Source organism: Callospermophilus lateralis, chromosome 5, assembly GCF_048772815.1.
Source record: "Callospermophilus lateralis isolate mCalLat2 chromosome 5, mCalLat2.hap1, whole genome shotgun sequence".
Lineage (NCBI taxonomy): Eukaryota > Metazoa > Chordata > Mammalia > Rodentia > Sciuridae > Callospermophilus > Callospermophilus lateralis.
Genome location: NC_135309.1, coordinates 165316963 through 165387406, shown reverse-complemented (window position 1 = coordinate 165387406; position 70444 = coordinate 165316963). Strand labels below are relative to the sequence as shown.

At 47.2% G+C, this 70444-nt stretch overlaps 3 protein-coding genes across 4 annotated transcripts; 2 read left to right on the top strand and 1 right to left on the bottom strand.

The window, feature by feature from the left end:
• Window positions 1-25246: 25246 nt before the first annotated feature.
• Window positions 25247-29036, top strand: Lrrc14b (leucine rich repeat containing 14B). The gene is made up of 2 exons (XM_077109416.1): window positions 25247-26177; window positions 27592-29036. The coding sequence occupies exons 1-2, from the start codon at window positions 25291-25293 to the stop codon at window positions 28235-28237; spliced, it is 1533 nt and encodes a 510-aa protein (XP_076965531.1). The 5' UTR covers window positions 25247-25290; the 3' UTR covers window positions 28238-29036.
• Window positions 29037-32910: 3874 nt separating this feature from the next.
• Window positions 32911-42291, bottom strand: Ccdc127 (coiled-coil domain containing 127). 2 transcript variants are annotated; one of them, XM_077109507.1, is made up of 4 exons: window positions 42208-42291; window positions 39885-39947; window positions 39507-39637; window positions 32911-33932 (listed from the first exon to the last, which is right to left on the bottom strand). In XM_077109507.1, the coding sequence occupies exons 3-4, from the start codon at window positions 39625-39627 to the stop codon at window positions 33271-33273; spliced, it is 783 nt and encodes a 260-aa protein (XP_076965622.1). In that variant the 5' UTR covers window positions 39628-39637; window positions 39885-39947; window positions 42208-42291; the 3' UTR covers window positions 32911-33270. The 2 variants fall into 2 exon arrangements, with proteins under 2 accessions (XP_076965622.1, XP_076965623.1); XM_077109508.1 differs by lacking the exon at window positions 39885-39947.
• Window positions 42292-42388: 97 nt separating this feature from the next.
• Sdha (succinate dehydrogenase complex flavoprotein subunit A) lies at window positions 42389-66038 on the top strand. The gene is made up of 15 exons (XM_077109506.1): window positions 42389-42510; window positions 47912-47998; window positions 49085-49246; window positions 51565-51708; window positions 51926-52090; window positions 53188-53336; window positions 54900-55024; window positions 56684-56852; window positions 57905-58100; window positions 58796-58967; window positions 60306-60424; window positions 62253-62364; window positions 62558-62688; window positions 64065-64178; window positions 65204-66038. Exons 1-15 carry the CDS (start codon window positions 42448-42450, stop codon window positions 65288-65290), a joined length of 1995 nt encoding a protein of 664 aa, XP_076965621.1. The 5' UTR covers window positions 42389-42447; the 3' UTR covers window positions 65291-66038.
• Window positions 66039-70444: the final 4406 nt, after the last annotated feature.

Below are 70444 nucleotides of genomic sequence, written 5' to 3'. Positions count from 1 at the left end.
ATCTGAGGCATATGGCATTGTGATGTTCTCTCCAAAGGGCTTGTGCTGCTGTGCTCTATGGCTTTGCTGGTTGCAACCCACAAGCCTCTCTCAGCTTATCTCTGTTAGATTCCCACAGCCTTCCTTGGCAGGCTTTCCATGGTTTTGGCATCTCTGAATCTCAGGGGTCTCCACTGTAGCTGCAGCTTCCTTCTTACTTCTTCATGCATCAACATCTCAGGGGCTGCCCACAGGGATTCCAATACCTTGCCTGGCCTCCTAGGTTTTCCTTTGAAATCTCAGTGGAAGTCTCCATGACCCTCTAACTCCAGAATCCTGCAATCCTAGAGAACCAGCATCATGTGGTTGATGCGAAGGCTGCTACCAATTTAAGCCAAGATCAAGGCTGCAGTATCCTCTGTGTGTCTGAGCAGATGAGTGAAACAACTTCTTAACTCCCCTTTTGCAAGCAGGGTGCACAAATGGCCTCTTCTCAAAGGAATTTTTACTTTTACAACCTTGAGCCTGAGATGGATGTGGTCTTGCCAATTCCTAAAATGCCCTCAAGCCATCTTTCCTATTGTCTCCTGGTAAAGTATTTAACATCTCTTTAGTGGTTGTAGTGGTCTTTAACAACCACAACAACCACAACTTCCTTAGCCCCAGTTTTATATTTTTCTTGCCAAATTGGAAATTGTTCAAATATATCTGCTCTGCTTTCTGATCCTTATTATCACAGTAAACTTGACTAAAAGCTTCCAGAAATATTCATGTCACTGTCCAAATACTGTGTTGCCTTGAAATTTTCTCTGCCAGATTAATTAGTCCATTACTTTTAAATTCAACCTCACAGAGTATCTCAGGACACAGGCAAAATGTAGCCAACTGCATAGCCAGAATGTAACATGAATGGCCTCTAGCCCAATTTCAATAGTCCTCTGCTCTGAAACTCTACAAGCCCAGTCTTTGCTTTCTACAATCCTATTGGTGTTCTGGTCTTCTGGGGTCCCAACAGAATCACCCATTAAGTACCAAATACAACATCTGTAAACATTTTAACCCCCGCCACCCCACCCCTGCCCCAGGAAACCAGTTCCAAAGACTTCTGAAACACATAGTCAGACTAGTCATAGCAAAAAACCCACTCTCAGTACCATCATCAGCTTTTTAAACACTGTGACTAAAAGACCAGATAAGAACAATTTTAGAGGAGAAAAAGCTTATTTGGTGCACATGGTTTCAGAGGTCTCATTCCAAAGACAGACAACTCAATTACTCTTGGTCCAAGATGAAGCAGAATATCATGGCCAAAAGGTATAGAAGAGAAAAGTAACAAGAAGCAAAAACATGGCAAACAAGAAGAAAAGAGAGAGCCCCTCTCACCAGGGACAAAATATTAACCCCAAAGAAATGCCCCCATTTACACGCCTCCCCCAGTTGCATACTATAGTTACCACCCAGTTAAGCCCTGTCAGTGGATTAATGCACTATTGGGTTAATGCTCTCATGACCCAGTCATTACACATCTAAATTTTCTCTCAGGGTCTCACATATGAATTTTTTGGAGACGACTCATATCAAACCATATTAGGTATGGATACCACAAGAACATGAAAGGACACAGGCAGTTATTATATTAGCATTACACACTACATTATGGATATAATGTTAGTATCAAAGGCCACAGGGAGATACTAGATTTGTTTTAGATGTTACAGTATGTAAATTATACTTGCATTATATTAGTTTTATAATTAATAAAAACGAATAATATAATAAACTAATATTATATTAGTTTTAGATATATAGAGTGGATACATTATTAACATTAAAGGTCACAGAGCAGGTGTCATACCAATTTTAAATGCTATAGTAAGGATATCAGATTAGTATTAATTGTCCCAGGGCAACCATTGTACTTGCTTTAGATGTTATAGAATGCATATTATTTTAGTATTAAAGACCAAAGATCAGCTATTATATTAGTTTTATATTATGTATTATAAATATTATATTGCTATTAAATGCTACAGGGCAGCTATTATGTTAAGTTTTGATGGTATACTATGGAAATTATATTAATACCAAAGTCTATGGGGCAGACATTAGATTAGTCTTAGATGCTACAATATATATTCCACTAATGAGTATGAATAGTAACATGAGAGGCCACAGGCAGCTACTATATAGTTTCAGATGTTATGTTGTGAATATTATCTTAGGATTAGAGGCCACAATGTGAATATTATCTTAGGATTAAAGGCCATATGGCCGCTGTTGCATTAGTGTTCAAGCTCACTCTATGCATACTGGACTAGTATCAGAGGCCACATGGGGACACATTAGCATCAAAGGTCACTATGGACAATTCATTTGCACTAGAGATCACACACGGATGACACCTTAGCATTATCACACTGCCATATCAGTAAAGTATTACCACCTGGTCCTGGAAGGTGGGTGTGCCCTCTAGTGGCCACTGGGACCCAGTGCAGGATCAGCCTTGCACACTTGCCCCTTCCTGGCATTCCTGAGAAATGACAAAATTCAGTACTGTATCCAAATTATTCAAAGCCATGATTTTGGAAATTCAAACTGAAAGGAAATCCATTATCCATGATTTTTAGAAAATAGTGATTGAACAAGTTTTTGAAAATTACATTGAGTGAAATGAATGTAGATACAAACCAAAACTCCTACAAAAATTACTTCATAGTTGTCCATAAATAAATGTGAGAAAACTAAAAAAATTCTAGAAGGAAACAGAAGAAAATCTATGTAATCTTAGACTTAATGATGAGGGTGTGTGTGTGTGTGTGTGTGTGTGTGTGTGCGCGCGCTCTCTGGTAATGGTATCAAATTCAGTTCTGCATACATGCTGGACAAGCTCTTTAATACTGAGTGACTTCCACAGCCCTTGGTGATGAGTTTTAACTCACAATCCCAATAGCCAATTGATTCAAGAAAAATACTGATAATGTGGACTTTATAAAACCAAACTTTTGCCAAGTGTAGTATTATATGCCTACAATTCCAATCACTGAAAAATTGGCAGGAGAATTGCAAATTTGAGGCCAGCCTGGGAAATTTTTAAAAAGGATAGGAAATAGCTCAGTGGTAGAGCACTTGCCTAGTTTTTGTGAGACCCTGACTTCAATCCCTAGCACTACACACACAAAAAATAAATTTTCTATTCTGTGAAAGAGAGAACGAAAAGACAAGCCACAGATTGGTATATTTACAAACACATTTCTGAAAAGAAAGTTTTATTCAAAATACACAAAGAATTCTTAAGAATTCTTAAAAACCAACAACTAAAAACCCAGTTAAAATGAGTAAATATCTGAACAGACAAAATGATGCTCAGCATCACATATCATTAGGTAATTGCATATTAAAACAATACTGAGATAGCATGGCACTGCTATTAGAAATGTTAAACTCTTAAGAAATGGCAGTGCACCAACAGCAGCAAGATGTGGGACACCAACACTCTCAGGAGAATATGTGACATAGCCACTTTGGAAGACAGTTCTTCTCAAAGCAAAACAAGTCTAATCTATAACCCAATAGGCTACCTATAAATTATCTCCATTTAGACAAGTGCTTTGAAAAAACATAAAAAAACAAGTGCTTTGTCAAAATAAAATCAGCAGGAATTATGCACAGCAGCTCTACCGATGCCAATCAGATCATAAGTTAGAATGCACTTCCATAGCTGAATTCACAACCAACACAAAATAGAAGGGAATGAACTATCCATCTATGCAAAGACACAGATGCATCCTACCTGGTGTGCTGCTAAGTGAAACAAGCCAGGCTGAAGAGGCTACATGATGTACGGCTCACCTTTTATGACATTCTAGAAAAGACAAAATTTCAGTAAGATTAGGAGATGCACAGGTTGAGGCCCAGGAGGGAGCCCAGTGCAGGACTCTGTCCACATGGAGTCCCTATGCATGAATGTATTCAGCAACTGGGAAACTTCTAGATCACTTCTCTAAGAGACTTCTGTCGGGACTTAATCATGTAGGCATGATGGATTGTTAGCTCAATCTCCAGCTCCTTTCCCAGGAGGATGTGGTGGGCACTGAAAATTCCAAGCTTTTAGTCATTGCTTGGGCTTCCCCATGACTTCCATCCTGAAGCTGGCCTAGAGCCAACCAAGTGTCCTTATTAGAGCAAAACACCCTCATACCACCCAGGAGATCAAGCAGGATTTAGGAGCTCTGTGCAAGGAACCAAGGTCAAAGGACCAATGTTAGAACAAAAGATGCTCTTAATAGCTCCTGACACCACTATCATTCAGGAAATATGAGGATTTGGGGATCTCTGTGCCAGGATCTTAGGGCAGAGGACAAATGTGTGTTTCTTATGTCACAATCTATAATTTGGAACAATGATTAATTCACTGCTCATAATAGAACAATTAATTAATTACATGGCAGAAACTAGGAGCTAGATTTCCCACTAATGAAGAACAATCTAAAAAATACCTGACAGGTCCTCCTCAACATTGTCAAGGTCATCAGGATAAGGAAGGTCAGAGAAACTGTCACCCCCAGAGGAGTCTATGGAGACATGATGAATGGCATGTAGAATTCTGGATGAGGTCCTAGATGGGGCCCTAGAACAGGAAGAGGCAGAACTGAGAATCCAAAGGAGATACAACTTAGTTATAGCATACCTGTATTTTTTCTTCATGACAACTGGTCTAAAATGTTAACACATCCAAGATAGTGCACATAAGTCATAACAAAGGGAAAAACCAGGTTAGGGTTACCTGGAAAATCTCTGCACTTTCTTTGCAATTTCTGTATAAAGATAAAAACTACTCTAAAATAAATCTTTAAGATATGGTTTTTATTTTTTCATACATCTGCTTATTTATTTATACAGTTGATTACTGGTAATTGACACTCAGCTATTTCTATAGTTTATTATTAACACAAAAATTTATTATGGGCTGGGGATGTGGCTCAGGCGGTAGCGCGCTCGCCTGGCATGCGTGCGGCCCGGGTTCGATCCTCAACACCACATACAAACAAAGATGTTGTGTCTGCCGAAAACTAAAAAATAAAGTATTAAAATTTCTCTCTCCTCTCTCTCTCTCTCTCTCTCTCTCTCTCTCTCTCTCTCTTTAAAAAAAAACTATTATAACAAAATTTAAATAATTCAATCTAATATTTAACTCAAAATAAGTGCTTCTTTTACAGGTTTTTATGTGGAAGTAATAACATATATGTAAACTTATTGTATTTCTATGCTGTCACTAAGTGTGCCTTCTAAAAACCTGATCACTTTAGTCTAGAGAAAAAATAACATTTTTGAGACTATTTCAATTCACAAAAGAGTGACTTTGTTAAAAGAAAAAAAGTGTGTGTGTGTGTGTGTGTGTGTGTGTCCCAACGGCAAATTGACTCATCAACTGGATCACTTATTCCAAAGAATCTTTGTCTTTATTTTGTTTCTATGCATACCCTTTAGCAGTAATAGAATAAAATATTTGCCACAAATAGTCAAAGACATGAAAAAGATAAACAGGATTGGCAGACACAATGAGTGATGCCTTCTGAGCAGAAGATTTTTTAAAAGGACACCAGCATCTATCTCCTCCATGACACAATGCAGGAAGTGGTGAAAATAGGGTAACACAAGGGGTGCCACAGTCCACAGGAGACTTAGATGCTTTGTTATGGAAAACAAAAGCATGCAGGAGGCTCTGGGTTCAATCCTCAGCACCATAGAAGGAAAAAAAAAACAGAATTTGTGTCTTAATTGTGTAACCAAATAGAAAATGAATAATCACTGCTCCTAGGAAAACACATTGGACCTGAAACACAGTTGAGACTATCAGAATAAAAGTGTTGCATAACTAGGCTCTCATGAACAGCAGTGTCACATAAAGCATGCAAAAAAAAAAAAAAAAACTTTATTGAGTCTTGAGAAGTGGGAAAATGGACATAGTATAGCTTAGGAAATTATTATACATTGGAAACATATGATATTGACATCCAAATCCTCCAGAACACACCAGGCACTTTGACACATGTCTGTCATCCCAACTATTTGGGAGGCTAAGGCAGGTAGATCACCTGGGAAAATTAGCAAGAACCTGTCTCAAAATAATATTTATAAATGGCTGGGGGTATAGGTGGCTCAGTGCTTGCCTAGCACATGTGAGGCTTTGGGTTCAAACTCCATTGTCAAAAAATTCTCCAGGCCAGATGTCTCATCATAGACAACCATAGCAAGAGTAGAACAGAACAGACCATTATGTCAACCTCCTACAAATGATTAAACTAAACCTACACTTTGTTCAGCTCACGATACTAACATATCTAACCTCTGCTCCTAGTAATTTAAATATGACAACCCTTGAAATATGATAAAAAGTGTATGTATTTTCCTAAGGAATCCAACAGATATGAGAGAGATATATTCAACTCTGCTCTCTACAGGAATACCAACATTAGGATAAAATGTAATCATGGCATTTCCCACATGAAATTCATTAAGTACTAATAAATACATAATCTCAAAAAAAAGAAATTCAAATTCATGAAATCAAAAGCACAATGCTACTTTTTTTTACTCATAGATTAACACAATACCTATATTTTATATATTTATTTGTATGTGGTGCTGAGGTTCAAACCCAGTGCTTCACAGGTGCTAGGCAAGCACTCTAACACACCTCACAGGTGCTAGCCACAGCTCAGCCTACAATGGTACAGTTTTAAATGATTTTTTTAAAGAGAGAGAGAATTTTTTTAATATTTATTTTTCAGTTTTCGGTGGACGCAACATCTTTATTTTATTTTTATGTGGTGCTGAGGATCGAACCCAGTGCTCCGCTCATGCCAGATGAGCATGCTACCTGTTGAGCCACATCCCCAGCCCATTACATGATATTTTGAACAGAAACACTTCATAGAGTTCTCCAACAATAATTATTGACAATATATGAAGTATCATGCTCATTAGAAGGCCCATACTATTGTTTGCAAGGAATAAGAAAAATTAACTTTCTGATGAATGTACAACTTTAATAAGACATGCAGATACTTTCTAAATTTAAAAAGTAAAGAAGAAAATGTCTGGGTTTTTTTAAAGTTTATTTTTAGTAAATGTGTTGAACTACAAAAAGCAACTATTGACTTGTCTCTTACATATTATAATGATTTGAGTCCTGAGGAAATTTTATCTATAGAGGTTTTAAGCATCATGCATACCAATAGTTGGCACTGAAAATATCACCGTCTTGCTTTTATCTTCTAAAACTATTTGAAATTTCTGCTTAAAATAATTTCACTCAAATTTGGAAGTGGTCATTTGGTATATGTGTGTATGACTAAATACATAATCTTTTTAAATAATAGGTACCTCTGGATACCTCTGATGCATAAGTCCTGTCAAAAACATGTTCCATGTTGGGGTGGGAGGGTGCTGGCATCCAACCCAGGGCCTCTCACATGTTAGGCAAGCGCTCTGCCACCAAGCTGAACATCCAGACCCCAAAGACATCTTAATAAACGGAAATTAATTAGAATTATTTAAGATTATCACAAGAAAATTTTCAAACAAGACAATTCTCTCAAAAACAAAGTAAGCTAAAAGTATATTCTTTACATATTGCTGATGAAAACTAGTGGAAGTTCATAGGATTAAGAATTCTGTAGAAAATTGGAATAAGAAGAAATTAAAAGTTGAATAGGAGAAAGCTACATCACAGAACTGGAAACTTGGAGAACATGGGGGATTTCCTAGTAAATACAGATAGTACAACATGACCCTAAAATAAGGAAACTGTAAATTGATCAAATAGCATAGGAAAGTTGGTCTGGTGCTAAGAGATCTCCCACTGGAAAAGAACCAGGATCATGGGGCTCACAGCAGAGTATTACCTGACCTTTAACAAATTCTAATTTTATTTAAAATGTTCACAATCTAGAGAAAAGAAAAGAGAGAGAGATAACTTTTTAAATTTATTTTATGGTATATCAAAGACTGATATGGTCAAGATATTTTATCCAATGCAGGATGTCAATGTTTACACAACTGACACCATTCTGTGCACCATTAAGCACATACTGCCAATTGGTGAACTGAGGCACAGATTAGGTTAGCTGCTTGACCTAGCCCAATGGGGGCAGAACCTGGAATAGGGGTGGGGACAGGAGGATGGATGGGGTGAGAAGGGTGGGGTCAGAATGGGGGGCAGGGTCTGGAGGAGCGGTGTCTGAAGGAGGGTCAAAGGGACCACAGGTGGTGAGGAGCAGCAACCTTAGTGGTCACTAGCTCAGAGCCCCTAAAACTCCAGGCTTCCACCCACACATCCCACCGAGGCTGGAGCTGCCTAACCCACCACCCGCCAGCACACTAAGCACCAGGAGCCACCCTGAATCCTGGGGCGGTAGTCCCTGGGCCACCCACCACCACTACCTGCTCTGTATCAGCCGCCTTAAAATGCTGATGTTTTAGTCCTTTTTTTTTTTTTTTTTTTTTCTGCTGCTGTAACTAAAGGATCCAACCAGAACAACTGTAGAGGAGGAGAAGTTTATTTGAGGGCTCACAGTTTCAGAGGTACTAATTCATAGAAGGACAGCTCCATTCCTCAGGGCTCAAGGTGAAGCAGAACATCATAAGTGAAAGAGTGTGGCAATGAGAACCAGCTCACATCATGCTCAGAGAGCGGAGAGAAAATCCACTCTCCAGATACAAAATATAAACTCCACAGCCACACCCCCAGTGAACCACTTCCTCCAGCCTCATCCCACCTGCCTCCAGTCACCACTCAGGTAATCCCATCAGGAATTAGGTTCGCTGATTACGTTAAGGCTCTCTAACCCAATCATTTCTCCCCCAAATCTTCTTGCATTGTCTTACACATGAGCTTTTGGAGGACACCTCACATCCAAACTGTAACAGCTGTAGAAGTGGCAGGTACTGATTATAGAATGCCTATTCACACAGAAGATTCTGAGGTATCTCCCTGAGGCTGGTCTGAGGGCTCCAGTCATTCCTACAGACAAGACCCAAAAGGTGTCTGCCTGGAGCTGTTCTGAGGGGAAGGAAATTCTGGGCATCTCTATAGACATGACCCAGTGTCCCCAAGCCACATATCTCCCTAAGGCTGCTCTGACTAGAAAAGAATTCTGGGTGGTCCTATAGACAAACCCACAAGGGCCCCCTGGCAGGTGTCTCCCTGAGACTGCTCTGAGAAGAGAAACTCAGGCATCCTAAGACAAACAACCCATAATGGTACCCCAGCCAGGCATGTCCCTCTGGCTGCTTGAGGAGAAGGGAGCTCCAGTGTCTTACAGACACAACCTACGAGGTCCCCAAGCCAAGCATTTCCTTCAGGCTGTTCTGAAAAGAAGGGAGCTCTGGTGTCCTTTGGACGAACCCAAAAGAGTCCCAAAGGCAGGTGTGTCCCTCAGACAGCTCTGAGAAGAAGAAAGATCTGATGTCCTGCAGACACAACCCACAAGGTGTCCCCCTCAGGCTGCTCTGAGGAGAAGAGAGCTCCAGCATCCTAGAGACACAACCCACAAGGGTCCCCAAGCCTGGGCGTCCCCCTAAGGATGCTCTGAGGACGGAGCTCCAACATCCCATAGACACAATCCACAACGGCCCCAAACCTGGGCATTCCACTCAGGCTGCTCTAAGGAGAAGGGAGCTCCGATGTCCCATAGACACAACCCATGAGAGTCCCCAAGCCTGGCATCCCCCTCAAGCTGCTCTGAGAAGGGAGCTGCAGCATCCTATAGACCCAACCTTCGCGAGTCCCCACACCTGGGTGTCCCCCTCAGCTGCTCTGAGAAGGAAACTGCAGCGTCCTATAGACCCAATCCATGAGTGTTCCCAAACCTGGTGTCCCCTCAGACTGCTCTGAGAAGGGAGCTATAGCATTCTATAGACACAACCCACGAGAATCCCCATGCCTAGGTGTGCCCTTCAAGCTACTGAGGAGAAGGGAGCTCTGACATCCTATAGACTCAACCCACGAAGGTCCTCCAACCTGGTGTCTCCCTCAGGCTGCTCTGAGGAGAAGGGACCTAAATCATCCCCCAGACACAAACCACAGGTCCCTAAGCCTGGCGTCCCCTTCAGGCTACTCTGAGAAGGGAGCTGAAGTGTCCCATAGACACAACCCATCTCCAAGCCTGGAGTCCCCCTCAGGCTGCTCTGAGAAGGGAGCTGCAGCATCCCATAGACCCACCCATGAGGGTCCCCAAGCCTGGCATCCTCACCAGTCTGCTCTGAGGAGAAGGGACGGCGTCCCTCTCAGGCTGCTCTGAGGAGAAGGGACCTGAAGCATCCCGCAGACACAACCCATGAGGTCCCCAAAGCTGGCGTCCCTCTCAGGCTGCTCTGAGGAGAAGGGACCTGCAGCATCCCACAGACACAGCCCACTAGGTCCCAGACCTGGCGTCCCCCTCAGGATGCTGTGAGAAGAAGAAACCTGCAGCATCCCACAGACACAACCCACAAGGTCCCCCAACCTGGCGTCCACTCAGACTTCCCTGAGGAGAAGGGACCTGAAGCATCCCGCAGACACAACCCATGAGGTCCCCAAAGCTGGCGTCCCTCTCAGGCTGCTCTGAGGAGAAGGGACCTGCAGCATCCCACAGACACAGCCCACTAGGTCCCAGACCTGGCGTCCCCCTCAGGATGCTGTGAGAAGAAGAAACCTGCAGCATCCCACAGACACAACCCACAAGGTCCCCCAACATGGCGTCCCCCTCAGGCTGCTCTGAGGATAAGGGACCTGAAGCATTCCACAGACACAAACCACGAGGTCCCCAATCTGGTGTCCCCTCAGGCTGCTCTGAGGAGAAGGGACCTGAAGCATCCCACAGACACAACCAACGAGGTCCCCAATCTGGTGTCCCCTCAGGTTGCTCTGAGGAGAAGGGACCTGAAGCATTCCACAGACACAACCAATGAGGTCCCCAATCTGGTGTCCCCTCAGGTTGCTCTGAGGAGAAGGGACCTGAAGCATTCCACAGACACAACCAACGAGGTCCCCAATCTGGTGTCCCCTCAGGTTGCTCTGAGGAGAAGGGACCTGAAGCATCCCACAGACACAACCAACGAGGTCCCCAATCTGGTGTCCCCTCAGGTTGCTCTGAGGAGAAGGGACCTGAAGCATTCCACAGACACAACCAACGAGGTCCCCAATCTGGTATCCCCTCAGGTTGCTCTGAGGAGAAGGGACCTGAAGCATCCCACAGACACAACCAACGAGGTCCCCAATCTGGTATCCCCTCAGGCTGCTCTGAGGAGAAGGGACCTGAAGCATCCCACAGACACAACCAACGAGGTCCCCAATCTGGTGTCCCCTCAGGTTGCTCTGAGGAGAAGGGACCTGAAGCATTCCACAGACACAACCAACGAGGTCCCCAATCTGGTGTCCCCTCAGGTTGCTCTGAGGAGAAGGGACCTGCGGAGTTTCATAGACACAACCCACAAGGTCCCCCAACCTGGCGTCCCCCTCAGGCTGCTCTGAGGAGAAGGGACCTGAGCATCCCACAGACACAACACACGAGGTCCCCAAGTCTGGCGTCCCCTCAGGCTGCACTGAGGAGAAGTGTCCTGCAGCATCTCACAGACACAACCCACGACATCCCTGAACCTGGGAGTCACCCTGAGGCTGCTCTGCGGAGAAGGTCCTGCAGCATCCCACAGACATAACCCACGAGGTCCCCAATCTGGCGTCCCCTCAGGCTGCTCCGAGGAGAAGGGACCTGCAGCATCCCACAGACACAACAATCAGGTCCCCCAACCTGGCGACCCCCTCAGGCTGCTCTGTAGAGAAGGGACCTGAAGAATTTCACAAACACAACCGATGAGGTCCCCAAATTGGCGTCCCCTCAGGTGGTTCTGAGGAGAAGGGAACTGCAGCATCCCACACACCCAACCCACGAGGTCCCCCAACCTGGGCGTCCCCTCAGGCCGCTCTGAGGAGGAGGAAACTACAGCATTTCAAAGACACAAACATTAGGTCCCCAAAGCCTGGCGTCCCCCTCAGGCTGCTCTGAGGAGAAGGGACCTGCAGCATCCCACAGACACAACACACGAGGTCCCTTAACCTGTCGTCCCCTCAGGCTGCTCTGAGGAGAAGGGACCTGAAGCATCCCATAGACCCAACACACAAGGTCCCCGAAGCCTGGCGTCCCCTCAGGCTGCTCTGAGGAGAAGGGACCTGAAGCATCCCACAGACACAAACCACGAGGTCCCCCAACCTGGCGTCCCCTCAGGCTGCTCTGAGGAGAAGGGACCTGAAGCATCCCACAGACACAACCCACGAGGTCCCCCAACCTGGCGTCCCCTCAGGCTGCTCTGAGGAGAAGGGACCTGCAGCATCCCACAGACACAACCCACAAGGTCCCCCAACCTGGCGTCCCCTCAGGCTGCTCTGAGGAGAAGGGACCTGAAGCATCCCACAGACACAACCCACGAGGTCCCCCAACCTGGCGTCCCCTCAGGCTGCTCTGAGGAGAAGGGACCTGAAGCATCCCCCAGACACAACCCACGAGGACCCCAAGCCTGACGTCCCCTCAGGCTGCTCTGAGGAGAAGGGACCTGCAGCATCCCACAGACACAAACCACGAGGTCCCCCAACCTGGCGTCCCCTCAGGCTGCTCTGAGGAGAAGGGACCTGCAGCATCCCACAGACACAACCCACAAGGTCCCCCAACCTGGCGTCCCCTCAGGCTGCTCTGAGGAGAAGGGACCTGAAGCATCCCACAGACACAACCCACGAGGTCCCCCAACCTGGCGTCCCCTCAGGCTGCTCTGAGGAGAAGGGACATGCAGCATCCCATAGACACAACCCACAAAGACCCCAAGCCTGGCGTCCCCTCAGGTAGCTCAGAGGAGAAGGGACAGATGCATCCTACAGACAAACCCATGAGGTCCCCCAATCTGGTGCCCCTCAGGCTGCTCTGAGGAGAACGAACCTGCAGCAACCCACAGACACAACCATGAGGTCCCCAAAACCTGGCATCCCCTAAGGCTGCTCTGATGAGAAGGGACCTGCAGCACCCCACAGACACAACCCACGAGGTCCCCAATCTGCCGTCCCCTCAGGCTGCTCTGAGGAGAAGTGTCCTGCAGCATCCCACAGACACAACCCACGAAGACCCCAAGCCTGGTGTTCCCTCAAGTTGCTCCAAGGAGAAGGGACCTGAGCATCCCACAGACACAACCCACGAGGTCCCCAACCTGGCGTCCCCCTCAGGCTGCTCTGAGGAGAAGGGACCTAAATCATCCCACACACAAAACCCACGAGGTCCCCAATCCTGGGCGTCACCCTGAGGCTGCTCTGAGGAGAAGGGACCTGAGCATCCCACAGACGCAACCCACGAGGTCCCCCAACGTGGGCGTCACCCTGAGGCCTCTCAGAAAAGAAGGGACCTTCGGAGTCCCATAGACCCAATTCACGAGGGTCCCCAAGCCTGGGCATCCCCCTCAGGCTGCTCTGAGCTTTATCCTTCCCTCAAGAGGAAGCTCTGGCAGTCCCTGTTGGGGGGACCCACAGTCCCCAGAGCCAGGGCTCTCTGGCATTGGTCCTGAGTAGGAAGCCCCGCCCACAGGAGGCAGGATTGGCTAGGAGGTGAAGCGGCAGGGCCCCGCCCCTGGTGGCCACGCCCAGTGAGGGAGGATCCCTCTTGGGAGGCCCTGCAGCTCCTGGCTTCAGGATGGATTGGGCCCCTCCTCCACCCTCACCTGTACCTGGGTACAATCTGTTCCCACTGCTGTAACTAGGAATGGCTGTGTTTATGGCATCATGAAGAGTGGACTCTCTAGAAAGGAGAAAAGGGAATCCAGGAGACCGCCTTCCTGAACCCCGTCCTGCACTCCACCAGGCCGAGCACTGCTGCAGCCCAGGCCAGGCGGGCAGAGGTGCAGACATGACAGTGGACAGAGCCCAAACACGGCACTCATTCTCCCAAGGGTAGAAGGCAGAAACAGGCCACCACAGAGGCCTCTGGGAGTGTAGTCTTTAAGATGGAGGGACATAGCCAGGGACCCCTCCATTTTAGGATCATGGATTTCAAGAAAAAAAGTTAAATCCCAGACTACTGTCAAGGCAACAACCTGCAGCTTAGAAGCAAATCCCCCAGCAGCCTCTGGGAGCTGCAGGCTGCACACCCAACCCAGGGCTATTCTAGATAGTCTAGTCCTCCTGCCTTCCCAGCTCTCACCATGGAGGCCTCTGGGAGATGCAGGGGTTCTGGACAGTGCAATCTGCAACCCTGCCCACACAGCCCTCACCATGCAGGACCACGGGACGCGTACAAGGCTGGAGGACTCTGGCAGCAACGCCGGGCATTCTGCCCAGGTAGACCTCACCCCAGATGCCTCTCAGGGCAGGAGGCCAGAAGTGCACTTCAGTGTTCCCAGCCTCACTGAGGAGGCCTCCAGGAGGTGAAGGCTTCCCTGGTTTCCTGGCAACATACTCTGGAATTCTGCTCATGCAGCCCTCAGCCCAGAGGCCCATGGGGTCTGCAAGCAGCATGCTCACCCTGATACCCCCAGTGATATCAAAAGCTCAGTCCTTGTCCTGGATGTCAATCCAATAACAAGGACACAGTTTTGAGAAAAAGGTGGGGAAAAGTACTAGTACTTTGCTAGTAAAGAAGAAACACATGGTACTCTTATCCCAGAGGCTGTAATTCTGCCCATCAGAGGGAATAAAGTGTTTTTAAAGTGGTACATTCCAGGCATGTCCTAACCTGGGGTGGCGGGGGTGTCATTCACATCATAATTTGGGAGAAGGATAAGAGGGGAAAAAAAATATGTCTACTAAGCCTCAGCCAACCTCAGAGATTTAGGGAGGCCCTAGGCAAGTTAGTGAGACCCTGTCTCAAAATAAAAAATAAAAATAAAAAATTGCTGATGATGTGGTTCAGTGATTGAGCAACCCTGGGTTCAGTTCTTGTTATCAAAAAAAAAAAAAAAAAAAAAGCCCTTCAGCGGCAGAGCAGCAAGTGCTCTCTATTGAAAGCCGAGGTGGACCACAGTGCCCAGAGCTGGTCTGCACTACCAGTGGGTATCATGCAGTCCTCAATGCAGAGGCCTCTGGGAGCTGCAGGCCTCTTAGCAGTGCAGTGTATTAGGCTGGTACAGCCCACACCACAGTGGCTCCTTGACTGTGAAGAACTCTAGGTATTGTGGTCAGTTCCACTTAGGCAGCCCTGCCCTCAGAGGCTTCTGGGAGCTGCAGACCATCGATTATTCTGGGCAGTATAGTTCATCCTACCTAAGTGGACCTCACTGTCATGGCTCCAGGCAGCTACTCGTCTCTGGTCTGCCTGGTGTCCCTGAGGAGCCTGGGCAGTGCAGTCCAAAGTCCCACCCATGCAGCCCTCATCAGGAAGCTGTGTGGGAGCTATAGGCCCACAGGGTTCTGGACGCCACAGTCTGGCCTTCCAGGAGTTGCAGGTCAGGTACTCTAACCTTCAGCCTGCACAGCCCTCACCATGGAAGCTTCTGGGAATTGTAGTCTGCACACTTGCCTGGGTGTTCCCCCACCCCCATGATTCTGGGTCGTGTAGTTCAGTTCTCTGCCCCACAGTCTTCACCACGGAGGATCCTGGAGCTGCAGACCACATGCTTGCCCTGGGACCTTGAGGGTTCTAGGTAGTGTAGTCCACTGCTCTACCAATGCAGCCTCACAACAGAGACCTCTGGGAATGACAGGCTGCTCGCTTTCCTAGGATCCCCAGGGATTCTGGGCAGCACAGCCTGGCTTTCTGTCCTCTTTGCAGTTCTCACTGCAGAAGTCTCTGGGAGCTTCAGGCTTCCAGTCATGATGGTCAGTCTATCCGTCTCCCCACACCGCCCTCACCGCGAGGCCTCTTGGAACTACATCCCTGGAGGATTCTAGGTAGTGCAGTCCATCCTACCTGTACAACCCTCACCCCAGAGGCTAGTGGGAGTGGCATGCCACATGCTTAACAGCCACACAGGAAGGCTCCGAGCAGTGTAGTCTGGCATTCTGCCACTCATCCTTCACTGTAAAGGCTCCTTGAAGCTTCAGGCCACGCGATTTTCCTGATAGCCTGAGAATTCTGGGTAGTGCAGCCCAGCAGCTGACTTTCCAGACTTCCCCAGAAAGGCCTCTGGAAACTGTGAGCCACACATTTGCCAAGGAACCCCCAGGAATTCTGGGTGGTACAGTTTTTCTGCCTGTGCAGCCTTACCACACAGGCTCTGGGGGCCCCAAGGATCCTGGGTAGTGCAGTCCAGCATTCTCCCCATGCACCCCTCCTTGTTGGGTCCACAGGAGCTGCAGGCTTCCCACACAACCAACACTACAGTGACCCCCAGGGGTTGCCAGATGACCCACCCCACTCTGAACCGACTCACCTAGCAAACCCAGTATCATCTAGTTTCTTATATAAAAATTTTTAAGTCATGTAGTGTGGAAAAACTCTAATACAGCCACAGTATTATTTTCATCACATTGAAAATAATCAAAACTAATTCCTAAATATCAAATGCCCGATCAATAAACAGACATCTCCAATTATTTCAAATAAATTTCACAGTTAGTATAAACAAATCAGGTTCAAAATAGGAGCCTCCTTACATTTGAGTGACACATCTTAAGTCTCCCTCCTCTTCTTTTTCTGTTACCTACTCACTAATCTTGCAGGGCCTGGGGTGAACAGGCCCTCACACAGGCTAGCACCACTCCACTGCCGAGCTACAACCCACCTGTAAAGTTCTCCCTGTAACAGGTGGAATTACAATTATTTACACTTAAAGTAATTTTGAGGTTTAATACATCGCCTTTTCAGTATTTTTCAAATACTTTATCACTATAAGAAAAATAAACCATTAAAACACAAATAAAAGCAAGCCATGAAACGCACATTACCCCTTTCCCTTAGTCCTTCACAATTAAGGATTTTCCCCAGAAATATAAAAAATAGAAACATAAAAAATAGTTCGGCATGCCATGATGGCGGTGAGCCGTCAGAGCCTAATAAGGGACACTGTTGTAAAGCGCAGCCCTACTAAACAGCACCTGAGAAGGTAGAGCACATGGCAGAGCTTCTCCTCAGGACTTGGGGCTATGGACAAGAGGCTTTTCCCTCACTCTTCCTCACCTTCTGATCACACAGACTTCAGTCAACCCAAAGCTGCAGTGGCATCTCCAAGGGTAGGTGCCAAGGAGGAAACTCTGGAATTCATGGTAGATATGGCCCCAGGTGTCCCCAAGCTGATCCTACCAGAAGAAAGTCACTGTAGACGCAGAAACCCATAAAACAGAAGGCTGATGCGCCTTGGGAGTCAGAGAAAGTGGTCTGAGCAGCCCCTGCTGACCACTCCTGGTAGTGCAGGACTCCCCATGATCAAGGTGGTAGTCCTGGTGGAGCTCTGAAATTCATCCTTGTGATTATTCCAGGCCATGATTTTGGAAATCAAACAAAAATAAATTCCACCATGCCATGTCTTGATAGGAGTGAATGGGATAATGAGAAGCAAAGTGCACAGCCAACTGACAAGTTCATTGATTTCCTTTGTCAACAATAATAGACAGCAAACAGTGGAGTTTGAAAAATGGAAAAAGAAATTTTTAAAAACCATTAGTCATTTACAATAGCCTATCCCCCCCAAAATAGTTAAATCCTTAAATATAAGTCCTCTCCTCCTGTTCTTTTTTGGTAGTGGGAATTGAACCCAGTGGCACTCTATCCCCAACCCTTTTATTTTATGCTTTATTTTGAGTCATGGTCTTACTAAGTTGTCAAGGCTGGTCTCAAACTTGCAATCCTCCTGCCTCAGCCTCTCCAGTTGTTATGTCTAGTTTATGAAAATAACATTGTTAACAAAAAAATAAGACAAACAAAAAAAATTTGTCTTGACTAGATAATATGGACCTAGAGACCCTGAAAAGAACCACACCACCATGGCCTGCCCTGTGCTCCATAATTAAGAGAGTCACACGAGGCTGGCACCACCCTGCACACCTCTCACAGTCACTGTTTACAAAGCTCCCCTTCAAATAAGACCCTGAAGCTAGAGAGGAAAAGGGAAGAGACAGGTGGGGCAAGGATCTCATAAAAACCAAAGGGAGATCAGCCCAGGAAAGAGGCTGGGGGGAGCAGGGGAGAGGGGAAGTGCTGGGGAGTGATGCTGGCCAATGGTCTTGTTCTGTTGTGTGGATATGAATATGTGACAACAAATTCCATCATCATGTACAACCACAACACACCAATTTAAAAAATGTGGAAAGAGGAAAAAGAGATCAGAACCCTTCACTACTAGAATCAACATTTTTTTTAAAAAAGTGGAAAGAAATTACTTTAAATCTTCCTAAAACTTATTATCTAAAGGAAAACTATGATACTTTCCTATCAGGGCAATCTCACTGTCTCCTAATTTATTCTAAGTGTCAAAATAAAAATCATGCCTTCTCCTACACACATACAAAAAGAGAAGCTACCTACTAGCACTCCCTAGTAACTGGTGGAAAAGGGAGTCTCCAGGGAATCCACCACAGGGCCCCAGGAGAGCGAGAGAGAGCTTTGGCAGGGGTCGGGGCAGTCAACTCAGGGCTGCTGGTGACAGTGTGGGTCAAGTCAGAACCTGCCTGTGGCCTGCATGTCTTCTCTACCCTCCTGCCACTCCGATGTGCCCCCTTCTCCCCCCTTTGTTCTGCAGCAGGCCTGAGCAGGGCGAGAGGAAGAAGTTTTAGCTCTGAGTTGAAGTTGAAGTCTTGTTGACTATATGGGCCAAAGGTACTAATGGCTTTTTCAAAGAATCTTTTATTAACTGAAAGTGATAAGAAAAATCACGGGACTCGCCCTAAATTTTACCTAGAGCAATTGAAGAGTTAGTCCCACAGAATAAATTCAGAGTGACACTGGAAATAGCTTACATTGTCTGGGAATCACATCCCACCAATCATGCTTGTCTCCATATTTACATACAGCTGTCTCACTAAACATAGAAAAATCTAAGAAATGAATGAAGCTAGCTTCAGAGAAACATCCTAAATTTGAGGTGCTTCACAGACTTTCAGAAAACAATAAGAGCCTGAGATCAAAGCGCACCTTACTCTTGAGGTAGCCTGGACTCTGTCTCTTTTTTTTTTTTGTTTGTTTGTTTTTTATTTATTTATTTTTTATTTTATTTTTTTTTCTTCTTTTATTTTATTTTTTTCATCTTTCGTACATTTGATTCAAGTGAGTTATGCACTTCCATTTTTACCCCAAATACGAATTGCAGAATCACATCAGTTACACATTCACGATGTCTACCTAATGCCATATTAGTGACTGTTGTATTCTGCTGCCTTTCCTATCCCCTACTACCCCCTCCCTCCCCCCATCTTCCCTCTCTACCTCGTCTGCTGTTGTTCAGCTCTCTCCCTCCCCCCTTTCCCCTCACAACCTCATGTATGTGATTTCCTATAACCATGAGGAAACGGAAAGGCTCTGTCTCTTTAAGCGAGTGCTCCTTGCTTCCTGGAGAAAGGGCTCTTGAGCCTCTTCCTATCTTGTCCTGGAATTCTTTTCTGAGGTCGATGACAAGAGCCTGCCAGGGCTGAGGTGAGGGACCTCCCCAGATCCGAATCTGGTGACAGTTTGAGGTAGGCCAAGGGTCCAGAGTGGGAAGGACCTGAGTGGGTCTCAGAGCCTGAGAGGACACAGCCCTGCAACAGTGCTAGAGGTGCTGGGTCAGGTCGCCTCATCTTGGGGCCAGCGGAGGAGGGGTTCCCTCGGGGCTCAATTAAGGAGGGTCTCCCTCTAGCAGAGGACTTGAACATCTGCTGGTTGTCACCGCGACTCTGCGGCTAGGGGACTGGAGCCAGGGCCCTTTGGTGGGTGCAAACTGTGGGACTCCAGCGCAGTCGGAGGGGTGAGGCCGGCACCTGAGGACACTGGAGGCTCCTAGTGCACAGAGCGGAGGGCGGAAGCCAGGACTGCAGGCAGAGCCAGAGTCTGAGTGACACTTGGCAATGGCACTGGGCCGAGGGCTTGGCTGCCCCAGGGCACGGAGGACCTGGGTGGGGGGTGATCACACAGCTGCTTTTGTCCTGACCTACAGAGCCATGCATTTGAAGGTGTGGATTTTATTTTGTGTAAATTATGCCTCAATGAACCCGATGACATGAAAAACTCGCAAAACAAATAATTTACCTTCAGAGCAGAGTCTCTACGTATTGGGGGGAATGTATGATAAAATCGCACTGATCAATATTGGACAGCTCCATCAACCCAGCAAAGGCAGAACTTAGAAGGTCACTAATAATGTTTATCTTATTTATTTCAGAACACATCTTCCCCCATGATTCATAGCATTTTGATGTTGGTGGATCAAGAGTCTGTGTTCAGGTCTGACAAGGATGTAACAATTCAGCTGGTTTCAGACACTTGGCCTCAGACAGGACTGAAGTGGAGAGAAAAGCGGCCATCAGGGTGCCCCGGAGAGATGGCCGCAGGGCAGCACTGGAACCTGCTTCTTCAGGAGCCCTGCCAAGCTCGCCCTCCAGACACCGCTGCCCTCATCTGTGTGCTTTCCCTCTCTCTTCCGCCTCTTTCTCCTGCTCCTGCCAGCACCTTTTCTCATAGGATCCTCAGCTGGAGCGTCCCCAGCACGGGTGCTCTGGCCTCCACTGCACCTGGCGCGAGGTCCACAGTGATCCAGATCCTGGTTCAAGGCTGTTCTCCTCGGTGACGCCCAGATCTTCTCTTCTTTTCTCCAGGTTGACTGTAATGTGAGTAGACACACTTCCCCTGATCGGGTCTGGGTGGAGTTGTTGAATGTGCCAATTCCCATCGATCACCAAGTGCCGGACTCCCTGAGCCAGCTTTTGGAGATGCTCTTTCTGCCTTGTCCTCTCTTCCCTTCTCCAGGACTGAAGCTTCAAGACCGACATTGTCCCTGTCCCCAGGAGCCCTCATTCTCCTCACATTTTTCCTCTGTACCCTTCAGATCAGGTGGCTGTTTTATTTCTTCAACTGTGCTCACATATTAAGCCCATACAACAGCTTTTTAAAGATGACTATATTTTGCAGCTACCAGATTTCCCGTGGTTCTGGAGTGCATCCCCATGTCTCCTGAGATGTCCTGTGCTGTCACAGGATGTGTCTTCAGGCAGAGCATGCTCCCCTGCCCTGGCTGAGTGCAGGCAGAACAGACTCTTTGACATCCTCATCTAGTAATGACAACATCCAGGTCCTTTCCCTTGACTGCAGGCCACTTTTCCTAACTCTTCATACATCAAGTGGGATGCACTTTGGAAGTGGAGAACGTTCTGCTGTGGGGTCGTGCATTCTGACCTGTAGTGGGACCTTTCACCCTTTCCTACTCAGGGTTTAGCAAGCTTGGTGCAGGGTCAGTGACCCAGGCACAGTTTACAAGCCCTGGACTTCAGCTTCTCAGCTCCCCCTGCTTGGGATCCACTTTCTCTTTCCAATGGCCAAGACACTGTGTTCCATTCTTGGTCCTTGAGACCACAGAGATGTCTGAGATTCACCTGCTCTGGCATGAAGGGTCTGGACCTGCCACCTTCCCACTGACCTGGGTGGGGGTGGGGTACAGCGGGCACCGAGACTCCAGGACCTGCATGCTGCCCCACTTTGCAGTGCTCCTGTTGGACTCAGGGAGAGGTCAAAGGTACATTCCTCCCACCCCTGCAGGAAATCACTGAGCTACTCAGCCAGCAGGAGACAGTGATGAAGCATGTCCTGGAAGGCACGCTGCTTGTGCCCTCAGGCTGGAGGGCAGCACCCCCTGGCACAGGTGAAGACTGCCAGTGAGTACTTGTGCCAGGCAGCACCTGACCCTGGCCAGTGAGGGACTATGCAGCCAGGACTGTGGCACTTTGCTCCAGGGAGCGCCCCCTCTGCACTGGCTCACCCCTGTTCCTTTTGATAGGTTTGCCCAAGGACAGCTGGCAGTTTCTGGGGACCCTCGAGGGAAACAAGTTTGTCATCAAGTGGGATGCACTTTGGAAGTGCACTAGTCCTGCCGGATGCTTCCTGGAAGCTGCATTCATACTTCAGCTCCCAGGAGCCAGTCCAGTCAGCTGTCCCACCAAGGCTGACAGGGATGTCACCAACAGCATGTTCTCCCAGGGCCCGAGAGCTCATGTGACTACCTGGTCAGCCCAGCCCTAAGAGCTGCCTTTTCTCTGGGCTGTGCAACCAAGTGGAGAATGGATCCATTTTATCTTTCAGGCTGGTTCTCACCTTGAATGAGATCTGCAGCAGCTGGAGAGTCTTCGGGACCTGAGGATGCCAGAGGAGGGGCACCCAGGTCACATCCTCAGGGCAGGCAGGAGCAGGGGACCCTCCTCCCTTCATCGGTGTCCTTGGGGCAAGGCCTAACTTCCATTTGCAATGTAGTCGAGCCGGGATCTAGGTGCCCGGCTGTTATGTAAGAAGCAGCTGTTATGAGAAGCATGCTGCGTGGCTCCAGGGCTCAGTTACTTCCACTTCACTTGTGAATGTGGAATTTTCTCCTGAGTAGGTGCTATGGTTGTTTGAAAGAGAACTAGGGAAGCTGGACAGCCTCTTGCAGCTACCCTCCTAGAAGACATGGGGCAGTGGGGTGGGCAGTAGCAGGCCTTGTGAGCCTCACCAGGGGTGAGGGCCCAGACCAACTCCAGCTGCATTAATGCACTATTATTGGACTCAGGGAGAGGTCAAAGGTACATCCCTTTGGCTACCAGTCCAAGGGCCCCAGCTGTCTTAACGCACTATGCTTTGGCTGCAGCAGAACTGGCGCACAGGATGAGGTCTGGAGCACACACAGGGTGCAAAGAAACAGCCCAGGGCTTTGGAAGGCATTTGAGTGCTGCTGTTGCCCGGTTGAACGGGGAGCTGACCTAGTGGCCTGTCTCAGTCCGTCAGTCGATAAGAGCCCAGTGGGGTTGACCATGCCTTCCTGGAGACCTTGTTTCTTGGTGCTGCAGACACTTGTCAAGAGCCTTACCCTGCAGGTCTGAACAGGACGGCCAGCAGCCAGGTTGGAGCCCTAGGCCCATGTGGAGAAGGCCCTCCACAGACCCTGAGGGTTGGATTTCTGTGCCAGAGGGACCAGCCTGGAGGACACATCTGTGAGCTCAGGTATAAAATTTCACCACATCTGCAGCATAGCACCCTGCTACAAACTTGTCCAGCCACAGGAGCCCAGTACCAAAGCCCTCCCAGGGGTCACAGAGGGCCCAGGAAGGATACTGTCTCTGTCCTCACTGAGCTCTTGTGCCCCTCAGGGAACAGGCTGAGTGGGACAGGGTGCATGCTCACTGCATGGTAGAGCTCCTCTTCAGAGCACACTCTTCTGCTTTACAACTAAGGCCGCTCTGCTTTGATCCTCACCTGAAGGTTTGAGACAGACATGTGGCCAGCTCCCCTCTCCGCTTCCTCCCTGATCATGTTCTTTAGAATCCTTCTGGTCTCACTTCCCAGGGAAAACAAGCTTTCCTGGGCACTGAGCAGTGCTTACCCCACCAGACAGTCCTGCCAGGTGCTCAGTCACCTCCAGATCACTCAAGCCTGACATGTAAAACACCCTCAAACTGCATAAAGAAGATGGCCCCGAGGGGTCAGCATGTGCTCAGTAGAGAAGGCAGTGTCCAAGTATCTTCCCTCCTTGGTTGGTTAGATCCCTGGATTTGGAAACAGTGATTATGAAGGGCTGACATCACTGCAAAATTCTTCAAATTTTTAAAAAATGTTTTATTGATCAAAAAAATACTTCCCACCTCTACCTGAGATAAAGAAGTAGGGAATGAGCTTAAATTCACCTGCACCTGGAGACTCTGGAGGCTCAGTGCAAGCTCAAAGTTCAGAGCGCCTGAAGCTCTGAGTCCAGGGACAGGAGGAGAGGCTGCCCTGCTCCAGAGAGGGCAGATCCCCCTTTCCTTGGTCTTCATGCTTTGCTGGGGCCCAGCTGCCTGATGGTGCCCATTCACGGAGGGCCGCTCATCCCCACCCAGCCCTGACTTGCACACCAGTCTACTCTGGAAGCATCCTCAGACACAGCTAGAAGGGATGCTTTACCAACCCTCTGGAAAGTCCTTAATCCAGTCAAGTTGACACCTAAATTAACTTGTCCCTGTCCCAAAGGAAACACACTAAAAGAACTGCCCCTGCCCCTCCCTCCCCCACCAAAACAAAAAAAGAGCAGAGCATCAGTGAGTTGGAGGACAGTGACTAGTGAGCTGTAGTCAGAGTTCCCACAGCAGGGGCAAAGGAAATTTGAGGAAACAGCAGCTAAGTATCCTCCCAATTTGATGGACATGACCCACGCCAGCACTGAGTCCTCATCCTAACCAAGCTGAGTGGAGCCAGCTCTGAAGGGAAGCTCTTTACAGCTGTGAGCAGAATGTCAAAGGCCCCCCAAGGCCAAGTGCTTAAGACTGGTCCCCAGCAGGGGCACTACTGGGAGGTGGTGGAGCCTTCAGGAGGTGGGGCCTGGTGGCAGGAGGCAGATCTTCCGTCCACACTGGGTCTGGCTCTGGGTGCAGAGAAGGCAGGTTAGGAGAGCCTGTTCACAAGGAAAGCAGTGCTTCTGACCCCATCATGCTGTCCCCCGATGGTGCCGGCCTCGAGGACTGCACTAGCAGATGCCATAGTCTTCATTTATGAGTTTGTGCATTTTCAAGAAACACCTCCCCTTGAGGTGTGGGCTGAGGCCAGGCACTGGGGAGGGGACAGAGCAGCTTTCATGTACCTTGGGTTCACTCCATCTTCCTCTGTGACTCTGCATGCAGCCAGCACTAAAGGATGCAGAGGTTGTTGGGTGGGGGTATGGCCAGGTAGGCAGCTGAGGCCATTTCTAAAGTGCTCCTCTTCCCAAGTGGTCATGATGCTGCCGTTTACCGGTGACGAGTTCTGCTCTTCACATGTTGAAGTATGACATTAGAGAAGCATGCCAAGGCGAGCATATACAGCAGGGTTTATCTAAAAAGGGGTAACAGAGACTTCTCCCAGGAGGGAAAAGGGGGCCATTGCTGGTATCCTGGTATCCCCAGAAGTGAAGGTGTTTTGCCTTTTTGTATGTCCTAGGCTTCCCGCAGAGGGCACCTGGAGCCAAGCAGCTCTGATTTCACAAGCTGGGTGCCACAAGGTGGACAGCCGCCTCTAATGGTCACACCAAACAGGCTCCCCAGGACCAAAATAGCAGTCAGATGACTGAAGGGCAAGCTCGCCACTTTCTGCCCAAAGCCAAGCACTCCCAGCAGCAGCAGCAGCAGCTAAAAATAGGCATGAAGGGCACATACCTCGATCAGAACCAGAGAAGAATACTGTCCTGCCTTGGTCTGAGGGCGCCATGAGGTCGCTCCGTTTCATTTCTGCTGAAGCCCTGGTGTCCCACCCCCTGCTGGCCCAGGGGAGCCTGGACAGTGTGGCCCATAACCTCTACCCACTTCTGTTCAAGGCCAGCTACCTGCTGGAGCAGGCAGAAGTGACCCGTGCTGTGCTGGGATGCTGGCCACTGGAGGAGTTCCGGCTGGCTGCGTTGTTGGGTCCGAGCACTGACCACCCAGAGGACCTGCGTGACCGAGCCTGCAGGACCTGCCTGGAGGCCTGCGTGCGGGGCCTTGCTGACCACGTGCTGCAGGGTGGGAGCCGCTGGCTGCGGGTGGCAGACCTCACTGGCATTCGAGATGTGCAGGTGCAGCGGTGCCCCTGCAGGAGGGCACTGGGAAGGTGGGGACGCACCGAGCTGCTGGCCAGGACCTGCTGTGAGCTTCAGGCAGAGCCCTGCATGGGCAGGCGCTCCACTGAGGTCTTTGCTGACCTTTTTGTCACTGAAGGTAACTTTGAGGTGGTGGTGCAGGCCCTGCAGCCATCAGGCCCAGCCCCTCTGCAGGTGCGATGCCTGTCCTTCCGGGCGGACAGCCTAAGCCCTGGGCAGCTCCTGCATGTGCTGGGCCTGGCCAAGCCAGGTGCACTGCGCAAGCTGGAGGTGGTTCACAATGTGCGGCTGAATGCTGGGCACGTGCAGCAGCTGCTGGCCCAGGTGGGCTTCCCTCAGCTGGTCTCACTCACCCTGCCCACCAGGGCCTTCGACATACCCCCCACCTCCACGCCGCTTCCCGAGGGTGAGGACTCTCTCCTTTCCTCCATCGCCTGGGAGCTCAGCCAGATGACCCGGCTCACGGAGCTAAGTGTGGCCTTCTCCACGCTGACCGGGAAGATCCAGACGCTGCTCAGGTGAGTAGAGGAGAGGCCAGGCAAGGAAGGCTGGAGAGGAGCTGAGGAACAGGGATGGGACCTGCTCACTTATAAGGCTACTGGTTCATCTCTTTGGGGTTGCTTTGGCCAGAGCTGTAGGAGAGGGACAGGGTTGAGGTAACTATGAGTTAGAGCCACCAGAAAAGAACAGTGCTCTGGGGGGACCTGGGACACTGCTTCCAGTTAGCAAGAGAGAACATACTAAGTAGCAAGTAAACAAAGCATAAGTACACCCCACCTAACAACTCACCTGTTGTGGGACAGATTGCCCGAACCCACCGATGTCATACCAGATCAGGAGTGGGAGTGAGGCTGAGCTGGGCTGTCAGCCATTGGTGCTGCAGTCTCATCTGAAGGTCTGTGGGGGCAATGCTCCTCCTGGATGGCTCACAGGAGGACTGCATGTGCAGCCCTCAGGTAGAGGGGTCAGGGTGCCTCCTTCTGGGCAGCTCTGCTATAGACAGGGGTGCAGGAAAGCAGCCAGGGAGAGACACAGTTGGGGTGGCTTCATGTGCTGTCCCAGGGGCAGGCTCTTGGCAGCAGATCCACCAGGTGTGGGTGGGCAGTGAGAGGTAGCTGTGGCAGGAGGATAGGAGGGAACAAAGAGCAGGAATCGGGTACTGACAGGTCAGGGTCCCAAAAGGGTGAGTGGGCTGAGAATGTGTGTTCTCACAAGTCCCAGGTATGGACGCTGTTCCAGAGACACCCCTGCAGCTGCTCATTGCTGCCGCCTACTCCAACTAAATCGAAACTGGTGGTTTAGGAATGCAGAGACCGTCAGGGCCTCTGACTTCCCTTCCCAGTTCTAACACCATGTGGATCTGGTTCCTCAGCTAAAGGGTGCTTTCCTGCTTGCTTATTTTTGCTCTTTTTGCTGCCCCTGCTGCCAGCTCTCTGAGCTGCCATTCCCGACAGGACTTCCCTCACAACATGAAAGGGGTTGCTGCAATGTCTGGGTATAGGTGGGGAAGAAGGCCCCCTGCGTAACTGTGTGCGCTGGGGATGAACCCAGGGCCTCCTGCATGCTGGGTTGGCACTTACCACTGAACCACACCCCAATCCTAAAGCCTATTCTTTGTCACAAAGCCAATGGCAGCCATAGGCTAGGTGAGTGAGGGAGCGTGGCAGTGTTCCAGTAAACCTAAATCGCTGTGGACACAGACACTTGAACTTCACGTAATTTCCCTTATCACAAACTCTCTGAATTTTTTCAAGTATTTAATTAAAATCACCAGTTATTCTCAAATGGCAGACTGTATGAAATCAGGCAGCAGCTGGATTTATCCATGGGAGGCAATTTGTGATAGAGAAACAAGTGGATTGTCACCTACACTTAAACCCCAGCTCACCTGAAACACTGCTGTTACCTGTGCTGCTTTCTGCCGTCCCTCAGCCCCCTCAGAACCCCACTGCGAGCACTGGACCTGGCTAACTGTGCCCTGAACCACGCCGACATGGCTTTCTTGGCAGACTGTGCACACACTGCCCACCTGGAAGTGCTGGACCTCAGTGGACACAACCTGGTGCACCTGTACCCCTCAACCTTCTTCAGACTGCTCCGCCGGGCCTCCCAGACACTGAGGGCACTGACCCTGGAGGAATGCAGCATCTCAGACAGCCACGTGGGCATGTTGATCCTGGGCCTGAGCCCCTGCCGCCAGCTACAGGAGTTCCGGTTCCTAGGGAACCCATTATCTGCTCGCGCCCTCCAGCGCCTCTTCACTGCGCTCTGCGAGCTGCCTGAGCTGCGGCGTATTGAGTTCCCAGTGCCCAAGGACTGCTACCCCGAAGGCACTGCCTACCCCCAGGACGAGCTGGCAGTGTCCAAATTCGACCAGCAGAAGTACAATGCGATTGCTGAGGAGCTGCACGCGGTGCTGCTGCGGGCCAACCGTGAGGACATCGAGGCCTCCACGCCTGTCTTCGGAAGTTTCGACCCAGACATCCAGGAAACAAGCAATGAGCTCGGCACCTTCTTGCTGCAAGCTTTCAAAACTGCTTTAGAAAACTTTTCCCGAGCACTGAAACAAGTGGAGTAGGCGCTCCACCAGGGCAAGGGCAGTCTTGCATTTCAGCCTGCAGGGTGCCCAGGGCCAGTCCTACTGCCAGAGGCTTGGGCTGCACATTCATCACCAGCATCACCACCAAAAGCAGTTCTTAGTGAAAATGGTAAACAAGCCTGCTAGGTGCCGTAGGAGAGGAAGCCCTGCCTTCAAGATGTGTCATGGGTGCTCCTGGGTCAGGCAGCAGACCCTATAGCAGGCACATGTGATAGTGAGTGGAGGTGCAATGGGTGCCAGGGCAGGCTGCCATAGGAGCAGGGTCGACTGGACTCTGAGGCAGCAAGAAGACGGAAATGAGGACTTGTCACAGAACATGTGTAAAGAAAGAAGCAGCCCATAAAACAGCTGAGGAAGAGACTGAAAAGCAAAGATAAACCAAATCTGCATGCCCGGCAGGAGGCTCACACGGCATGCTAGACGTGTCTGTGGGACTAGCATGTTGACAAGCTAGGCTTGTTTGCTCAAAACAGGGCCAGGAGCACGCAGCGGCTTCCTGCTGATACCAATAACTCCGTCCTTGCTTTGCTTTGTATCTGAGTGAGTGCTGGCCTCAGCAGTAGGTCAGGACACAGGGTGTGGCATTTATGGATGTCCTGTGGTTTCTCCAGCCCTAACTTTCTCTGATCAGCCAGGCTCCACGCCCATGGCCCTGGGCTCCTTGCCCCTAAGGGGCTGATTGTCACCAGAGGTGAAGTTGGTTTCCACTAAGCTTGGCTCTGTACCAAAGGTTGAGAATTAGAATGATAAGTGCTAATAAAATAAGTGTGGTTACCAAGCCATGGTCCTTATTTCACCGCAATTCAAGACTCTACCATGCGGCCAGCGCAATGGTTTCATTAATGAGGTTCTTGGCATAAAAGTTAGCTAGTGAGATCGAAATAAACACACAGACTCGGTTACCTTTTTCTATGACCAGGTCCGAGACGGCTCCCCTCTCTGGTTCCCTCCTCTAACCGCCCGGCAGGGCAGCAAGGATTACTCAGGGCTAGCAGGAGAGAGAGAGAGCGAGCACGCCAGGGAGTAGCCTTTTATTGGGGAGCAAGAAATTCAGGGGATAATTCCATCCAATGAAGGTTGAAGGGGGAGCCGCACTCCAAGGTCAGGGTCAGTGATTGGGCCTCCGGGGTCAGTGGTCAGTTACACCCCCACACGGACAGGTTCTCTCAACAGGAGAGGGCCGGGAAAGCTCCGACACAGCCAGAGCGCCTCAGACCCTAACCGGGAGTCACCCAGTCACGTGTGAGAATGGCTTCCGACACAAGACTTTTAAAAGGATTTAAGAGTTTGGAAATAAGATATTTCCTTGAGGCACAGACAAGAGCTTGGACCCAGTACCACCTGAGCACCACTCCTGGCAGCACTTCCCCCAGGGGCATCTCCAGCTCAGGTGCTCTGCAGCCTGGAGATCCAGGTGTATCCCAGGCTGTTCTTTCTGGTGGGACCCAGCAGGAGAGCCTCGCAGGGTTGCCTGCTGAAGGCGTCCCTCCTCAGGGTCTCAGTGTGAGCTGACACCAAGTGTTCACCCCACCCTACTGTAATGGTTCTCTGCCTGCTTGGCTGTGCCTTACCGGCAAAGGTTCACGCTGTCAGTCTCTTTGCAATCAAGTTTCGGGCACATGGAGTCTGAATTACAGCAAGCTCTTAGAAAAAGTAGGCACCACGCAAAATTTTTAAATTACTTAAAAATTCAGACTCTAAAAAGCAGAGTAACTTTCATTATTTTGAGTGTCTGAATTTTCATGACTACAGACTCAGCCTCTAGTGGCACTGTAACCAATCATGTGCAACGGCTAGCTGGATCAGGAGAGCCCTGCATTTGTGTAGCTGTATGGAGAAGGGCCCAGGGTGTGGCCCATTACCTGGGTAGGGGCAGGCACACAGAAGTCTGCCTCTGCAGGTGAAGTTGCTGGCAGCAAACATTCAGGACAGCACCCCCTCTATGCTGGTCCAAATTCCTTCCTAGGCAGCAGTCCAAATGCTCTGAACCTTACATACCTGTCCCCAAGTGTGAGACTCACCTGCTCCTCTGGACCAACTCCATCCCAGCCTGACAGTGTTCTCAGCACCCATGGACTTTGGTCACACCTTCCTCAATTGGGACTTTGCCTGTGGCCACCCGGCATCTACGGTCACATAGCTGGTATCTACCAGGGCCAGCAGCATCTACTGTTTGCAAGGTAAGTGTGTAAATTGGAGTCAGTGCATACACATGGCAGCTGTAGCTGGTGTAGCTCCTGGTGAAGCTCTGGGGGCCACTATCACCTGCCAAGATCCAGCTAGCCTCTCCAGGAAGAGATGGGTGAATGGAACAGGGACACCAATGAGGACAGCGTGGGGCTCACCGCCTTGCATTCCTAGGTCTCACTGGGGGGTTGGTCATTGCTGTTCCCTAGGAGTGCAGCAGGGCTTCTTGATCATCCTGCAGGGCAGAGGAACAGTTCTGGGAACTCCAACTTGGCCCTTCCTACCTTAATGGCTGGTTCCACATGTTGGGATACCTGCAAGGGTTCTTTCTTGAGTATAGAGAGACAGAGGAGGTATCCACAGACCAATGGACCTCTGTCATGGCCGGCTAACTCTATTATGAGGAGTGGAGAGAGCTCTACTTGGCTGTCACTCAACCCTGAACTCCCATGATTACCAGCCTTGGCAGCAGCTCCAGGATAAAGGCACTGGTTACCATTTGGTCCTGATGCTTACCACAGCCACCCCTACCAATCTGCTTCTGCCGGTCTGGAGCCCCATCCTATGGCACCACCAAGCAGAGTCAGCTCTGGCCCCAGTGAGCAGCCCCCTGGCCCAGCCTCGTGCCAGAGGCCTCACCAGTAGGGCCAACACCCCATGCTCACCAAGCAAGCTTCTGCAGCCAGGAGACTCCAGCACCCCACTCAGCTGCTGGCCACTGACCAGCCTCAAGGGGCCATCCCAGCAGGGCTGGGCTCAGAACCAGGAACTTGAAGAACACTGATGTAGAGTTGTGCATGAGCACCCCAACACAGTACCTCTCTGGCTGACCAGTTCTGTAACCCACATGAGCCGGGCAGGCCCAACAAGGCATACTGGGGGCTCACTCTGCAGGATTCCCAGGTAAAGGAGGTGCTTTCCTGACTGGGGCAGGGCTGCCTGAGCTGACATGAGGGCTCTTGAGTCTGGGATTTCAATTCAGGCTAAGGGACCAAACACCCTACCCAGACCTCTGGCCACCTTGGGCCTGGGAACTGCCTTAATGCCTCTGCTATCCAGTCACTCCGACAGCGAGACCCTTTCCTGCCAGAGGTGGGCAAGGGAGGTGAGCTTCCTTCATTGCTGCAGAGCTCTAGGACTTCTACACCATGCCTTGAGTCATCATAGACTTCCTGTTAACAAAAGCCACACACTCTGTGATCCCTGGCTTTCACTGTCCCCACTCCATTCAAGTGCCACAGCACTGTATACCCAGGGCTCCCAAACTTCTCTGAAGGCCTGAGTGGCACAGGCAGTATGCCAGTCCAGGATGGGGCGCAGCCTTAGGAGCCTTTTGCAGGGAACAGACTGAAGTAGGCAGGTCCCTGAGTTGCTCAGGTGCCATTTCTAGCTCCTCCCAGGTCTGAACTGCACTCTCCATTCTTGCCCTGGGTCTGAGACACCCTTAAAGCAAATCCTCTTCTACAAGTCTAAGACAGCTTGAATTAAGCTACTGCTCACAACCAGAATCCTAACTGAGAAATACAGGGACTACTTCCTCGAGCCCAGAATAGACAGGACCTCTCAAGAAGGCAGAAGGAGTGATCCCAGCTCTGCCCAGCAATCCGTCCTGGTCATAGTACAGCAAAGGGTTACCCAGAGAATGAAGGCAGCTGCTTGCTGGAGCATGTCGGGGCTCAGTGTGTTCATCACATCAAACACTGGTGCAACTTAGGCTGCAGCTAGAAAGCCTCCCCTACTTGAAGCTGAGCCAGAAGCAGTTACACTCTCCAACTAGACATGCAGTTCTCAAAGAACATGCAGCTTCTCTGGGGAGGCTCTCCCCTGCTACTTGTCTCTGCTGCTGCAATGTCTGCAGAAAGATTTTCTTGTCACCATGAAATTGACACTGTATCAGTGGTGCAAAACACACATGCATACATGGGATATGTGACTAAGATACCTCTTTATCTAGGAGCTTTAAAAAGGGGAAGGCCTCTCCACCAAATAAGTTAACTTGATGAAAGTACAAAAGTCTTGTCACTGTGCATTTAGGTTTCAGAAGGTCCAGGCCAATCATTACCTTCTAACTTTGTTCCAAGGCAAAGCAGCCTGCAGTAAGCAAAATGAGAAGCAAGATCCTAATACCCACCCCACAACCAACTCCTTCCATTTTAAGCCCTGCAACCTCATGTACACTCAACACCCCAGATCAACAGAAAACACTCTGAAGTGATCCTCCCATCCCCCAGGAGCTGGGACCTGTCCACCCAGCCTCTTACAGAACGTGGGCTCTGTGGGCCTGCCTCACACTTTGATAGCCTCTGTGGCTATCAAAATACTGGGGCACCTGCTGGCTAGGAGAACCACTTGGGTGCTTTTCCTGTTGTAAGCATGAGAGCTTCCAAATGTTTTACAGCCTCCGTGGTCTTATAACACCCCTCTTCACCACTGCCTGACGACTGCTAAATGGAAGGAAAAAAATAATCCTAGAAGACAGAATTTATTTAGGAAAAGTCACAGAAAATTACTTACAGTGAGGATCAATATTATATCTGACCTTTAAAAACAATTTTTACCCTCGAACTAAATGACATTATACTGTTCTGCTAAATATTAGCAGCTCACAAAATGCTTCAGAGAAAGGCAACCCTTCACAGCTGCTGAGCATCACAGGGAAAACCTTTATGTGCCGAATCCTCACTGCTGCTGAGGGTGGCAGAGCTGGAACGCCACTGAGAGCAGCTGCATGTGGTGGGATGCAGGTAGCAAGCAGAGGAAGTGTGGGAGCTCAGCAGGGAGAACGTCATGAGAAACAACGGGTGGCCGTGGACACCTCACTCCTCTCACTTCTCCAGTATGGCCTTCTCTACTCTCTTGAACTTCTTCAGCTCCACGACCAGCTCCCAATACTTGAGATATAACCACATGAGCCTCCCATTCTGGCGTCTGTTGCTATTCCAGATGTCACCACAGTAGGTGTCATGTTTGAATATGTCAGTCAAGCCAGCTGCCATCTCTAGGTCAGCAGCCACTGGGTCGATGGCGGCACGCACCAGTAAGTTCTTCTCCAGCTCCAGCCGTGAGCGGCGGGGGGTGACCAGGCTGCAGTAGATGTTCTGCCTTTCTGCAAGAGCCTCTCCAACCTCCTTCAGCATGAGCCGGGCTTTCTTCTGCCAGTCCTCCTCCTCCTCCAGATGGCTCAGGTACACACTTCTCAGAGGCTGCAGCTGGCTTCTTTCTTGCATTACCTTAGCCCATTCCCGTTCCAGAAGTTTCTTTTCTTCCACCAACTTCCGTCCCTGAGAGATAAGGGCTTCTCGGTAACTAGTTGTTCTGTTTTGCTCCTTTTCAAGTTCCAGAGACAGCTGAGCAACAGCACGTCGATTTTCCGAGATCACAGCATGGTACTTGGCTTCAAGATCCTGCTGGAAGGCAACTGTTCTCTGGCGATATGCTTCTCTCTCTTTTGCTATTTCTTTTTGGGACTCTCGGGACCAAATCCAACCTGACATGAATAAATTGAAGGAGAAAAAGATACATAGTGAAGAGTCGCAGCAGAGGTTCAATGAATGATCTTTACTCAAAGGAAACAACATATAAAGATAGCCCTTGACTTACAGCCTAAGACCCAAGACTGTACATTCTGCAGGAATGGCAAATCTCTTACCCCCAAATCAGACCAGGACTGAGGCTGAGCATGCAGGGTCCACACATCTAACTCCTATGGCCAAGAAAATCTACCACTGCTTCCCTTGCCACCAACCCCACCACTGTCTGCCAGCTCTGGTCTCAGTGTCCCACAGACTATCAGTAAGATATAAAAAGTTAACATGGGAGGCCGGGTATGGTGGCACAAACCTGTAATCCCAGCAGCTCGGGAAAGGGAGGCAGGAGGATTGCAAGTTTGAAGCCAGCCTCAGCAAAAAGCAAGATGCTAAGCAACTCAGTTGAGTCCCTGTCTCTAAATAAAATACAAAAAAGGGCTGGGGATGTGGCTCAGTGGTTGAGTGCCCCTGGGTTCAATCCCCAGTATGCCACGAAACAGTTGTGTCAGCTCTGCCCAGGCATCACTGGTGAACAGCTTATATCCAAGGCATTTGCTTACGTTCTATCAGACACACAGCAAGGATGTCAACCTCAAGACATGCTCTGGCCTTTATCCCCATGCAAGAGCACTGGACACACAAACATGGGCCTAGGAGAATGGGGAGGCCAGGCTGGGCACTGATGCACTACCTTACACTGTGGAACAGCTGGCTTCCATTCTCTGCTACAGGAAGGAGGAAGGCCCAGGACCTGGTGGCCACAGCACCTGCCAGTGGGCAGGGGCCTCAGGTCTGAATGGAGTCCCCAGCTTGTTTCCCATCCCACTCACAAGAGGAGTTTGCCACGTGGACAGTGAGGCGAGGCAGGGTGGTGGCACAGAATGCCCACCACCTCCTGAGCAAACACTGGTGTTGACCATTTCACAATTGCTGGACAATGATATGCTAATTCCCAGCTTTTCAAAATGATATGTTTAGCTGTAGCTCCAAAAAGCAGTGTGGAGGAGAAGGGCATGGCGGCCACACCTGTGATCCCAGCCACTGGGAGGCCGAGGCAGGAGGATTGCAAGTTCAAGGCCTTCCTCAGCAACTTAGTGAGGACCTAAGTAATTTAGCATTACTCTGACTAAAAAAAAGAAAGAAAGAAAAGGATTGGGATGTTGCTTGGTGGTAAAGCACCCCTGGGTTCAATCCCCAGTATCAAAAATAAAAATTTTAAAAAGTTAAAAAAAAAAAAAGGACCAGCATGGATTTGAGTCTTTGGAAAACAAAAGGAATGTCCCACACATGTTCAAATCCCAAGGCCCAAAGCCACCAAAAGCAGGAGTTCTGGCTCTCACAAGTTCTGCTCTTCCCCTGCCCCTGCTTTAACTCCCGGCAACACCAGGGTTTCTACCAACTTTTCTGGTCCTGCCCCACTTTTGCAGCTGCCCCTCCAGCTGGTATTCTTGCCATTCAATTTTATTTTTGGACTGGAGATTGAACCCAAGGGTGTTCTACCACTGCACTACATCCCCAGCCTTTTTATTTTGAGACAGGGTCTTGCTAATTGTTGAGGCTGGCCTTGAACTTTTGTGATCCTCCTGCCTCAGTCTCCAAGTGGCTGAGATCACAGGCCTGTTAGGAGAATAAAAGGACAAATAAAATAAATAAAAGGTGCCTGTGCCATTTGATTCTTTCTCCATGACATCAGTGATCACGCTGCAGGACCTACTCCATGAAAGAACTGGCATTATTTCCATATACCTGAAAGCTATTCTTACTTGGCTGTGCTGTTGCACCTCAATTCTATAAGCATAAAAGTTAAAACCATCTTCTCCCACCACAGTCCATCCCACCCACAGCCCAAGGCTAGGTAGAGCAGGAGCTGGGAGCCACTCCCAGGCAATGGGCCCCGGAGGTCCACAGGGCCTGTGGCCAGCAATAAGGAGGCAGCCTCCCATCCCCTGCAAGAGCAAGGCTAAGACAGGTGAATATAAAATCCACAGCCTCATGGCACAATACCAAACTTCTGGGGTTTCAATGAATTCACTCGTCCCACCAAGGTGTAGAGAGATCTAAAGCTGTATGAAAAAATAATCAACAGATGCCCATCAGTGCCAGGATGGAGACATCAGTGTCATTGGACAAACACTTTAAAGCATCATCAGAATAAAGTCTAAGCAAAGAAACAGAAGATATACAGCGCAAACAAATGGAAATTTTAGAAAGAAAAATACAACAACTATTTTTTTTTAATAGCATAACAGTTGAAAAGAAGAGAGAGAACTCCCAAAGTTCAGTATTTTCCTTAGGAACACAGACACAAAAGTCCTTAACACTAGCAAGTACAATTCTACAATACGTAAAAAGAAATATACAGCATGACCAAGGAGGGATTGCTCCAGAGATGAAAGACTGGATCAATATGAGAAAGTCACTAGAAATAATCCAACACATTAACAGGTTTCAGAGATATAATCACACAACCCTACAACTGATAAAAATAAAAAATAAAAATTAACAAAATTCAATACCTATTCATGAAACACAGAAACTGAGGGGAACAATCTTTTTTTTAATCTTTTTTTTTTTTTTGCATTGTAGATGGACACAATACCACTATTTTATGTATTTTTATGTGGTGCTGAGGATCAAACCCAGTCCTCACACATACTAGGCTCTACTCCTGAGCCACAACCCCAGTCCCAAGGTGGGAACATTCTTGACTTAATGAAGGGTGGCTACAAAAACCCACAAACACCACCACCAGTGGTGAAACGGTGCTTTCCCTGAAGCCCAAAGACCACCCACAGTCTGCTCCAGGCACCAGAAGGCAAGACAAAGGCAGAGAAATGGCAAGGAGGAGACCAAACCAGGACTCACAGTGCACCATGTAAAAGACCCCCCCGCCCCCCCCCAAAAAAAAAAAACTTCAGAAGAAACACAGAAGAGGATCTTCAGGACCAAGGCAGGCAGAGATCTCTTAGATCTGCACAGAAAAAAGCATGTTAGACTTGCTTTTGAGAATTAAACCTTTGCTCTGTCAAAAACTGTTAGGAGAATAAAAGGACTAACTAGATCAGATGAAGATATCTGTAAACCACAAATCTAAAAAAGGATTCGAATCTAGGACATACTAAAAACTCCCAAAATCCAACATTTAAAAACAATCCAACTAGTGAACGGCCAAAGACATGACCAGATATTTCACAGAAGACACACCCCGATGCGTGTGAAAACATGGTCAATCTCGCCAGCTGCCAGGGGAAGCACAGTGAAAACACTTGAGATGCTTCCACACCTGTAAGAACATGAAATACGAACACTTGTGTGGCGGGATCCTGGACCACTTGTGCATCACCGCCGAGGACATGACGTTAACAGCACAGCCACTTTGGAAAACAATGTGGCACTTTCTTAGAACACTTCACATGCAACTGCCATGAAACCCAGCAACTGCACTTGTGGACATTCATCCTGAAGAAATGGAACTTTTCTTCTGTAAAAGAAAACCTGTAAAAGAATGTTGGTAGTAGCTTTATTCATCACAGCCCCACACTAGAACACAGCAGTCTTGTAGGTGGATGGTCAACTGAACTGTGGCGCACCCACATCAGAGACACTGCTCAGCACTGAGTGACCCACTGGCTACAGAGGCGGCAACAGCCCGTATAGGTCTGAAGGACCACACTGGGTGAAAACACCAGCCAAAGAGGCCACACACTACACGGCACTACTTAGGCGACACCTGGGTGGAGTGATTACGGGGTTATAGGAGGTGTGGCCACCGAGGCTGACAGGAGGCGCTGTCCTGCCTATGAAATGCTGGACACTCTTCCAGGGCAGTTACCCAGAGAAGAATGTGGCCAGGGACTAATCTTTCAGGTGGACATAATTATACTAGTCTCTATGCTGTGTTGAAAGTCATAAAGGTGTAGTTGGGCGTGATGGTACACACTTATAATCCCAGCCACTCAGGAGGCTGAGGCAAGAGGATCCTATGTTCAATGCCAGCCTGGGCAACTTAGTGAGACTCTGACTCAAAATAAAATAAAAAAAGCTGGGGACGCAGCTCAGTGGTAAAGCGCCTCTGGGTTCAATTCTCAGCATCTCGCATGTACACATAATGAAATTTAAATGATCAGGATAAATCCAGCATCTCATCAATACATCAACAGCATTGATCAAATACAGCATTCATCCATCTGCCTTTACTTCCAAACCATGCCAGGGGCTGGTTAACACTCAAAGTTGCAACACAGCTTCTCAAACACAGAAACGATTTTGAAGAATCTTTATAAGAATGTAAAACTAAATGTTATCCTTGAATACATTACCTAAACAAGATAACCATGAGGAAAAATAAAACATTCCTGAACTACAGAAAGCATCATTTCAAAGGCCCAAGAAGAGAAGATAAGAATCTGAAAGTTAACATGAGTGGCTATAAAAGTCACAGATGAGTATGGAAAATGAAAGGGCCTCTCCCAGCCTCAAAGCCAAAAAAGATGACATCAATAAGCATCATTTTAAGCCACCCAGGTCACTCTCTGAGTGGAAGTTCACCACCCCAGCCTCAGCAACAGTAGCCTTTAGCAATGCTGGCTCTGCCCTGCAAGACCAAGTTGAGTGAGCCTTCAATATAGAATCCTCAGGGCTGTAGCTGGAGCACCAGCAGGTACCACTCAGATCCCTGAACTGTGAATCCCACCTGCTCCTGCCAGCCTTATCTCCCGCACTACACACCTGCTGACATGGAAAATTCAGGCACAAAAAAGTCAGTGTGTACAAAAGACCATACGCACAGAGGGCGGCTTTTGCTTTTCTTCCATTCATTTCTTTTTTTTAAATTAATTAACTTATTTATTTGGTACCAGGGATTAAATCCAGGGGCGCTTAACCAATGAGCCACATCCTCAGCCCCTTCTTATATTTTTATTTAGAGACAGGGTCTTGCTAAATTGCTTAGGTCCCTGCTAAATTGCTGAGGCTGGCGTGAACTTGCGATTCTCCTGCCTCAGCCTCCCAAACTGCTACGATTACAGGTATGTGCCACCACACCCGGCTTTTTTCTTCCATTCTGTAACAGTTTCTCACATCTGGGGGTGAGTATCTAGTGGTGCCCAATCAATTCAAACTACATACAGAGCTTCTGGCTATGCTGAGCAGAACTTACACAGGCCAAGTCTCTGGGCTGACTTCCAAACATGAAGCACACATCAAACTTGTTTTCCTCCAGGCCTGTTCTTCCCTATCAGTCTTGACTAGGACACAAAAGCAAGGAGTCACTGCCATGAAACCAGTTATTAAACCAGCCCACACAAAACATTTCTAAACATTGATCTTACTCTCATTTCATGTGTTGAGCTGATTGTGACTGCCACCTCCCAGGGTCAGGTAAACTGAGGCTTAGAAGAATTAAGTAATTTGCCCAGAAGTCACAGAATGGGATGAAATTGGGCTGCACCTGTCAGGTCCCAAAGCTAGGTCTTAAGGTACCACTCCATGCTTTCAGCCCAGAAAACACAAACATCAGAAAAACCACAACTTACGGAAAGCTGCCAATCCCAGCATTGGCACCAATAGGGCATAATTCCACCTGCTTCCACCACCCCCATCAGCCCTGGAATCAGGCCGGATATTCCAATTTGGAGGATCATTTAAGTTATTCATGGAGATATACCTTGAAAGGAAAGGACAAATCATTGTATGAAAGGAATAAAACAACAGTCACTATTATGTCATCTATTTGAATCTCAAGAATCATGATTTTATTCAACAACCTTTTTTCAGGCTGGTGATGTAATTCAGTGGTAAAGCGCTTGCCTGGCACGTGTGAGGCACTGGGTTTGATCCTCAGCACCACATAAAAATAAACAAAATAAAGGTATTGTGTCCATCTACAACTAAAAAAAAATTTTAAAAAATACCTTTTCCCAGTGCATGCACATGGAGCTTTATGGGATTTCAAGAAGGAAACGACGACTTGCAACCTAGTGGGGAAAAACACATCTCAAATCAGCCAGGCACAGGCAGAAAGTCCTGCTTTTTAGTGTGTTTAAACGGTGATTGTCATGTTGGCTAATGGCCCGAGTCACCTTGACTGAGCTGTGGCATGCCCAGATGCTTGGCTGCACCCCACTTTGGGTGTCTCAGGGTTGTTTCTGGATGGATAAGCTGCGCATCCTTAATACCAATTCATATACTAAACTGAATGCATGTGCTTGCATTCTGTATGAGATATACACCTATGTGTATGTATATAGATACACACATACATACATACAGTCATAAATTTCATAGCATTCTGCTCATTGATGAAACACATAGAAGATGGTAGCTCTGTAAGATCTTATCATATAGTAACATCATGGGCCACTTAGCCTGTATAAGTGCACTCCAGGGTGTTACAGGTCAAAACTCCATCAACACATTTCTCAGGATATTATCTCCACTGTTATTCAATGCCTGGCTGTGCACGTGTGTATATATCTCTTATCGATTCCATTTCTGCAGGACCTTAACACAATTGTAAATAAAGACATACAACCAACTGAATAAATGACGGCTCACACTGGACATACTGGTTTGTGCAAGCTTAGTTTTGAAGAATGAGCAGTTGTCTAACAGACAGCGATCAAAGGAAAAAGGTCTTCCAAGCAGAAAGAATAATGCAGGCAGGAGACTTTGGGTAAGTGCTGGGCCTTGCATGAGAGGAAAATGGGGACAGTGTGGGTCTTTTCATACCTCCTGACATGGTGGTCACCAACATGATTAGAGAGGCCCCTGCTTCAGGTGTAAGTTGTACTCTCCAAACCAGGTTAAGAGTCTGCAAGTTTTTTAAGTACCCATGCTAAGTGGGCATGTTCACAAAATAGAGTCATGGAGGCTTTCACCTTGTTTATGTGCCCACCACAAATACACTGATCACAAAATATTTAGTCATGTTGTATGTAAGAAACAAGGAATTAAACCCAATTTTTGAAAAATTTTAATAGGGTTTTAAATAAATATTTAACACCTAAAGACATAAAATTATGATAGATGATAAAGATATACCCAAACACATGGCTCAGAACTTAATATTTGGGGGTTCTTGGTAACCACAGAATTTTCTAAACAATTAGGCAGATACCTAATTTAGAAAATACTAAAACTGTTATACTTTCAAAAAGATATATAAGAAGTATAATCATTCCTGGCATCTATGGGAGATTGGTTCCAGGCCCCCCAGAAGACACCAAAATCACAGATGCCCAAATCCCTTATATAAAATGATGAAATATTTGCATATAACGTTCACTCATCCTCCTGTATCCTTTAAATCATCTCTAGATCACCCATAATACCTAATGTAATGCAAAGACTATGTAAGTAGTTGTTATGCTGTATTGTTAAAGCCATAATGACAAGGAAAAAAGTCTGTACATGCACTGTACAAAGCAATCTTTTCCTAAATATTTTTGATCTGCAAGTGACTGAATCCACTGATAGAGGACCCACTCATAAGTAGGGCTCATTATATAATATTTGTTCCCTGCACATCAATAAAGCATAATTCTGGGGCATATGTCCTAAGGAAGTAATCAAGGCAAAATTTTGAGCACAAATATATTTTTTATGCTCTTATAGAAAAAATTGGGGAAAAAATCAATAAATGACAATGATTCATTGTAAATTTAATAATTCGAAATCATATTCATAAAGTTGTGTACAAGAGGAAGATTTTAATAATACAACCTTAAGTGAAAAAAGCAGGAAGCTAAATTACTTAGGATTACTGATTTATTTTCCATGCAAGATCCCGGCTCTTAGCAAATAAACACACTAGAAAACTACAAATACCATGGGAGCAAGCTAGCAACAGGCTCACAAGCCACGACCCAGGCAGCTTTCAGGGGGGCCCTGGGCTTCCCCGCAGCTGGAGCACAGGAAAGCTTCCCATCTTGTCTCCTGTCCAGTGCGCTCCAATGCTGCTCAGGCTCAGCGCAGGGGGCAGCCCCCTCCCTAGGTGGAAGTGGGGGCACCTCCCCGCGTTTCCTGAGGCCCGAGGGGCCGTGTCCCCAAACACCGGCGGTTACGAGGCCGTGGTCGCCGCCCCTCAGACCCCATTCCCCAGGGTCGAGATCCTCAGACCCTCTCAGTGCTGGCATGCTCGGAGAACCGCCGAGTACTTTTAAGAATATCGGTGTTCGACCCCTTCCCCTACACACTGCCCAGCCCGCCAGGCCACCAAATGCCATACAGACCCACCGGGGCCGGACCACTCGGGGAGCCGAGCACCCTGCGCCCCCGTCCGCGAGTCGGCTCTGCGCAGGCGCGGGATCCAACCCCGACGCCTCGGGCGAGGCGAAATGCGCAAGCGCGAGGTGTCCCCACGCGGGACCCCGGGAGCGGCGGGATGCGCAGGCGCGAGATCTTCCCTGCTGCACTCTGGGCGCGGCGGGGTGCGCAGGCGCGGCCTGGCGCGGGGCCTGGCGGGACGGCGTAAACATGGCGGGGGTCGGGGCAGTGTCGCGACTTCTCGGTGCGAGGCGCCGGGTGCTGACCCAGGCGGTGAGTCGGCATCGCGGGAGGGCGGGACCCGGGCGGGCCGGGGCCGGGCCGGCAGAGTGCAGCGCATGCCGAGTCGCCGCTCCCTTGCCCGGGTTAGCAGGGCTTCTCCTGTGGCGGCAGCCCGCAGCGTCCCGGTGAAGGTCACGACCCTCGCCGGGATAAGGCCTGGAGCCGCGTCCTCCAAGGTCACCTCGCCGGCGCTGTGTGGAGGTCGCTCCGAGGCTGGGCGGTCATGAGATCTGGGCTCAAAGGCTCCACGGGCCGCTGCTGGCCCTCCTTTGCGTGTCCACCGGGAGACCTTGGCAGTTAGGAACCTTTATTTTAGGTTTGGTGCGGTGGCCGTTGAGCACCGTTTTGGTTTTTTTGTTTTGTTCTTTTTGGTTTAAACGACGGTGTAACGTATTTTGGCATATCATACATACATGTGGTACAACTTCCAATTATTGTGGCTGTAGGTGATGTGGAGTTACCCTAGTGGTGTGTTTCTACATGACCAGAGGAAAGACTTCCCCTTCATTCCATCGCCTTTCTTATTCCACCCTCCTCCCTTTCCTTCTTTCTCGCTGTGTAATGCAGTGAACTCCACCCCCACCCCGCCCCTATTATGTGCAAGCATCTGCAAATCAGAACTTTCAGCCTTTAGTGTGTTGGGATTGACTTATTTTATCTAGCATGATAGTCTCTAGTTTCATCCATTTATCTGCAAATGCCATAATTTCGTTCTTTATGGCTGAGTAATGTTTCATTGCTGAGCACTTTTTAAAAAAAAAAATCAGAGGAAATGAGCACACTGACCGGGGTGCGGGCATGGGACCAAGCTTGTGTGTACCGGGTTGGGATGGGGATCACCCTCCCTGTCCCTCCTGTCCGGGTTGTCTGAGTGAGTGCTAACATGGTATGTTCATCCTCAGCCTTCCAGGGCTTGCTTTAAGTAAACTAACTTTGGATGGTTTCATTATTTGATTTTTTTAAATGAACTGACCCACCTACCTACTTAATAGTTTAATTACAAAGAAGAAGTGCCAGTAGAAGTCAAGGCATTTAACAGTAGTGTCGTGCATTGTGCCTGTAATTATGACTGCAATTTTCTCCTTTTTGAAATAGAGATATTAAAGATTATGTTCAATTAAGTATGAGAAGGATTAGTTGACAGCCACTCCTTTAAAAACCAGAAGGCATTATAAACACTTTAATAGGTGCTGTGGTTGGTGCCTACAGAACAGACCATCCCATTCCCATCTTGGCCCTTAAGTAGAGTCCTGGTCAGTGGTGCTTTTTCAGAAAATGACAGGTTGATATTCTGTGATTGTAGCAGAGTGGTTTGTCCTTACTCAAGAAGGTTCCCAGTGGTCCTTCTGTTGTGGAAGACCCCAGTTGTTGTTGTCTTTTATCCAGACTAGAATAGAGGAATTCTAGCTTTGAACTTCTACCTGAAAGTGGGGACAAGGTTTTGAGCATTGAAATAAATTTAGTTGATAACCCTTTATTTTCCTAGTGGCTGATTGGAAGTGGTCTTTTTCAAACCTCAGTTGAATTAACTGTTTGCATTTTTATCTGCATTTTCCATCTAGAATCTTCACTACTGTCCTGTGATTTGGGTTTTTAAGAAGTCTTTTTATCTTTATGAGGAAAGCTTTTCCTTGAGAAATTCTGCCCCCAAGCAGTATATTTATTGGCATGTAAGATTAGTTTTCTTTTCCCTGAAGAATTGGAGTTTGCAAAGAAATAGTCAAACTAGCAGGGAAAAAAAGTTATGATACTCATCTGAGAAATGGCTTTGGAAAGTAGATGTTTGGGGTTACTCTTTATTGAGAACTGCCTTCAAGTTATCAGTTTGCCAGACTTAGCTCACCTTTGATTTCTTTTCCTGGCCCCAGTGCATTGACATGATTTGAAGCCGTTTGATCCAGAGGAAGAGTAAAACCAAAGACTTTACATAGTTGTTAACCATTCCCTTCTGATGAAGTTTTTAAATCCTTCAAGATTAATATACAAAATGTTGTTTTAGGATAAATCAATTCCTTTTCTTAGATGAATTGTTCCAAATATGTTTTGGTGATGTATTTGAAATTACATTAGTTATGCTATTACAGTAATAACGGGTTTTTTTCTTTTGATTATCATAGCAGTGGCATTTAGTTCTGTATTCTGCATAATTTTTTTTAAGAGAGAGAGAATTTTTTTAATATTTATTTTTCAGTTTTCGGCGGATACAACATCTTTGTTTTATTTTATATGGTGCTGAGGATCGAACCCAGCGCCCCGCGCATGCCAGGGGAGTGCATTACCGCTTGAGCCATGTCCCCACCCCCTGCGTAATTTTTTTTTACTGGTTCATTTGAAAATCTTTGACTTGGGTTTACATATAATCAGGATTTTAATCTTAGAGTCAGAGATGTTTCCCAATATTCTCTGGATAGTGGGGAAGTATAGGATCTGAGCTGGAGGCCCCCAAGTTTTCAGTTTCTCCCTGGAGCTAAGGAGGGTTCTGTGAAGTAGCCCTTTAAACTAGCCAGGGTTGTAGCTCACCACCCATGCTTTGTATCCATTTGAGCTGTATTTTAAGCATCTCTATTTGAAAAACAAATATTAAAATTTTTAATGAAAATAATTGCACATAGTTGTTAAAAAAATTAGTGAATACAGAAAGCCTTGTATGGGGAAAAGAAAACCTTGCTTTTGCCAGCAGTAGGGAGAATTTTGAGGTGTTTCATTGCCCCCTGCAGGTTTTCCATTGTAGACATTAGCTTTCTGCCTTGTAGAGGATTTAGTTCACCTTAATCACCCTACTTCCCCATATCAACCATTTTTAGGTTCTTTTTGGCTTTTTTTAAAAAATATTTTTTAGTTGTAGGTGGACAGAGTATCTTTATTTTTACTTATTTATTTTTACGTGGTGCTGAAGATTGAACCCAGGGCCTCAAATGTGCAAGGCAAGCACTCTACCACTAAGCTACAACCTCAGCCTTTATTGACTTTTTTGTAGTTGCATAGATTGTGTTTTGTTTCTTGGTCATGATTTTGTAGGCATGCTTTATCAGGTGAGGGCCCCCTTTGCTTATTGAGGATAATGTTCTCACGTTTTCCTCCTTTTTTCTTTATTATCTAATTCAGTCATCTAAACTTCTAAGCTATTGAACAAAGTCTTATGTGCCTTTCAATTGTACTGCAGGTAGATTTCCTCATTCTTTTTCATGTTTCCCTGTTAGAAAATGTTTCTTCTTCTCAAAATAATAATAATAATAATGTCACACAATTTTTGTTTTGTGTGTTTCTTTTCCTTTTTACTTTTTGCCATACTAGGGGTTGATCTCAAGACCTCATGAATATTAGGCAAGTGTTCTATCACAGAGCTAGATCCACTACCCTTTTTAATTTTTATTTTGAGTCTCTCTGCCTTGCCCAGGCAGGCCTTGAACTTAGACCTCTTCCCTCAGCCTCCTAAGTAGCTGGTATTATAGGTCTGTACCCCAGGCCTGGGCAAAATAAGCTTTATCTAAAGACAAAAATTTGGTTAAATTGAAATTAGTCTCCAAATTAAAAAATACTCCCTACTGCCTGGTTGGGAAGATAGCTCAGTGGAAGAGGAGCACAAACCTGAGTTTGACTTCAACACTGCAAAAAATAAAAATATCCCCTGCAAAGTCCAATTTCAGAATAAAGATTGGTGTCGTTTTTCACAGGGAGAGAGTGATAATTGTCAATTCTGTTACGTACGTACTCTAGTAACTGCCACTTTTTTGGGAGTGAGTAGGGGGTAACCGGGGGTTGAACTCAGGAGCACTTCACCACCGAATCACATCCCTAGCCCTATTAGAGGCAGGATCTCACTGAGTTGCTTAGTATCTTGCTTAATTGCCAAGGCTGGCTTTGAATACATAATCTTCCTGCCTCCGCCTCCCAAGCCTCTGGGATTACAGGCCTGTGCCACCACGCCTGGCCTGTAACTGCCACTTTTTAAGCTAGCTGAGTGTGTTAAACATGAACATCTTCAAGAAATGTATAGCGACCTCACCATTTCCATTTTGAGTTGGTACTATAAAATGTTACTACAACTGTTCCCTATGTTAATGTATGTCATAGAGAAACTATACTTAGGCGGAAGAATTTTGTTTTTTCCTTAAATTCATTTTCTGAAAAAAATGGAAAACCTAAATTGGCTTGTCAGTATGTTTTTGAAATAGACTTGTGATTGTAGAGTCGAACACTTTAAAAATTTAAAAATTCTTTAAAATCCAAGAAACTACCTTGCAATTGGGACTGTTAAATAAATCCAAGTATTTATGCCAACTGTCATTCAAGCTTAGCAGTAGAGGAAGCTTGGCATAGGAGTCCAGCTCCGCCTTTGCTTGAGAAGGACAGACCAGCTGCCCTCCAGCCCAGCTGAGTGCCTTTACCTTGCGAATTCCATTCCTGTGATCCCCTCTTGTTTGTCTTACAGAATCTGCCCCCACCCCCCACAGAATAATGGTCTTTTCCAAGTAACAAAGTACAGGAAGACATCTCTCTTTTCTCCTCCTCTAATTGCTGTGGATACTTCCTGAAACTATTCTTTAGGATTTTCTAACTCTCTTTTATTTTGGTCTTCTAAAGTGCAGCCTCAGAATGGAGAACATATGCCCCAGCAGCTGACCCAGTCTTACCACATGGAAAGTGTCTCTCTCACACTGGGCCACAGTGTCACTGATACAGATATTTTTGAGTAAATTTGTATAGAATGGGACATTTAAGCTGAGACAAGACAAGTTGTGGAGGTTAACCAGTTAACAGCTGGGACAGCCCTGCAGAGGGGCAGCACCAGAGGCCTGGTGGACAAGAGAGGGTGTGGCTAAAGGCTAGCTTAGTGGAGTCCTGCTGGGTGGGGTGGAGGGATGCCACCACTCATTCCTCTGAACCAAACTGCTTTTACTAAGTGTTATACAACAGCCTGTTCCAGAAAAAGAATCTCCCTGTCCACTGTCCAGTGCCTTTTCCAAGACTACAAGGCTTCGAGTGCTAAGATAGAGCAGTAAAAATGCTTCTTTACTTGCAAAACTACTGTGCAGTGAGGCGGCATTCTCCCGTTTTCGACCTAAGTAATGTCAATTAGGACACCACAGAGAAGGTGAACCTTTTTCATTTTATTTCTGATCCATTGAGTTTCCTACTGGGAACAAAAAAAGCAACTTAATCCAGAAGGCTTTCATTGGAATATCACCTTAGGTGAAGAGGAAGCCCTGGAGGGGCTGAGTCCTTGCCCACTGACCTGTCTGACCTTGGAGGTTAAGTCAAGGGCCCCAGGTGAGCTTTCTAGAACAAGAACTGGGGTACATAGAAAGGTTCATGATTTAGAAGGAAATTTTAGTTTCAGTTCCCTTAGTGTCGGTGGTCCTTAAGACACTAACAGTCTGTACCTTTGCAGTGGCCAGCAACGCTCCCAACGTGGGCCCGTGGTGTTCACTTCACTGTCGATGGAAGGAAGAGGGCGTCTGCTAAAGTTTCAGAATCGGTGAGTCTGGCTTTCTGCTGCATTAAACAGCTTTGTTGGCCTAGAGGGATCATAGCCTAGACCAGTTCATTTCAGTGCATTCACATATTGCACATATTTAAAGAAATTCTCTTGGATATTCAATCCATGCTCAAATTATTTTTAGTACAATAATAGTTGTACAAATATTTACAGATATTGACAGTTTTGCTTGTAAAGTTCTTAATGTGTCTATAGATTAGATACAAATGAATAGCATTTGCAGTGGTGGAAGATGGATTCTCTACTCACAGTAGGGCTGTGTAGCCACATGAGTAGGATCTTTTTTTTAAATATTTTTTTAATATTCATTTTTTCGGTGTAGATGGACACAACACAGTGCCTTTTATTTTTATGTGGTGCTGAGAACCTAACCCGGGTCCTGCCTTGCTAGTCAAGCGCTCTGCTGCTGAGCCACAATCCCAGCCCCGGGAATGGGGTCTTTGGAGTTTGGTGTTCCTGTTCTGCCCTCTGTTGAGAATGCCAAAGTTTGCTTACGGCTTCTTACCTCAAGCTCCTGGTGGTCGCTGCATATCCTTGGCACCTTCTCATAGGAGCCTGACGTGGGTCCACGCCAGGTCAAGTGCAGTGTACATACCTAGAATAAAACAGCACTGCAGAGTTCTGAGTGGGGACGTGGGCATGACAAGAGTGGACATGTAAGAATGATACATGCAGAGCTGGAACTCACTGTTGTTGCTTTCCTCTGCCTCTGTCCTCCCCAGTTGACACGTTGGGGTCTTAGTGGTTTTAAGCCTCCTTAGAAATGGATTTTTTTTTGAAATTGTATCTCTAAGTGTGTAATATTTCAGCTAACATTGGGTTTCCTGGTCCATGGGACATTACCTCTGTATTCATTAAGTATGGTTGTTGATCCCCCTTCCATGAGGCTGCACCACTGGGCATGTGTGCTTGGCCCTAGGATAAGGTTGGGGACCTCTATGTGTCATTGCTCTTTCCTTTTGATTACTCCCTTCATTTTCTTGAGGCTAATTAATCTGCTATCACCATATTCTGAATATTTGGCATAGTTGAATGTGTGATTGACAGCTGAATTTTCTTTTCTAGATTTCTACTCAGTACCCAGTGGTGGATCATGAATTTGATGCAGTGGTGGTAGGTGCTGGCGGGGCAGGCTTGCGAGCCGCATTTGGCCTTTCTGAGGCAGGGTTTAATACCGCATGCCTTACGAAGCTCTTTCCTACCCGGTCACACACTGTCGCAGCACAGGTAAGAGAAAGTTTTATCTCTCAGTGTCTTGGCGCAACAGTGAGGCTCTCTTTACCTCAGCAACCTCCTGCCTTCTCCGTGAGCTCCTCCTTGTTTGCCAGCTCCCACTGGCTCACTCTCACTACTGGGCCTCTTCCCTGGGACCTGTGTGGCTTCTCACATGCAGGTCTTTTCTGACTGTCGCGCCCAGTCCTGCTTTTGCCCCTATGGTTCAGTTGCCTTTGCAGCCCTCACGTCTTTGAAATGTGTTAGTCAATTTGTGTCACTATGAAGAAGGTATGAGGAAATACCTGAGGTAATCAAATTAAAAGGAGAAAAGGTTTATTTTGGTTCATGGTTTTAGAGGTTTCAGTCCATGGTCACTTGATCTGGTTGCTTTGGGCCTTTGGTGGCACAGAGTGTCATGGCCAGAGTGTGTTGCTGAGGAGGCTGCTCATGAGTTTCACCAGGAACTGAAAAAAGAAGAGCCACATTCCAGTGTCCCCTTCAAGGACATGCCCCCTGTGACCTCACTTCCTCCCACTAGACCTATCTCTTCAAGATAGCGCCATGGGCTGGGACCAAGCCTTCAACACATGGGTCTTTGGGGGATATTCCAGGTGCAGACCATAGCACCTGATCAGGGTGTATGGCGGTGCTTGTAGACGTGGCGTGGGCACGCAGGTTAGAGGGACAATGGCCTTCGAAGTTCTCAGTGTAGGGAAGAAGGTAAAAGTAAGGTAAGAAAAGAGTGCTTTTATGATTTTGTTCTCTGATTCTAGGATCACTGTAGATAATATCCAGATTGTTCACAGTTCACCAAAGTCAGTGTTTGGAACATGCTTCTGTTAAGAGACAATGGATGGTTGGTTCCAGGAACCAGGAAAGGCCTCTCTGATCACAAGGACAGGCAGTGTTCAGGTCACATGGTGTTAAAGTCCCATGGCAGTAGTAGCACAGTCAGCAAAGAGTAGCTCAACTTGAGTACTGGTGCTCAGGAGGCCTGCCCCGGGGGTTGGGATCGTATGGAGGCCAGGGACTCTAGTCAGAACTGGGAGCTCAGGGTCAGACTCTGGTGATGGCAGGTTGTGGCTAGCATTGGGATTGCATATATTGTTAGGTTTTTCTGTTGTTTCAGACCAGCTTTCTGTGTTCTGCTATGACTGTGGAGTTTTTTTTTTTGTCAGGATCTCCTTGGGTTTGTAGTTGGAGGGTTAAGAAAGAAGGAAAGTCACTGGATAACTTGTCCTCTTGCTGCAAAGTTCTCAGCTCTGTGCTGGTGACATCAGAACTGGAAGGAACCTCATAAGTGAGGAAACTGAGGCACAGCAGTAAAGGCAGGAAGGGATTCTGCTTGACTGAAAAGTTGTGATAGAACAACAATTGGAGAAAGGTTAGAAATGTGTATTAGTTTGTGTTCTGTTTCTGTAATGAAAATCCATGGCTGGGTACCATATAAAGAAGTTGGATATTTTAGCTCAGTGTTGGAGGCTAAAATCCTGAGATCAGGCAGTCTCATGCATTTGTCTCTGGGAAGGGGTCCTTTGGTTACAGCATGTCCTAGTGGATAGCTTTGTGGTGAGAGCATGTGAGAAGGAGAGGTCACATACGGAGACAGGGAGCCAGAGCAGGAAGCAACCAGTGTTGCTCTGTTATAGCAGTCCCCTGCAAGACTGACCAGTTCCCATAAAACAGACTCAGTTCCTCCAAGGGCATGCCGAGAGGGCCTGAGCACCTCCCAAAGGGCCCACCATCTCTTAACATCCTCACACTGAGGACCACACCTCCAACACAGCCTTGTGGACACACACAGATCACATCAGTGTTCCTTTACATGTGGGGGAAAAAAAAAAGATTATCTAAAGAGGAGAAATTGAAATTTGAGTTGGGGAAGAAGAGGGTGAGGGTTAACATTTATCTCTGTATTGTTGTATCTGGTGACTCTGCGGGATGAGACAAGATGATGTCCATGCATAGCCATAGGAAGTAGGGTGCAGGGCTGGGTGGCTCTGAGTTTAGAGTTGTATACGTAGTGTTTTCAGCATACAGCTGGAGTGCCATTGTCATGAAATCACTGGTGGGTTTCTGGAGGGCTTTGTGTCAGCTCATTAAGAGGCAGGCAAGTTTATGTGCATCTTTTCCCAGCAGCCCTTGCATGTTGCTGCTTCTCCTTTGCAGAGAGGGATTAAATTGCTTATCTAGTCAGCTGAAGCTGTGACTTGGGACCATCCTGCCTCGCTCCCCCTCAGCCCTTGTAGAGACTAACCGCACAAGGAAGAGAGGCCTGAAGATGCCCTTGGGCTCCATCAATAGTGTGTAAGGAATGCATGTGTTTCCAGGGGGGAATCAATGCTGCGCTGGGGAACATGGAGGAGGACAATTGGAGGTGGCATTTCTACGACACTGTGAAGGGCTCTGACTGGCTGGGGGACCAGGATGCCATCCATTACATGACGGAGCAGGCCCCTGCCTCCGTGGTTGAGGTAAGGGAGTGTGGTCAGCCAGGGGAGGGGGAGGAGACACGCTGGCAGGGGCTTTTCGCTGCAGCCCTGGAGCTGAGTCACCAAGGTGGGTTCTGTAGCATTGGTGTTTTCACAGAGTACCTCAGTGTGGGGTTTGCAGAGTCGTGTTAAGGTTATAGTCCAAATTCCCAGAATAGCTTCCTCCTTTAAGGTTCCTGTTTGTTTTTGCGTTTTATAGCTAGAGAATTACGGCATGCCATTTAGCAGAACAGAAGATGGAAGGATTTATCAGCGTGCATTTGGTGGACAGAGCCTCAAGTTTGGGAAAGGTGGGCAGGCCCATCGGTGCTGCTGCGTAGCTGATCGGACCGGCCACTCACTCCTGCACACCTTGTATGGAAGGGTGAGGCCGCCTGGGTGTACAAGAGATGGGATGCAGGAGAGTGGGAATGACTAAAGGATGGTGGAGCCAGCTCATGGGTTAAGAACAATAGGACAACTCTTTAAGAGCTGTGTAGTAATTGTTGACCTGAAAGTACTGAACAGGTGCTGCAAAAGCTGTCATTTTGACAATTGTATTTCCTACATGTATTTCGGAAAATTGAATGTCCAATTCAATGTGAAAGTTGAACTTATAGCCATCACAATCCAAGTATAAAAATAGACCTGTCATTTTAAGACTGTTTTATTGGCCTTCAAGTTCCTGAATTGATTGGTTTGTTTTAATACTTAACTATAAAACTGCTTGAAGACTTATGAGACAGTAGTCATTGGATGGTCAGGGCCTGCTGTGACACAACTAAATCATCAGTATTCTGAACTATTTTCAGATAGGTGGGTCAGGTGATAAATTTCCAAGTCTTCTCTGAGGCTGACTATGATGGCAGATGCGTAACAGGACTTATCTGAACTACAGTTCTCTCTTGGTAGTTGGCTCAGGCTCCTGAGAGCCTCTTGGACTTGCTGTGAGGACTGTCAGGTCCAGCCCTTGCAACGCTGCCCAGTGGGGACCTCTCTGTGGGTGGAATTGGGCATGTCTATACTGTGTGGCTGGGCAACGCCAGCCCACATACCACTGCAAGTGGGCTGTGTGACCAGGAACTCAAGGTTTTGTTGTGGACCTTGTGGTACATGGGTCTTACTCTGGCACCACACGGCCTCCAGAGAGCCTGGAATGCCACCTGAGGTCATGCTAAAACAAGAGGTGTTACAGAAACGTGAGCATGTGCTCCATGGTGCAGGTCACCAGGGGTTTGCTTTCTCCTGTTAGTGTGTGATGCTTTCTTATGTTCTTACAGAGCCATAGGCTTTGATAACGAGAACTGCAGCCTGTTATCTGTTTCAAACCCCAGTGTCATCGTAGCATTATGGAGTCCATTCATTAGTAGAGCCAAATCAAGCCCTCTGAGCTTTCACATGCTTGACCATTCGCATTTTAAACACATTGGCTTAACACTTAACTTGAATGCAGTTTAGAATGTGGGGTCCTGTGTCCCACAGTCTTTGCGCTACGACACCAGCTACTTTGTGGAGTACTTTGCCCTGGACCTCCTGATGGAGAGCGGAGAGTGCCGCGGAGTCATCGCACTGTGCATAGAGGATGGATCCATACATCGCATACGTGCGAAGAACACTGTCATTGCCACTGGGTAGGAGCCTCATTTTTGTCTTTGCATTTCATCTCTCTAGAAAAGTTGAGTTTCATAGTTTCTTTAATAAAATGTGGGCATTCTAGAGTAGTACTTTGGATACAGGCTTTAGTGTACCATTATGTGGCAATGGCCATTCCCAGGCTTGGTCCGTGCCTGGTAGAGGTAGCAGGAGATCTGTGCTGCCCTTGGTCATAGCAGAGGCTGTCCTCAGGGTGCACTGGAACCTTAATGATCACTGTCCCTCCTGCTCTAAGGTGAGGGAACTGAGGACTTGTGAGAGTCATGTGACATTTCCTGGTGTAACCTTTCTGCTTTAATAGTGACTATACTGATTGGTTCATAGAATAGAAAATTGCTATTTGTGCACATGATGAAAATAATTAAAGTTTTAGTTTCTGTACCATCTTGTTTACCACTTTAAAAATTAAGAAGTTCCTCCACAGCAAAGGAAACAATCAGCAAAATGAAAAGACAGTCTGTGAATTAGGAGAAAATATCCACAAACCATTTTGTCTGGTAAAGGGATGATATCCAAAGTGTATAATCAATGCATCAACTAAATAGCTACCCAAAAAACATCCAACAAACAATGGGTAGGACCCAAATGGACATTTACCGAAGAAGACAAAGTGACCAACAGGTTTGTAAAAAGGTGGTCAGCATCATTAATCATCAGGGTCCACAAGGCAATATTGTCTTATACCTGCTAGAGTGGCTGAGATTAGAAAGACATGAGGTGACAAGGATGTAGAGAAAAGGGACCTTGGCAGACTGCTGGCAGGAGTAGAAATTGGTATTGTGGAGTTCCCAAGAAAACCAAGGCAGGAACCTGCTGTGTAATCCTGCAGCCCCACTGTGCTGAGGAAAGAAGCCAACATATGACTGAGATCCCTTCACACACATGGTTCACATAGCCCAGGACAGAGGGAGCCCAGGCGTCCTTTGCTGATAAAGGAGATGCTGTGTAAATAGGCCATGGAGCATTATTTAGCCAAAAGAAAGAAGCAAATCCTGTGGTTGAACCTGGAGCATGTTGTGCTAATTAAAACAGCCCAGTGCGTGATTTCACTTACACGTGGAATCCAGAAATGTCAGACTCTAGGTGGTGATTGCCAGGGTGGGGGGTCACAAGGGGAATGCTCTCTGAGACTGAGCACACAGCCTGTGGGCCTGAAGCTGGCCAGGAGAGTTGATCTCCATGTCCATGTCTTTAGGTGAGGTGACTCGTGTGTTGATTATCTCCCTGGTGGCAATCCCTTCAGTGAGTGCACTTATCAGAACATCCTATTTTGAATCATAGATCAGTGAAGCCAGGAGACAAAAATATAATAAGAAAAATCCTTAATGTTTACTTTTTTTTTTATCATGAGTATCTCTTCTCTGTGTCCTTGTCTTGCATCCCAAGGTGGCACCAGTCAGTGGCAGGGCCTCCCCTCAGTGTGGTATGTGCACTTCTTGAAGATAGTGCCCTTGAGGCTGCTCTGTCTGTTGTGTGGTCCCAGGGGACTGGAGGTCCTGCCTGGGCTGCTGTGTACAGTCATCATGCTCTGTCATTTCCAGGGGGTATGGGCGGACCTACTTCAGCTGCACGTCTGCCCACACGAGCACTGGGGATGGTACGGCCATGATCACCAGGGCTGGTCTTCCCTGCCAGGACTTGGAGTTTGTGCAGTTCCACCCCACAGGTAGGATGGGTGCCTGGCCTGGGTGGGCTTCTGTCCTGTGAGCATGTGGTGCATCCTCGGTGCTCTCCAGGCTTCACTCACTAATACACTCGATTGTGATTCTTGGGTTCCCAGGGCAGTTCAGGTCTCCATCTTCTATATATATATTTTATATTTGTTTTTTAGTTTTAGGTGGACACAATATCTTTATTTCATTTTTATGTGGTGCTGAGGATCAAACCCAGTGACTCATACATGCTAGGCGAGCACTCTACCATTCAGCTACAACCTCAGCCCCTCGGGTCTCCATCTTTGCACTCTCAGAAGAGCCCAAACCCTGCCTCCGTGGTGTTTGCCCCAGTAGCAAACAGGGATTGCTCAATTTCTCCCACCCAGGGGCAGGTTTCTCGTGTACTGCTGTGTCCACAACTTGAGTCAGTATTTCCTGAGTGGAAGTTTGAGAGCCAGGGAAAGTATGTGACCAGAGAAGTGGCTGGGGTGGATTGTGGGAAAACATGGGCCCCTATGGCAGTAGGGTATGAAGTTAGGACTCAGCTTTGACTGATGGCACTCTGTTGCTGGGGTTAGGGTGTGGACAAGGAGGAAACTAGTTGTGGGGGAGGTTAGTTTTTCCTGGGCCAACAGATGGCTGGAGATGCTAATGACATGGGTCGGAGACTTGAGTTCAGGGGAAAACCCAGAGTCAAGGCTGAGAGAGGAGCCTGTTGCTTGAGGCAATGTACCCACCACTCCTGGGCTGCTCCCCTGGCCTCTGTAGGGGTGAAGAGCCAGGGCTTTTTCCCTTTCCTTTCAGTACATCCCTTCTGAAGCCTGGCAGGGATGAAAACTAAGAAATGTAGATGTTGGTTTTTGTTACTTTTGTTGTCCAGTGAAATGCCACCAAGCTTCAGGGTCCCACTCATGTGCTATACCTGGGGTTCCATTTCTTTTCCTTCACAACTCTGAGAAATAAACCACCCAAAAAATGGCACCAGGAAAAACAAAAGCAAAAGAAATGCAAGAATTTGCATTCTTATTTTTAAAGCATATAGCCCTTTTGGTGTGCTCCAGAAAATTTTAACTTCAAATTACATTCGTTTGTTCATTTGGTCTCTCCTGTTAAAATTCAAGGCTTGGCATTCCTCATTTTCATTACATTGAGGGACAGGGCCAGAGGCCAGGTTAGGAACAAACAGTCTGCACCATGCTGCCCAGGTTTGGACTTGGGTTCTGCCCTTGCCAGCCATGTGGCCTGGGCCAGGTAGTCAGCTCTTACTTGCTGTCTCTGAGGATGGGGTGAAGCGAGTAAATATGTGTACAACAGCTGCCACCGTCCACAGCCATGAGTGTTACTGTCATTGTTGCCATTTGAATTCTTTAGATAGGAATTTTCCATGTTGGTTGTTCTTAAGGTAGTCACCACATTGTCATGGTGTAAAATTATTTTCAAAAGTTGAAACAGTCAAGGTGGTGATCATGCAAGGGTTTTAATCATTGGCAGCCCATCCTTCCTAGACTTGCACTTTCAGCTCTGGCTCTGCTTCCTACTCCCCTTCAGCATTTCCTTTTTTTCTCTTTGCACTTTCCTCTGCCAACAAAGTGTCTTGAAAAAATTGGCATTTGAGATGTGTGTTTGATGGTTGTCAGCTTACAGGTGTTTAATGACTTGCGCTTTTGCAGGCATTTATGGCGCTGGCTGTCTCATTACTGAAGGATGCCGGGGAGAGGGAGGCATCCTCATTAACAGTCAAGGCGAGAGGTTCATGGAGAGGTACGCCCCTGTCGCGAAGGACCTGGCATCCAGGGACGTGGTGTCTCGGTCCATGACTCTGGAGATCCGTGAAGGAAGGTCTGTATGATTCACCCAGGGATGTGTGAACCATGCAGGTGGGCACACACTCATGTTCTTCCCTTCTGCTTGGTGGTAGTTGGTCACCTGGGCTGTGGTGCTGTGAGTTCTGCACCCCTCACCTGCACATGCCCACAAGGATAAAGCTACCTATTGTTATTTGACTGTTCTCTGTTGGTTTGTGTTGTTTCCTAAATACCTGCATTTTGAGTTTTAGCCAGTTCATTGTAAGCCTTTCTCACCTTGGTGTCTGCGTAAGGGTGAGTTTGTGACAGACCCTCTGTATGGGGAAAGACATGCACAGCCTGAGGTTGGCACACAAGCCTGAGGTGTGTTCTCTTGTCTTCCAGTGAAACAGCTTTAGACTTTCATGCCTGGCCCTGTTCTCTGATGTGGGACACTTATTCCATGTCTGCTGGCATGTGTAGGTTTTACAGGTTTATATAAAAATGGGCCAGCTGAGTTTTGGAGTAATGTGAGTTAGGTGAGGGCAGGGTTTTTGTTCTGTCCTCAGCTGCATCCCAGCACCAGAGTAGTACCTGGGACGCAGCTCATGCTCAATAATATTGATAAAGAATGACCACAGCAAAGGGGAGGTTTTCTAGAGTATCAAAAAGCATTGAGCCAACGGGATGGCTCATACCTTCAATTCCAGCAGTGCAGGAGTCTGAGACAGGAGGATCACAAGTCAAGGCCAGCCTCATCAACTTAGCAAAGCCCTAAGCAACTTAGTAAGATCTTATCTCAAAAAGCAAAAGGGGCTGGCTGGGGTGTGGCTCAATGGTAGAGCACTCACCTAGCACATGTGAGGCCCTGGGTTTGATCCTTAGTACCACAAAAACATAAATAAAATAAAGGTATCATGTTCAGCTGCACCTAAAAAAAATAAATATTTAAGAACAACAACAAAAAAAAAAAAAAAAAAAAAGCAAAAAGAGCTGAGGATGTAATGTAGTAGTAAAGTGTTCCTGGGTTCAACCCAGTCCCTCCCCCAAAATGTGTTGAGACTCACATGCTATTCATCCCTCATGTTGAGATACTCTATGTTGCAGAGGCTGTGGCCCCGAGAAGGACCACGTCTACCTGCAGTTGCACCATCTGCCCCCTGAGCAGCTGGCCATGCGCTTGCCTGGCATTTCAGAGACAGCCATGATCTTCGCCGGTGTGGATGTCACCAAGGAGCCAATTCCTGTACTCCCTACTGTGCATTACAACATGGGTGGGATTCCCACCAACTACAAGGGTCAGGTAACAACAGGGCCCATCCCACTACTCTCTCCTTAAATTTTAGAGGGAATATCAGACCTCTTTTTTTTTTTTTTTTTTTTTTTAATGTTTGGTGGTTTGTACTTAAAAATCACCTTTGCTGCAGGGTAGGGGAGTTCTGTTCTAGGCTTGCATTCACTTAGTAATAATAGCTCCTTGCCAGTGGAGCTGATAGATAAAATACCAGATACAGTTTTTCTATTTTGTAACTGCTTTCCTGTGCAGTATTATGTTGTTTTTACAATGACTGAGTCAGTGGTTTTTATGATTGCATCAGAGTGGTGCGCGGTGCATAGGAGTTCGCCACTCACTTGGTTCCTGGTTGGAGCAGGGGCAGGGAGTGAAAGGGTCTGAAGGCTTCCTTCTGCTGTGGTTCCACCTGCCAGGGAACATAGTTGGAGCTGAGACTTCATGGTGGTCCAGTCAGGTGGGAAGTGTGGGGCTCAAGAGTGGCTCCTGGAAGGGAAGGCACAGGTGCCAATGTGGGGTTCTTTGACCCCCATCACGGAGAGTGTTTGGAGGCAAATGGGATTTGGGGATGCAGTCAGAGGATTCCCTAGGAGACAGATACCATCCTTACTTCCCTTTCTTGATCTCAAGCACAGACAGCTGCTCAGGTAGAGGGGGGACTTAGGGTTTAAGACATCTTATTGTCTCACCCACAATCTTTCTTACAGGTGCTGAAGCATGTGAATGGCCAGGATCAGATTGTGCCCGGCCTGTATGCCTGTGGGGAGGCTGCCTGCGCCTCAGTGCACGGCGCCAACCGGCTTGGGGCAAACTCCCTCTTGGACCTGGTGGTCTTTGGCCGGGCCTGTGCCCTGAGCATCGCACAGTCTTGTAGGCCTGGTATGTGTTCTCTTCAGCCAGAAGTCGTAATTTATTGCTGGAAAGGAATTCTAGTTTGAGGAAGCAGGAGGTCAGACAATGTGGTAGTGATGTCAAAATGTCAAGACTGGTGGGTGGGTTGGGAATCTCAGTAGTTAACATAAGGGTTTCTTGGTTCCTTTTTTTTTTGGCAGTCATGTTCTGCTTAGAAAAGTCACTGCTAGAAAATTGTTATCTTGAGGAGAACTTTATTGCACATTATTTGCCTAGTATAAATTGTTTACTTGCAATGAAATTTTGAATAGTAGGTATCAATGAATATATAACTTCTGAGTACTTATGGAAAAATGGTCCCACCCTGAAAACTAAACAGAACTGACCCCTATTAACAAAGGCACAATGCGAGCAAACTTTGAGTTGTGGCCCCTCCCTTTTGAGTGTAGGTTTCAGTTGTTGTCTCTTCTTACGCAAGCTTAATGTGCTGGAGAAAAAAAGGTGCCACGTGCTGGGGTGCAAGTCTGTTCTAGACACCAAGAACAGGAGGTCACTGCGCCTCCAACCTCATGGAGGCTGTCTTGCCCCTTTGCTCAGGACGTCCCATAGGACCCTGGCCCTTTGCCCTGTTACCTTGTCCTGATGCTGACTGTGGAACATTAGTTCTGTGGTTCTTAGACAGTAGGGTTGAAGCAACATGCTGGAAACAGCACAGTCTCCACCTACTGATAAAATAGCTGGAGAGGGGCACATGGCCAGAGGGCAGGGAGCATCTCCACAAGCTCCCTGAATCAGGCACAGCTTAGGCCACCTGCAAATGACGCTTTGTGCTTGTGCAGCTTCTCTGTCCTCAAAGGAAGTGTCCTCCCCCTGTGGCACTGCCCTTTGAGCCGAGGATCATCACCACTTCTCATCAAGCAGGGAATGAGATTCCCTTCTTTGAAAAGGAGAAAAAGGTTGAATATATTGTGCTCTTAGCCAGGCACAGTGGCGCATGACTATAATCCCAGTGAGTAGAGAGACTGAGGCAAGTTTAAACCAGCCTCAGCAACATAGCAAGGCCTTAAGCAACTCAGCGAGACCCTGTCTCAAAATAAATAAAAAAGGGCTGGGATGTAGCTCAGTAGTAAAGTGCCCCTGAGTTCAGTCCCAGTACTAAAAAATGAAATAAAGCAAATAAAATGGGCTCAAGGTCAGTAGGTGGTTTCTTGGGTCAGGATGGGCCAGGACAGTTGGTTCATTTACTGCCGTGGTTTCCAAACTCTTTGAATGCCTTTGAGACAAATTTGAGTGTTTTCAAATTCCATCTGGTTTTTCTAAATGTTTTTGGATAGTTAAATTCCAGTGTTTTGATATTGTTTTTAGGAGATAAAGTTCCTCCAATCAAACCAAATGCTGGGGAAGAATCTGTCTCAAATCTAGACAGGTTGAGATTTGCTGACGGGAGCATAAGAACCTCGGAGCTGCGCCTTAGCATGCAGAAGGTAGGACAGATTCCTGCACCCTGCATAGTGTGCAGGACATGTAGCCCTTGCCATATCAGGGAAGTGTGTTCAGGTGGATAGGAGCCTCACTTAGACAAGAGTGCGCTCTTTTACACAGGCCATAACTCAGCACTCCAGGGCAGACACAGTGGCGCTGTGTTGGCCTTCTCTGGTATTCTGTGCTTTAGCTTGGCCTCCATCTGTAGACCTGCCCTGGCTGTCAGGTATGTCACAGCCAAAGGAGGGAGTACAGCAAGCCCTGTTGGAGGCCAACACAGCCCCAGTGCTTGTATCTCTTTGCCCAGAAATTAATCAGGTCAACTCACCTAGTTTCCAGCTGCTCTAGAGATGTTGTCAAACTGAGCCTATTGAATCTAGCCAAAACCAGGAAGTGGGAGAAGGGCATCGGGTGAAGGCCGACCTCTGCAGGTTCATCTGGGTGGATACTGTCCCCAGGGAGGTGGGGGACAGTGGATGGTGGGTAGCGCAGGCCACAGGGCCTAGAGAGTACCTAGTGAAAGCTTCAGTCTGAGAACCTCAATTTTAATTTTAATATGAATGGCAACATGTAGTTAATGGCTTTGTAATGGATTATAGGCTTAGATGGATAAAAATACTATAGAAAACAGGAAGCAAATTCTTCTATTATAGGGATTCTTGCTCCATGAATGAGAGCTCTTTCTACTGGAAATACTTGCAATAATTGATGCATGTAAGTTTTCTGAAGAGAGGCCCTTTCCTTGGGTCCTGTCTGAAAGGGGTTCAGTGACAGACACAGACAACACCAAGAGAATGTTACTTACCATTCTTCTTAGGACTGTTTTGTGTCTTAAGGAGAGACAGGTTAGCAGGAGGAAGGCCAGGTGGCCAGGTTATGCTCTGCAGGGCCTGGCAGTGGCAGTGTTAGGGTGTAAGCCAGCGCAACCTGCGTTGGGTGTGGAAGCTGCACGCCCATGAGGCAGGTGCTTTGACATGGAGACACTAGAGGCACCCACCAAGCAAGGCTCAGCCGGGCTGCGGCTCGGCCGGGCTAAACCATCAGATGCCAGACTTAGCCCTGAGCAAACAGACCAAGGTAGAATATGTATTTCCAAGGTGAAGTAATTTTCTTGCCAACTGTAGCTGTCACAGAAAAGATTGAAAGAATTGAGGTATATATTGGAAAGGAATTAACAAAATAATAATCTTTTACAGATAAGATTATCTAAAAATTCCAAGAGAATAAACTTAAAAACAAATAAGAATGATATAAAAATATAGTAATTGGGCAAAAGATTCACTTAAGAACTTGGTTTAAATTCCAGGATTTTGGAGTGGTGGGGGGTCTTATGAGAAAACATAAAGTGATGGTGTGCATTACAACTTTATGATTATGTATTAATCTAAAGAAAATTAATAACTGTCTGGGCAAAAGATTCACTTAAAAACTTGGTTTAAAGGATGGAGAGGTAGGAGGGTTGCAAGACTGAGGTCAGCCCAGGCAGTTTATCAGGACCTTGTATCAAATTAAAATAAAATGGCATAGCCGCACACATCAGTAATCCCAACAATTTGGGAGGCTGAGGAAGGAGGATTAAGTTGGAGGCCAGCCTGGGAAACTTAGCCAGACCCTATCTCAAAAAATAACAGGGACTGGGATGTAGCTCAGTGGTACAGCACCACTGACTTCAATTTCCCAGTACCAACAGTAATGATGATGATAAAGTAAAAAGGGCTGAGGGTATGGCTCAGTAGTAGAGCACCCTAGGGTTCCATCTCCAGTACCATAAAACAAAAAGTTCACAACCAGAGCCACCACACCTGGCTTACAAAGGGTATCTTGTTATAGTCCATGCAGAGTCATGCTGCAGTGTTCCGTGTGGGGAGCGTGTTGCAGGAAGGCTGTGAGAAGATCAGCCAGCTTTATGGAGACATGAAGCACTTGAAGACATTTGACAGGGGTAAGCCCTGGGTGCACAGCTAGGATCTTGCCTTTTGTGGAGCCTGGTGGTGTCTGTCCTGTTTATTGCTGACTCTGCCCTTCCTGTGGCTGAGGGTCAGACCAGTAACTCTGCCATGAGCCCACAATGACAACCCAGAGCATCTACTTGGTGGGGGCCTGTCTACTTCTAATGGATCCTTGTATGTCTCCAGGAGTGGTCTGGAACACGGATCTGGTGGAGACACTAGAGCTGCAGAACCTGATGCTGTGCGCTCTGCAGACCATCTATGGGGCAGAGGCACGGAAGGAGTCACGTGGTGCTCATGCCAGGGAAGATTACAAGGTGTGATTTTGGGATGCACTTCAAGCCTGGTGTCCTGCCCCCTGTTGTCATTCTGGCCCCCACCAGTCACATGCCCTTCCCCTCTGCATTTCACTCCATTTTCCCAAAAGTCAATCCAGGAAAATGAGTTTTTCCCTGGTAATTATTGTCACCTTTGTTCTCACTGCCTTCAGAAACACAGGATCTTTCTTGCTTTGAATCAGCATCTGTTGCTGCCTGTGGCAGTGTGTTGGAGCAGAATGAGCCTGTTTCTTACTTGGCCACAGGGGCAGCCAGGTCCATGGATGTAGTGCCTGAGGCTTAGGAAAGGAATCACAGATCTGGTTCTGGTACCGTGTTTTGACAGTGGATTGATGTCTGTGTGGAGCATGCATGTTGGATGCTCTGATGATGGCAACATCAGGGGCTTAGGTGCAGGTGCAGGATAAAAGACACTTGCCCCAGGGTCCCATGAGTAAGATGCAGGCTTTCATTCAGGAGAGTGTAGGTGACATGGATGAACAAAAAAAATTGGCTAAGCAAAAGTTGCCATGTACTGTGATGCTTCACTGATTTATCCTGCACTAATCAGGTGGATACAGGAAGACATGGGCCAGTATGACCCCTGTGTGCCCTAAGTGATGGAAGCTTCTCCAGAGCATGCTTTAGGACTGAGGTGAACAAGCCTTCAGGTGCGAGGCTCAACCTCCCCACTGGGAAAGCTCATCCCTGGGAACATTTGCAGAACCCAGGGACTGCTGCGGCCACTGGCCCAGGGTCACCTTTTGCCCACCATGTGTCTTCAGCAGCATCAGCCAACTCTATTAGAACACAGGGATTTTTTCACTAGCATTCCGCTACTCTTTGAGAGCTTTTGAAATTTTTAACACAATTGTTAAAATATTTTAAAAAGGTTGAAAGAACTGGGTGTGGTGGCATGCCTGTAATCCCAGTGGCTTGGGAGGCTTAAACAGGAGGATTGTGAGTTCAAAGCCAGCCTTAGCAATGGCGAGGCGCTAAGCAACTCAGCAAAACCCTGTCTCTAAATAAAGAGAACTGGGGATGTGGCTCAGTGGTTGAGTGCCCCTGAGCTCAATCCCTGGTACCACACACCAAAAAAAAGGTGGAAAGAAAAGTTGGAGTTTCCCAGGGTATAGCGCAAAAAGCGAAAGTATTTGATAAACTTTAAGGTGCATAAATGAGATTTAATTCTCAACATTCACCTATGAAGTCATAGAAGATGTAGAAATGGACACTGGTCTCATGCTGACCCTTGGCAGGCCCCAAATTGTCAGTGGTGCCCCCACCTGACTGGTCTGTTTACATCATTGTAATGTTCTCCGGGTTTTCTGACGAAGTGCTCTGTGAGTGGTGAGTAATATATACTCTGGCATCAGGTGCGGATTGATGAATATGATTACTCCAAGCCCATTGAGGGGCAGCAGAAGAAGCCATTCGGGGAGCATTGGAGGAAGCACACTCTTTCATACGTGGACGTCAAGACTGGAAAGGTATGTGGGCTGCATCTGCTCAGGGATGTCCTTGGTGGTAACTAGCTGAGAGAGGCCACAGGCTTCTCCCTGTGCTGGCTCAGGGAAACTTGATACAAGGTCAGCTCCCTGTGTGGGCCAGGGCAAGGGCCCTGGGCAGGGAAGAGATGGGGACTCTGCAGAGATGGGGACCCAGCCACTACCAGAAACTCCTCTGGAGCTCAGGGGTCAGGAGAGACTCCTCCTATTCTGTTCCCATGACCCAGCCTACCTGCAAGCAGCTGCAGAGGAGCCTGGGAGATGTGGTAGCATCCTTTGCATCCCCCATCCCCCTACAGCATGCAGAGAGGCAGCAGGTCAGGAGACCCCGACTGAGGTCTTGTTCTACTGATGCATACCTGCCCTTTCGACATTTCCCTGGGTTTTAGGGTTTAGAAATAGGCCAGTGCATTGACACATGCCAACAATCCCAGCCACTCAGGAGATTGAGGAATGAGGAAGGAGGATCTGAATTCTAGGCCAGCCTTAGCAACTCAGTGAGGCCCTGACTCCAAAATAAAACTAGGGATGTGACTAAATGGTAAAGGCTCTGGGTTTGATCCCTAGTACAAACAAACAAAGATTTGGAAATAATTAAGTAATTTTTATCTTTAAGCTTTTCATTGCTTCTAAGAGTTTTATAATCATTTATTGGGCCTCCAGAAATTAAGGTGAACTCTGTTGTTACTTATATAGAAACCTAATATATCTTTAATTCAGAAGTTGGCCATCTTTTAGCATAAGCCTATTTTTAATAATGTTGGCCTTTTTTTTCATTATAAAATACTCACTTTAGAAAGTCTAGAAATTATAAAAAGAATGAAACATTTACATCCATCAGAGATAATCCATTATTTTGAAATACTTTCTAAGTGTTATGTGAGGGTGTATATACTTTTCCTTGGGTACATATTTATGTATATAAAGGCTCATTTTCAAGTAGAAAAAAACAGAGGGGATGGCTATCTGTGGATCTTGCTCTACCTGCCCTGACCTTTCTCTTCAAGGTCACTCTGGAGTACAGACCTGTCATCGACAAGACTTTGAATGAGGCTGACTGCGCCACTGTTCCCCCTGCCATTCGCTCCTACTGACTGAACCTAGTGTCGCAGAGGTGGCTTCTGTCGCCATGTGTCACAGCTTGCGCAGCTGCTCCTCTTGAACCTGTCTCGGTAGATAGTAGATTCTGTGCTCGTGAACAAGCAATACGCTTCGCAGATGTCATCAGTCCCCTGGCTAGCAGCTTGTAAGGACTCACCATGGGGGACAGCTCTGCCTGTCTTTATCCCTTGCTTTATCATCCTGGGCACAATCAAAACAAAATGAGCAACCCTTCTTTATATTTCCAAACCCATTTAAAACCTGTACTGTTTGGCTGTAGGCATATGTAATTTAGCAAATGTAATTATCTTATTATTCTGTCACATCAAAATCCAGAAATTCTGTTGTGTATTTTTAAGTAAAGAATTTTGATTCCTGACAGCAAAGGAAGAAAACTTCTCCTTGTTCTTGTCCAGTGGTTCAGGAGGTGAACTTCTGAAGAACTGGAGCAACTAAACCCTGAATGAGACTGATGTAGTAAATGGATTTCCTTTTAAGTCTGTTCTCTTTAAAGGTACAACTCACTTTAAATATGAATCCATTCTTTACAAAATTCTTCCCTAAAAAGTAATCTGATTTTGTTTCTAAAGTGTCCTTTTGATAAGAAGCATTTCATAAGGCAAGCAAGGCAGCACTGGGTTCACCTTGTCTTTGAAGTGGTGTCCTGTAGGCCAGTAGATGTGGGGACCCACATGTCCTCTGCCCTCATGGAGTCACATTAAAGATGCACAGTATGTCTTCTTCCCATGTCCAGTGCCCAGTAACTATGTGTTGAATTCCTTATTTATTCTTTGTGCCAGACACTAAGCTAGACTTTGGAGAATGTTAGGGTGTAATAGAAAATAAAAACTGAATAATAGGGTGGACAATTCAGTAGAAAAGTTTGGATGTAGAATGGAGTTAGTGTCTCTTTGTTCTTGACCATAAAACATAAAAGCAGAAAGTTAGTGGAAATCTAGCCACTGAAAATGCCCTAGGAGTTGGTTACATAATGGAGCCGTCTCCTCACCTCCAGAAAAAGGGCCATTGTGTTGTGCTCAGTGTTAAGAAGTGAGCTGTTGGTATGCGGCAGTGTGGATGAGTCTCGGTCATCTCTCCTGGGAGGAGCAGCTGGGGGAGTACATACTGTGTGATTCCATGGGCGGAAGTCTAGAGAATGCAAACTAGCACCTTGACAGGAAGCAGCCCAGTGGTTGCCTGTAGTCATGGGATGGGCAAAGGAAACATAAGTGGTGAATATGTTCATTATCTTCTGCTAATTATACCTCAATAAAGCTGATAAAAAGGCTGACCAAAAATAAAAGGCTATATTGAGGTAAAATTTCTCATCTCTGTGAATGGCAAACACCCAGAAGTTTGCCTTCCTAATGTTTCCTGTGAAGTGGTGGGATGCAAGGATCCATGCATTGCTGGTGGGAAGGCAGAACCTTACAGACATGGAAGAGAATAAAACTGCATGTATGTTTCCTTGCTGAGTCAGTGACACAGCAGTTCTACTTAAAGGAGAAATGAAATGAAAAGACTGCACAGTCCTTCATGGTGGCATTCCCAAAACTAGAAACAGCAAAATGCCCATTTCTAATGGAAGGTATATTTATCCCAGAGTGCAGCAGGTGCTGCAGCTGTGAGAAGGAAAGGAAAGGGAGCCCTGTTTAATAGGAAGCAAATACAGATCTGCTGACTTTTTTTTTTTTCCCCCTTAAGATACCTTAAAAGTAAAGTGAAGGATGAGGCCATGCAGGGGCAGGGCTAGAAGTGGAACCAAATAATGTTTTACGTTATTTCCAAATATGTAAATGTTTGAACACAGTGTTAGAACACGATGTTAGAATACAGCACGCTATACAGATTTAATGAACTATAGCACTATAGTTTAAAAACAAGTGAAGCCGCTAAGTAATCCTAAATTCCATTCAGTAATCTCATTACTAGTTTTATCGGTATTAATCCTTTGAAATTATGTGCGGTGTGGATTAAAGCTAATAACTATGTTAAAACTAATTTTTTCCTGAGAAAAAGACAATAAAATCCAAGAATTAATTTATAAAAATCTGTAATCCAAAGTATATACAGATAATTTGTTTAGACTGAGATGAATGAACTGAACTGCCTTGAATTGAATTCACAGAAGCCATGCCAAAGACAAGAATTTGGAGGGGCTGGGGTTTGGCTTAGCAGCAGAGTGCTTGCCCAGCATGTACAAAAGCCCTGGGTTCAATCCTCAGCACCACATATAAATAAATAAAATAAAGGTATTGTGTCCAACTAAAACTAAAAAATAAATACTAAAAAAAAAAGAATTTGGAAGTGATCTGGAGCAGCAGTTGAAAAGTAGGAGGTATGAGGCAGGGGAAGCACTGGTGTGTTGCAGAGCTGGTTCTCTCTCACTTTGGGCACCAGGTTTCAGGGGTCCAGCCTGTACCCGGGTGCTGCCACCCCAGAGCCTGTCCTCAAGCAGCTGCCAGCGCTGGGCCTGGCTGGCCTCATGGCATTAGCAGTGTGCAGCCCTCGGCATCTTGACAGCGATGTTAGAACATGGCACGCTGTATAGATTTAATGAATTATAGCGCTATAGTTTAAAAACAAGTGAAGCCGCTAAGTAATCCTAAATTCCATTCAGTAATCTCGTTACTAGTTTTATCGGAATTAATCCTTTGAAATTATGTGCAGTGTGGATTAAAGCTAATAACTTCTTAATGTTAAAACTTAATTTTTTCCTGAGAAAAAGACAATAAAATCCAAGAATTAATTTATAAAAATCTGTTGTTCAAAATATAGGAAATCTAGGTATGAATTCATCCTTATTCATTTATAGAAATCCACATTTCCTAGTTATGCCCCAGCAGCAGTGGACAGTATCTGGATTGTAGTCTCTAGTATCATTCGCCACTAAAAGGAACCACCACTGCTTTCTGAGTAAGGGCTAGAAATGGTGCCAGATGAATCCAGAACCGTATTCCAAGACAGAGCAAGGAGGTGCACAGGAGCCTTTGTGGAACAGGTTAAGCATCAAAAGCCTAAGTAAAATAAACTGCTAGGTAGTTCTCTTTCATACTGGATTCTGAAAGAATAATGGCTGAAGCCATGGGAGAAAGTGTCATCCTGAGAGAGGGAGAGGGTACTGGGCACATTCAGTTCTATCCCTAGAATCTACAGCCAGAGGCTATAAGGGGGGCAAGGGGAGTATCATCAGTATGCAGTGTCACAATCCAGCTATTAGAGAACCTGAGTAAGAAAATGAGCTAAAGTGGCTTAGAGCCACTTGTTAAATGTACATAAATGTGTGTGCATGGATGTCCTCAGGTATAAAGACAAAGGGCACATAACCACTTGGTGTCCACTCATTTGAGGGCCCGCTGTGCCAAAGCCAAGGTGAACAAGCAGGTGCATTGTAGAAAGCCTCAGAAACCCAGAACCTTAAGGAAAATGAGGCATGTTCTAACCAGCTTACAGAAATTAGGTCAGCCAGCTGTGGGGGGTGTGCACCTGTAACACAGTGACTGAGGAGGCTGAATCAGTACCACAAGATCCAGCTAGCTTTGGCAACTTAGCATGACCATGTCTCAAAATAAATAGGACTGGGGATGTGGTAAAGGGCCCTTGGGTTCAGTCTCCAGTACCAAAAAAGAAAAATTAGGCCAAAGACCCAAAATATCTGGGTACATGACATGATTATCATTAATGTAAGGAGAGTGTTATCTTGTTTAATTTCTTGACTTCAGGAAAGTTTAGACCAGACCTGGTTAGGAGGAATTGAATCCGAGATAGGTGAGGAGATAGGTGTCTGCACCTGCGGAGGTGGCCTGCCTCTTACTGTTGCAGAGGGCTTGGGTAGTGCCCAACCTTTATGGCAACACCCCACCTCCAAGTCACAGGGACTGTGGAGAGGACTTGTAAGGCACAGTAGCTTAGAGCAGCTCAGCCCAAGGGCTGGTGTGACTCAGCACAGTTCCTTTGTGAATGTATCAGGACAACATCTCTGTCCTAAACGCATCCACTTGTGCATTTATATGGAAACATGTCTTTAATCCTTAATTTCTTCCTGGTTAACTTCCCTTCTCAGTCAGCCTTGCCTTGCTGCTGCTGAGAGATACCAGAAAAGTACAGAGAATCTGGCCTTGAACCTCCTCTTTTGCTTGTTTGGCCTTGGGCAAGCCAGTAACTTCTCAGCCATACTTTTCTCAGGTGAAGTGTGGGCCAGGGTGAAGACAAAGTGATGTGAGCCTCTTCTCAGCATCTGCTTTCCCTTGAATGGATGAACTACCCAGACTGCAGAACAGCACTCCTTTGTGCCTCTTAGGATGGAAGACGGTAGTTGTGGCACTCCAGGCTGGTGGAGCCAGGAACTGCTGGGTGGATCTGAGGGTTGCTGCAGGGACTGAGGGTCTCTGCTGGAAAACACATTCAGCCACAAAATTTTAGTTTTTAGTGTTTCGAGAAGAGAAAGGGAGGCCGAGATATGGGGGAAGAGGATAAATATATATTTCAGAAGAGAAAATTAGAAGCCACTTGAATTCAATAAACGATGGGGGGAAAAAAAAACCTCACTTGCAGGTTAAGGTGAATGCCAAAGCCACAGGATAGGCTAATTTATTTTAAGTATTTGAAAAAATGTCTCAATAGATGCCTTGTAAACAAGCTAGAAAGGCAAACAGGACAGGACAACAGTGTGGAAGCTGATGGGATCTATACCTGTTCCCTGTGTGCTGAATAATGGATCAGGGTCCACAGGGAATAAGTCTCAGGTGACGATAAAAGGCCTTGTCCTTGCAAGTGAGGTAAAAGCCCACGAGGAAAGCTTACCATCTCCAAGGGACGAATGCTCCCATTCGCTGAATTAGGAATTGAGGAGCTGGGTGGTCCTATGAAAGGAGAGGAGTTCTTTTAGACCCTGAACTGCATAAGGCCTGCACAGGCCTGGGTGGGAGGTTCGTCTGATGGCATAAGCAGGAAGGACCCAGGAGAGTGGCCCCCAAACTGCGCATTTCCCAATATGGGAAGTTCATGCTAAAGGCACTCTAAGCTGCACTGCAGAATTAGTGCCCAGAGAGAAGGCCCCTTGTTTTGTGTTTAAGGACGCAGTCTAGGAGGCGCGGGTCAAGGGAGACCTTGATACCTTCGAAAAAAAAAAAAAAAGGCTCCTCCGC

Excerpts from the sequence above, each read along its gene's own strand:
- Ccdc127 (XM_077109507.1), bottom strand. The coding sequence starts at position 39,627 with ATGAATAACTTAAATGATCCTCCAAATTGGAATATCCGGCCTGATTCC. Across the intron at positions 33,933-39,506 it reads GCTGGGATTGGCAGCTTTCC|GTTGGATTTGGTCCCGAGAG; the intron begins GTAAGTTGTGGT and ends TATTCATGTCAG.
- Lrrc14b (XM_077109416.1), top strand. The coding sequence starts at position 25,291 with ATGAGGTCGCTCCGTTTCATTTCTGCTGAAGCCCTGGTGTCCCACCCC. Across the intron at positions 26,178-27,591 it reads AAGATCCAGACGCTGCTCAG|CCCCCTCAGAACCCCACTGC; the intron begins GTGAGTAGAGGA and ends GCCGTCCCTCAG.
- Sdha (XM_077109506.1), top strand. The coding sequence starts at position 42,448 with ATGGCGGGGGTCGGGGCAGTGTCGCGACTTCTCGGTGCGAGGCGCCGG. Across the intron at positions 49,247-51,564 it reads CACACACTGTCGCAGCACAG|GGGGGAATCAATGCTGCGCT; the intron begins GTAAGAGAAAGT and ends ATGTGTTTCCAG. Across the intron at positions 55,025-56,683 it reads TGTGCAGTTCCACCCCACAG|GCATTTATGGCGCTGGCTGT; the intron begins GTAGGATGGGTG and ends GCGCTTTTGCAG.